This window comes from Onychomys torridus, chromosome 22, assembly GCF_903995425.1.
Source record: "Onychomys torridus chromosome 22, mOncTor1.1, whole genome shotgun sequence".
Taxonomy (NCBI): domain Eukaryota; kingdom Metazoa; phylum Chordata; class Mammalia; order Rodentia; family Cricetidae; genus Onychomys; species Onychomys torridus.
Genome location: NC_050464.1, coordinates 4260274 through 4331204, shown reverse-complemented (window position 1 = coordinate 4331204; position 70931 = coordinate 4260274). Strand labels below are relative to the sequence as shown.

Genomic DNA, 70931 nt, shown 5'->3' with positions numbered 1-70931 from the left:
TGCTATTTGCTGAAGGAACTTCCTCCCCGAGGGACACACTCCAATCATTCTAGACCATCTCTGCCTCCGGCTCTCAGGGCCAGGCAAATCTTGTCACGTCCCTCAGCTTCCGGGTCAGCTTGATTGCAATGCACAACTGAAGAAGTCTTCCCTCCACCGAGGAGGAAAATAGGGATGGGGTCACAAAGGTATGGTCTGGGCTCCTGATGACAGGACAGTGTCTTCCATGGGGTTGCAGTATCCAAGGAGGTGCCCGTGCCTGGGAGCCTAACAACAGAGGAAGGACTAGGGCCTGAGGGACACATGAGCTCCCAGCCTTGGGTGCTGCTGAGGAGCAAGGAGGCCAAAGTCAACATGGAGTATCTCAGGGCTGAAAGGCTTCTAATACAGCCGGGTTCTTTGTGTTGACCCAGGTGCTGACGCTGCTGGGCTGACCTGCTTCCGGTCAGGTGTTCCATCTGGGCAATGCCTCCAGAAGGGCTACTTCCTCCAGAGGTGGCCGAAGGGCATCTTCGACTGGTGCACAGCTTTGGGATTCTGAATCTGCTCTGAGGACTTTCTAGATCTTTCCATGGAGGAGGCAAATCTCCACAGTCCAGCCCCTCTTTCCCTAAACCATCTTCTCTTGCCCTGCTTGGTGGTCACGGTCTTTCTCCATGGAGTCCTGTTACTCCCTTTCATTCCTGTCTAGTGCCCCTGAAGCTCTCCCACCTGCATGTAGCTCTGCTCCCCTCTGCCCTTCTTGTGAGGTCCCACTGCTCCACCCTGCTTCTCTACCTGCTGAGCATGACCTCCGCCACGGGTCTGACTAGGGCCTCCTGAAGCCCAGGCGGCACCTCTTGGCTGTCTTCCTTGAACTCTTGTGTTCTCACTCCCAGAGTGACTCCTCTGAAAGGCTGTCACTCAAGGGTCGTGGAACTCTGACCAAGGTACCAGCCATGCTTTCATTCCGCATGGGGAAGAGACTTCCTCTGAGTTCTCCACAGCGAGGTGAGGACAGGAACTCTCCTCTTGGTCCAGTGGTGACCAAAGTCTATTACACAGGAAATGTGTAGAATCAGCTGAGTCATTAGTCCACACGGCCAACCGAGCAAGACACCAAGCTTGAATGGACTTATCACATCACTGGGTAGTTTCTGCCGGGGTGTGGCCCCATGGCTAGGGCAGAGGGTCATGCTCTCCGGCCCTACCCAAATCTTCATGCCATGCTAGACTGAGAGTCACTTCATGCAGGACCCTTTAGAAACTGTCAGAAAATTTTAAATATGACAGAAGAAATGGAAAAATCCGTAGAAGAAACAGATATATTTAATTATGGAGGACCCTGCCTGTGATTCCAATACTTGGGAAACAGAATCAGGAGGGTCAAGAATTAAAGGCTAACCTGGGTTACATAATGAAGGAAATAAGAGAGGAATAGAGCCAGGGAGACTAAGAGGGAAGGAAAATAAATAGATACTTGGAAACACTTTTGGGAGTTTCAAGAAATGTCTAACAAAAGTTTCAAACAAAGGGAAGGCATGACAGAGGAAAAAAAATGTTTAAAGAAATAAAGATACAACCAGCCTGTAATCCTAGAACTTTGGAGGTAGAGGCACAAGGATTAGATGTTCAAGGACAGTCTAGGCTACCGGAGAGTCTGTCTCAAAAACCAAAACAACAAAAACCCAAAACAGACAACAACAACAACAAAAAAAAAAAAAAAAAAAAAAAAAAGACATAATTTTTCATAATTGAAGAAACAGCCTCCCTGGGCAGTGGTGGTGCACGCCCTTGATCCCAACACTACTGAATTAGAGGCAGATGGGTCTCTGTGAGTTCAAGGCCAGCCTGGTCTACAGAGTGAGTTCCAGGACAGCCAAGGCTTGTTACACAGAGAAACTCCTGTCTTGAAAACCCAAAAATCAAAAATAAAAACAAAAGAAGAGGAAGGAGGAGGAGAAGAGGAAGAGGAAGAAGGAGGAGGAGGAGGAGGAGGAGGAGGAGGAGGAGGAGGAGAAGAAGAAGAAGAAGAAGAAGAAGAAGAAGAAGAAGAAGAAGAAGAAAGAAAGAAAGAAACAGTCTCGTGTACACTGACTACTAATAACAAAAAATTCCTAAGACATTCCGTACCCAGAGGCACCTGAAAGCGCTGAAGACCCAATTCTGGAAGCTGGGTAGGAGGAAGGGGAAAGACCCATTATCTACCAAGAATCTCCACAAAGCTCTTATCAGAACAGTAAATGCTGGAAGGAAAGCGCCATTTCCCTTCCAAAGGGCTGAAAGGAACGGCTGAGGTCCGGGATCCGAGATGAATAAACTAAGATACAGAGAGAAGTTAAGTTAAGCAACTCCCCCAATTCCAGGAACTCAAGACATGACATCATGGAAGCTGGCCCCATCTCAGCACTCTCCTCGGCCTAGATCTTAGGGGATTTAGGGAGAATTCACAGAATAAAAAGGAACAACCCAGAGCAATATGAGATTCAATAACAACAAAGGCAAATACTTAACATCGAGAAAATGAAGAAACTCTGTCACACACCAGAATCCTACATGTGATTAAAATGAGCCATACCAATGCCCATGAGCAGGGATATGCCTCAGAATACTGTGCACCACCATGTAGAAGGGTGTGCCTGGATTCCTGGAGCCTTCACTCAAGAGTGGGAAGTGTGAGTGAGGCACTGAGCAGGAGGTAGGATCTTCCCCACATTTTCCCCTTGGACGTTAGATCTTCTCAACAAGTCTGAATGAAGGAGGGAGAGGTCTAATAAGTGTGGTCCAGATGGAAGATGTTTCAGGGTGGGTGCCTGAAAATCACAATCAACTTCATTACCAACATGTGGGAAAGATAGGACCAAATGACCGCAGCATGGACATTTAAAATAATTCCCCGATTCTCCGTCCTTCGGCTGCAATCTCTTGGGTCTCACCATGACTAGTTGACATGCAGTTCATGGTTGAGATGCATTTTCCTGCCTCTTAAAATAGTTAAGGACAAGATAAGCAGAAACCGAGCCAGGTGTGGTGCTGTACACCATTAATCCCAGTACTTGGGAGACAGAAACAGGAGCTCTGTTGAGTTCCCAGACAGCCAGGGCTACACAGTGAGACCCTGTCTCAAACAAACAATAAGGGTTGGGGATTTAGCTCAGTGGTAGAGCGCTTGCAAGCGCAAGGCCCTGGGTTCATTCCTCAGCTCTGGGGAAAAAAAAAAAAAAAGCAGAAAGAAAGGGGGGGGAAGGAGGGACGGAGGGAGGGAAAGGAAGGAAGGAAGGAAGGAAGGAAGGAAGGAAGGAAGGAAGGAAGGAAGGAAGGAAAGGAGGGAGGGAGGGAAAGAGGGAGAGAGGGAGGAAGGAAGGAAGGAAAGAAGGAAGGCTGGCCAGGCAGTGGTTGGTGGTGCACACTTTTAATCCCAGCACTAGAGAGGCAGAGGCAGGTGGATCTCTGTGAGTTCAAGGCCAGCCTGGGCTACAGGCTCCAAAGCTACACAGAGAAACCCTGTCTCAAAACAAAACAAAACAAACAAACAAAAAGAAAAAAGAGAGAAAGAAAGAAAGAAAGAAAGAAAGAAAGAAAGAAAGAAAGAAAGAAAGAAAGAAAGAAAGAAGCAAGCAAGCTTAGGCACACAGCCCCTCCCCAGGCACTCTGTCTGTTCCCTCGGTATCTGAGAACATATAACTTACACAGACGGTTACCCAAAGAGCCTCTGGGAGAAGATGGCTGCAGTTAAAAGGGCGCTCTAGCAGGACTTGGGGGCTCATGACTTTGACATCAGCACTGGGGAGGTGAAGGTTCAAGAATCAGATCAAATGATCAAGTTAATAGTTAAGGTCAACCTGTCTCAAACCAACCAACCACAAAACAAAACAATCAAAACACAAAACAAAAGCTCCCCCAGCCCCTCTGAAGTCTCTAGACTATTTTTTTTCTTCTTCTTAGATCCAGAGTATAATTTATGCAGTTACGTGGGATCTGTGACTTTTGTTTTACTTTAAGACGAGGGGAAGCCCATGCTGGCCTTAGATGTGGGACCCTCCTGCTTCAGGCTCCTAAGCACTCAGATTGCAGCTGAGCATCACCACCCTGGTATGTCAGGAATTCTTTGTCCTTTAGAAATAGATATCGACAAATTACCATAAAACCATACAACACTGTAGCAACCTAAATATGGAAAACTCTTAGCCTCATAAGTAAGAAACTACAGTTTTCAAAACTGTGAAATCTGAGTAGTCAATTTAGAAATATTTGTATATACATGACACTGTTTAAAATTTTATGTGTAGAGACGTTTTGCCCGCCTGTATGACTGTGCACTGTGTATGTTGCCAGATCCCCTATAGAACTGGTGTTATAGATGGTTGTGAGCCACCATGTGGGAGCTGGGTATTGAACCCAGGTCCTGTGGTAGGTCAGTCAGTACACTTAACCACTGAGCCATCTCTCCAGCCCCCAAAAGGTGTTTAAATTTGACTTTAGTACAAATGAAGCGTCATGGCTGCCCAGGCATCTAAATTCCCTATGTGTTCCTGGAAAGTCCAAAGCCTGTGTAATTAATGAATCACTCCACTGCTGTGTACACAGGGATTAAGTGTTACATGAACCGGTTTCTAAATCACTTCCAGGAAGACAGAATTCTGGATATTTAAGAAATCACTGGTGGGCTTGGTAGCCAGGGAGCAATGCCAATTCACATTCAAGATCTGGGTTAGACATTCAACCTTGTCTATTAAAACATGATGAACTGTGATTTTTTTTTTTTTTTTTTTTTTAGTTCCAAAGATACATCTAAAACAGCACGAAAAAACTTAGAGAGGGGGTTGGAGATTTAGCTCAGTGGTAGAGCGCTCGCCTATCAAGCACAAGGCCCGGGGTTCGATCCTCAGCTCAAAAAAAAAAAAAAAAAAAAAGAAACCTTAGAAAGGAGGATGAGAAACGAAAAACTAATTCTGTTAATACTGTGGAATTACTTCTACCTCAATTTCTCCCCTAACATTTTTTAAATTCTAATATTTTGTTTGTTTTTTAGCTTTTTGTTTTTTTGAGACAGGACTTCTTTGTATTCCTGGCTGTCCTGGATCTCTGTGTAGACCAGGCTAGCCTCAGACTCAGGGTCTACCTGCCTTTGCTTCCTAAGTGCTGGAATTAAGGGTGCCAGTAGCTACACACAGCTATAAATCTAAATTTTTAACCTCATTATATATAACTCTTTGTTTAATCAAAATTATTTCTTGGGTTACTAAAAAAGCTTTCTAGGAGCCTGGGGGATAGCTTCTCTTCCAGAGGACCTGGGTTTGATTCCCAGTAGCAACAGTTCAGAAGTATTCAAAACTCCAGGTCCCAGGGATCCCATGTCCTCCTCTTCCTTCCAAGGGCACCAGGCATACACATGGTGTGTATGTATGTATATATATGCATGCATGAAAATAGCTCTTTTTATTCTTTTTTTTTTTTTTTTTTTTTTTTTTTTCGAGACAGGGTTTCTCTCTGTAGCTTTGGAGGCTGTCCTGAAACTCACTTTGTAGACCAGGCTCACCTCGAACTCACAGAACTCACCACCTGGCCTTTGTTTTGTTTTGTTTGTTTTTTAAGAAAAGCCTTTTGAACAAAATTTTAGTATGGCAATAAAAATGCTGATTTTGTTTGTTTTTTTGTTTTTTGTTTTTTGAGCTGAGGATCTAACCCAGGGCCTTTTAATATTTGCCAAAGTGAAATGCAGAGGTTCTAGCGACTGCCAGCCAGCTGCTCTCTTGCAATGGATTCAAGGAACTTTTTGTGTTATCTCAATTTTTGTTTTTGTTTTTTGTTTTGTTTTATTGTTGGTTTGTTTTGAGACAGAGTCTCTCTGTGAAACACTCAATACCCTGGAACTCACTATGTAGACCAGGTACCACCACTGCCCAGCAACTCTTTGGATTTTTTTTTTTTTCCTTTTGGTTTTTCAAGACAAGTTTTAGAGACTGTCCTGGAATTCATTCTGTAGACCAGGCTGGTCTCTAATTCACAGAGACCCAAGTGCTAGGACTAAAGGCATGCGCTACCACTGTCCGGCAACCTGGATTTTTAAGGTCATCAATTATTTGCTTGTCTTACATGCTGAAATTCAACATATTGGAACTATTGAGAATTTTCTTTAGTGACAAGCTCTGGAAATGTTCCCTGGAAATGGAATCTTTAGCTGAGCGTTTTCTTTCATCATTATTATTATTATTATTATTTTGGTTTTTTGAGACAGGGTTTCTCCGTGTAGCTTTTGGCTACCCTGAAACTAGTTCTTCTGTAGACCAGGCTGGCCTGAAACTCACAGAGATCCATCTGCCTCTGCTTCCTGAGTGCTGGAATCAAAGACATGCCCCACCATCACCCAGGCTTTATTTATATTTATTTTTTTATTTTTATGTGTATGGATGTTCTGCTCGCACGTCTGTGTCTGATGCCATAGAGGCCAGAAGAGGGCGTCAGATCCCCTTGGGTTTCTGTTACAGATGTTTGTGAGGTGCCCATGTGGGTGCTGGGAATTGAACCTGGCTCCTTTACAAGAGCAGCCAGTGCTCTTAACCACTTAGCCATCTCTCCAGTCCCCAGAGCATTTTCTTCTTGGTTTTTACTGTGTTTTTTCCTAGTTTCAAATTCTGTCTTCACTTGTCTAATATACACAGGCCCTGAATTCACTCTCCAGTACAAATGAACCAAATTACATCCTTTAAAATTTCTCTTCTACATGGAACAAGAACTGTGAGATTGTTTTAGTTTGTGTTCTTTTTTGTTTTGTGTTTGTTTGTTTGTTTGTTTGTTTGTTTGAAATAGTGTCTCACTGTGTAGCTCTGGCTATCCTAGAACTAACTATGTGGACCAGGCTGGCCTCGAACTCACAGCAATCCATTTGCCTCTGCCTCCTGAGTGCTGGGATTAAAGGCGTGCACCGCCACCACACCTGGCCCTATCTCAGTTTTCTTATGTACAAAATGTTAGTCTTCTAACCCCACTTGAGTCCTAACACTGACCATATCTTTAATATCTGTAGGCCAGATATTATACAGTTAGGACTTACTTGTTCAGTACATGCATAATATTTACAGGGCAACAAAACTAAACAAAACTTGGTCAGGCGTGTTGGCACACCCCTGTAATCACAGCACTTGGAAGTCAGAGGCAAGTAGATCTCTGTGAGGCCAGCCCAAGGTATATAAGTGAGTTCCAGGCCATCTAGGGCTACATAGTGAGACCCTGTCTCAAAACAAAAAGTAACAAAAACCAACCAGCCAAACAAACAAACAAAAACAAACAAACAAAAAAACACCAGAAGATGTATAGCACTTTCAATGAGAAATAGCACCCCCATAGGCTCACATATTTATGTGAACACTTGGTCCCCAATAGGTGAAACTGTTTGGGGGTGTTGCAGAAAATTATTTTAAGGTGTGTTATTTTTGTTTATGCTGCATTTGTTTAACTCTGTGAAGCTGTGTTACTTACTCTGCCTGTCTATAACACCTGATGGTCTAATAAAGAACTGAACTGCCAATAGCAAGGCAGGAGAAAGGATGGGCTGGGCTGGCAGGCAGAGAGAATATATAGGAGAAATCTGGGGAGAGAAGAAGTAGCCAGAGAAGGAGGAGGACTCCAGGGAACAGCCACCCAGCTACACAGCCAGCCACGGAGTAAGAGTAAGATTTATAGAAGTAAGAGAATGGGAAAAGCCCAGAGGCAAAGGATAATTTAAGTTAAGGAAAACTGGCAAGAAACAAGCCATGCTAAGGCGGGGCATTTATTATTAAGAATAAGCCTCTGTGTGTGATTTGTTTGGGAGCTGGGTAGTGCATCCCCTCCCCCACAAAGAAGAGCAAAAACCAGCTACAACAGGGAGAAGTTATGGAACCTTTAGTAGGCACAGCCTTGCTGGAGGAAGTACATCACTGTGGGCGGGCTTTGAGTGTTTGTAGCCCCGCCCACTCCCAGTTCCCTCTCTCTGCTTCCTTCACACTTTCAGACTTGTTCTCTCAGCTGCCTACCACCATGCCTCCTCTACCATATGGACTCTCCCTGGAACATACACCCACACAAACCCTTCCATCTCTAAGTGGCTTCACCACAGTATATCATCACAGCAACAGAAAAGTGCTGATGCACTATGTACACAGCAAAATTAACAAAAGGAGACCCGTCCCTGATGGTGAGCACACTGGCTGGGTGTTCTGCATTTCCCTCCTCTGGCCACAGGGGTACAAACACAAAAATGGGCAAGTCAAGAGGCTACTCCTCCCAACATATTTCATATGAATTGTAACAGAAAGATATTTACAAAGGTGTTGCTGTGCTATTTCTCTCTTTAAAATACACCTGGCCCTTTGGAGTATATAGAAGGACTACAGATTTTAGCCTTGTTAGTGACATATAAGGTAAGAAGGGATGAAATGTGTACTCAGCACAGCAGCTACAATGCTAAACAGATGCCTTTTACCTACTTAAACATAGAACAAAAAGTCATCTTTAACTGACTTGTGCATACTATACATTCTGTATTTATGCTAATACATATATATGCTACTTATAAAAGCTTGTGTGTTTTCAGAAAAAATAAAATAAAATAAAAAAAATAAAAGACCAGACAAGTATCCCAGGTGGTCCAGCCTCTCCAAAAGAGGTCCAACAGAATGGCTCTATTGCAGTTTCCTCAAAATCCTGCATCCAGAACAACTTCAACATGACTGGCTGAGAGGGTCCAGCCTCACAGACTACTCTAGCCAGGACTTCAGACAAGCCCTGTACTCCCTGTCACACAGAGACTGGACAACATATGTTACAGCCAGTCCCACCCCCTACTTGACTATTATCCCAATCTTCTCAGGGTCCCCTAAAGATGCTGTTGCCCCAGACAGCAGTATGTAATTTTAAGAAAACAATGCCCACGTTCCTAAGAGGTTGGGTGAGTGGTTTTTGGTTGTTTGGTGGATTATGGATGTTTGTCATCATTTAGAACAGTTGGTTGCAAATTGTTACTGTCATGTTAAGGGTGGAAACTGAGCAAGGGAGGCTAGATTCACGGATCTCTCTTTGAAAAGAAAAAAGGGAGATGTAGAAATAATGGGATAAAAAGATAGATTATTGAATCTACTTTAAACTAAAAAGAAACTTTTTTTTTTTTTTTTTGGTTTTTCGAGACAGGTTTTCTCTGTAGCTTTGGAGCCCATCCTGGACTAGCTCTGTAGACCAGGCTGGTCTTGAACTCACAGAGATCCACCTGCCTCTGCCTCCCGAGTGCTGGGATTACAGGCGTGTGCCATGACTGCCCAGCTAAAAAGAAACTATTAATCTCAATATTTTACATTGGTATGGATTTTTTATATTGATATAAATTTAAGGTTATTTTTGTTATATATGTTATACTATATATGTGTGTGTGTGTGTGTGTGTGTGTGTGTGTGTGTGTGTTTCTATGCTTGTTTAAGGTATTGTACCTATGCAGCTCATTTATCAACGTAATGTAAATTTCTAGTCCTTGAAAGTTATTATTACAAACTATTTAGGATAATTAAGAAATACAAGTTAGTAGTTAGTCATCTAACAATCAAATTTGTGGCCATGTTAGGTATGTTTTTAAGGTCAAACAAATATATTTTAGATAGATAGATGGTTTTCAAACACTTCAAAGACCTACAGAATATGGCATTTAAAATGTTTTTTTAACCTCACTGTTTCATAACAGTGAGACACGTCTGCTCCTGGTCGTACCAATTTACTAAACAAAACAGAACAATGACAGGCATCGAAGAATCTCATATGCAGTTTGCTTTTATTGTGGAAGTTATAGCCCCTGGACAAGAAACTTCCCTTGCTTCGACTGCTGACAGTGTGCTGTCCAACCTGAACAAGCAGGACACACAAGAAGATGACTGCCAGACTTTGCCAAGACAAGGTAGGACAGTCCTTCAAAATTTTCCTGTTTCACAAAAATGTCTGTCAGATATTCTAGACCTATAGGCTGAAGATGGATGCCCCAATATTACAGAGGAACTTTGAGTGATTATCCAGGCAGGCAGATGTCTCTGTCATTTCTCTTAGTTTTAGAAGTTGCTTGCTCTGCGTTTGCTGTTTACTCAGGTAATATTATGTCCTTCTCAGGTCTGTGATGGGATTGAAGACTAGATAGTTATAGTTACAGTTTTCCTTAGTTATAATAGAAAGTAAGTTAGATACAAACCTTTGGATTCATCAAGAGAGGATAGAGAATAGAGTATTAGCTCTGAATTTTCCAAATACAAATGGACTGGGCATTGTGAATGTAATTCTTCTTTTTGGGGGGGGGGCTGTTTCAAGACAGGGTTTTTCTATAGCTTTGGAGCCTATCTTGGATTAGCTCTGTAGACCAGGCTGCCTCTGCCTCCTGAGTGCTGGGATTACAGGTGTGTGCCACCACCCGCCCAGCGTGAATGTAATTCTTACCTGATAATTGTTCTTATTATATATAGTTTTACTGTATTACAGTTAAATCCTTTCCTTTTATTTAGGCAAAAAAGGGGGGAAATGTTGCAGGATATTTGTTTACACTATGAAGATGTGTCTTTGCCAAGGCACCTTTTCATTGGTTTAATAAAGAGCTGAGGGCGCCGGGCGGTGGTGGCACACACCAGTAATCCCAGCACTCAAGAGGCAGAGCCAGGTGGATCTCTGTGAGTTCGAGGCCAACCTGGGCTACCAAGTGAGTTCCAGAAAAGGCGCAAAGCTACACAGAGAAACCCTGTCTCAAAAAACAAGAAACAAAAAAGAATTGTTGGAGTTGGGGATTTAGCTCAGTGGTAGCGTGCTTGTCTAGCAAGTGCAAGGTCCTGGGTTCGGTCCTCAGTTCTGGGGGGGAAAAAAAAAGAGCTGAGGGCTGGAGAAATGGCTCAGAGGTTAAGAACACTGGCTGTTCTTCCAGAGGTCCTGAGTTCAATTCCCAGCACCCACATGGTGGCTCACAACCATCTGTAATGAGACCTGGCTCCCTCTTTTGGCCTGCAGAAATACATGCAAACAGAACATTGTATACATAATAAATAAATAAATCTTTAACGAGCTGAACAGTCAATAGCTAGGCAGGAAGAGGTTAGGTGGGACTTCTGAAGACAGAGAGGACTCTGGGAAGGAGAAAAGTGGAGTCGCCAGCCAGACTCAGAGGAACCAGGAGGTACAAGATAGAAGAAAGGTAATGCCATGTGGCAGAATTTAGATTAATGTAAATTGGTTAATTTAAATTATAATTGAGCTAGTTAAGACAAGCCTAAGATAAAGGCTGAACTTTTATAATTAATATACGTCTCCATGTCATTATTTGGGAGTTGGCTGATGGGACAGAGAAAGACTTGTTACAACTTCCTTCTCTTGTTCTCAGTCTTCTGCTCAACACCCTTTAACCCACTGAACAGCAGGACAGTGGGGTCGGTCATTCAGGTCCCCAGGACTAAGTGACAGTTGGTACACAAACTTTCAGAGGGCGTGTGTAGCCTGATGGTCAAGCCTGTGTTTAGTATGCACAAGACACCAAGCCCAATCCTCATCATGGGGAAAAAACAAAACATAAAAACTTGTTTTAAGAAAATGTAATTATGGGGCTGGAAAGATGGCTCAGTGGTTAAAAGCACTGGCTGCTGTCTCAGAGAACCCAGGTTCAGTTCCCAGCACCCACGTGGCAGCTCTATCAGTAAATTCAGTTCCAGGAAGATCTGATGCCCTCTCTTCTAGCTTCTATGGACATTGAACATACACGGTACACTTACATACATGCAGGCAAACACAAATACACATAAATTTTTTTTAAAAAATAGAATCAAGGTAATTTTATCCCAAAGTGGAAAACAAATTAAAATCTCTATTTACAAATATCTTAAGATAAAAATCTTCAGGCTGGAGAGGTGGCTCAGAGGTTTAGAGCACTGACTGCTCTTCCAGAGGTCCTGAGTTCAACAACCACATGGTGGCTCACAACCATCTGTAATGAGATCTGGTGCCCTCTTCTGGCCTGCAGGGACACATGCTGTATACATAATAAACAAACAAACAAATAAATAAATAAGATAAAAATCTTCCATTATTGTTTTAGAAGTGCTTATTTTAGCTTTTATGCACACATGCAGTGTACCACATCTGTTAAGAATTTTATTGGCAAAACCTCACTACTCTACTTAAAAATAGCCAGTTGAAAGCCCAGTGGTGGCGCAGGCCTTTAATCTCTGCACTGAGACAAAGAAGCAGATGGATCTCTGTGAGTTCAAGGCCAGCCTGGCTGCCTTATACAGAGAAACCCTGTTGAACACTCCCCTCCCCCAAACAAGCCAGTTGAACCCAGATGTGGCACTTGGCAATGGAGTCATTCATTTTGTCAATAAAAGCATCTAAACACAGGACAGTCTGCACGCTCGAGGTGCCCACTGTCACCTTACAGTGCAGATTTACAGGCAACCATGAACCACAGGGAACAGAGTGGTTGCCATGGAATCGTCTCCTTTCCCGAGTCCCATAACACGAAACACTATGAGAATTAGCACTCCTGTGTACAGAAACATCACAGTACTGTAAGCAAATTCTTCATCATTTCCTGTGGAACGGAAACCTCCTGAGTTGGTCTCATCCAGTGTTTTAACCTCTTAGTCTGGATGTTCACGGATGAGCTGTGCGATTCCATCAGGTTTTGAGGGGTTTTTTTGTTTGTTTTTTGTTTTTTGACTTCAGACTTCTCTTTTCCAAAATTAAACAGCAGGACACCAGCATTTCCCTTATCATCTTCATCTATGACACCGGTTCCTACATCTGTGAAGAGCTTTACAGCTGAGCCAGAACATGGATCAACTCTTCTATAACACCCAGGAGGAACAGCAACTGAATATTTTCATGATGGCTTTCTCCCCAGGTGATCAGTATTGTATAATCATAGGCACTGTACCGGTCACAGCCAGCAGTGCATGTGGGACCTTGGGTTGGCATCTTGGCTCACAGCCAGCAGTGCATGTGGGACCTTGGGTTGGCATCTTGGCCTGCCCCAAGCGCCCAGAGCCGCAGGAAGTGCAGAGAAGCGCCATCCTCTGCCTGAGCCTTCTGCTGACAAAGTCGGCAGAAATCTTCTGAGCAGGGAGGCAAGCAAACTCCTTCACCCTCATCTTCACCAGAGGAGGGATCAACTGGTCAGTTTTGTCTCATGGCGGTGATAAAATCCCTGACAGAAACAGCCAAAGGAAGGAGGGGTTTATTGTGGCAGTTTAAGGATGTGGTCCATCTTGGTGGGACGCAGCCGGAGGGTGAAGCAGAGCCCACATCGCATCTTCAGCCAGGAAGCAGAGCAAGAGGAAGGCCAGTGCTCAGCTTGTTTCTCCTTTCCTTCAGTCCCAGGACCCCAACCGTTGGGATGGTTCTTCTCACATTCAGGTTCTTCTCTCTCCACTCAAACCTTTCTGGAACCCCTCACAGGCACACCCAGATGTGTGTTTCTGCAGTGAGTCTAATTTTGATCAACCTGGGGATTAACCATTGCAGATGTTTGCATGTTGAAGATTCACTGAAGGCCAGCGTATTGTTTACCACACTGAACTCCAACTAAAGGCCCAAGGCAGCGGGTCACCTGATCAGAACTAGAATCTTTAAACCCAAGAGCCAAAATAAAGCTTTTGTCAGGAGGCAGAGGCAGGCAGATCTCTGTGAGTTTGAGGCCAGCCTGGCAGCCTGGTCTACAAAGTGAGTTCCACAACAGCCGGGGCTGATATACAGAGAAACCCTGTCTCAAAAAAGAAACAAAACAAACAAACAAAGAGATAAGAATATACACAAAATAAGCCTTTTCTCTTTGTAAGTGGATTGTCTCAAGTATTTTGTTAGGGTCATGGAAAATGGATTAATATACCATGTGCTGTGTATGTGGACAGTAAGACCCTCTGATCCCTCTGGCTCCTATGAGGCACAGGATAAGAAGACTGGGAATGCCAGGCCATCTGGAATTCTCCTCAGGTAGGAAATTTATCTTACATTTGGATCACAGTTGCCAAGACAGGACTGGGCAATTGTCAGGACCAGTGGCTCTCTGCGGTGCCTATTCGCACACCAAAGCACATGCTGACCTCAGGGCATCACAAATACCCGTTACAGTCCTGCTGGCATCCCGGCTCTTCTCACCCCACCCCTACCCTAAACTTCACATTCCTATATAACTGCCACTTCAGCCCGGCTCCCTCTTGGTCCTCCTCTCTTTCCACCCTCCTCCTCTCATGGCCAAGTCCACTCTGCCTGCCCTGATTAGTCTACTACCTTCTCTCCCTGTTCTGGACTCTTCAGATGACTCTCTCGCACATCTACAGTAAAAATCTTCTCACTGTACTTTGGAGTGGCCATGTCCTCACTTTCTACACCCACTCAGGTCCCTTTCCCCTCCATAGTGTCAGGAAGGAACTGAGTCAACCAGGTGAAGCATCAGCAGTGAGGTGGGAAGGCTGGGGGCCTGCTGATCATGTCTGACACTTGGGTCCAGGTGTGCCTGTGTTTCCTCCACAGCTCCAATGAGCTAAGTCTGAAATTCTCTCTCTGCTTCACTCTGACTTCGGAGAGCCCTGCCTTGCCAACAGAGCTCGAAATATGAGGGACACTATGAGTGCTGAGAACGAACTAAGAGTCTACAGAAACAGAGAGCTTTCTCCATGAGGGAAGGTCAGGGGAAAATGGCATCTGAGCTATTTTTAAAAGACTGAACTAAAGGAACTGGAGAGATGGTTTGGTGGTTACAGCACTGGCCACTCTTGCAGAGGACCCAGGGTTTGGTTCCCAGCACCCACATAGCAGCTCATAACCATCTGTAACTCTAGTTCCAGGGGAATCTGGTGCCCTCTTCTGGCCTCCAGGAGCATTGCATGCATATGGTACACATACATACCTATAGGCAAACACTCACATGCATAAAAACAAATAAATCTTTCAAAAAAGAAAAACTAAACTAAAGCTTGATGCGCTAAAAGGGAAGAGAGAATTCCAAGTGGGGGAGCAAGGAGCTGTTACCAAGACATCCATGTGGCTGGAATATGTATGGGCTAAGAAGTCTGAGAGCTCAGACCATAGAGCAAGCTGCAGATGGAATCTCAGGGAAGTCCTTCAGGCTAGAAGTCACCTATAAAAACTGTAGTTCAAGAGGGAGGCAGAGGCAGGCAGATCTCTGTGAGTTTGAAGCCAGCCTGGTTACAGAGCAAGTTCCAGGACAGCCAGGGCAACCCTGACACAGAGAAACCCTGCCTCAAAAAGCAAACAAACAAACAAAAATTATAGTTTAAACCATGAGGCAATTAAAAGCTCAGAACAAAGGCAGTGCATACATATCAAGTGCTTATTTATATTAGGCATTATACTAAAATACAATATATTGAGCTGGTTGTGGTACACACCTTTAATCCCCACACTGAAGAGGCAGAGGCAGGTGGATCTCTGGGAGTTCATAGCCATATTGGTTTACATAGTGAATCTAGAACAGCTAGAGCTACATAATAGAGAGACTCTGTCTCAAAGAAACAAAAAATACAATATATTGTGTAGGTTTTTAAATGTTAATACTAAAAGAAATGCCTATGAGGCAAATGTTAGCTTTTATCCCATTTTTCAGTTTCAGAAAATCAGACTTGCTGAGAGTTCAAGTCCCAGAATTAGTGGGACAGCTGGGATTTGAACTCAGTTCTGTTATTATTACTACAGGTCAGAAGCTTGCCAGCACTCCTCTGTAGAGGAGCATAGGAAAAGATAAGGGTAGTTTAAGAATTTTGGGGAACTGGCTGGTGAGAAAGTAAAGTTACTTTCCACCAAGCCTGGCAACCTGAGTTTGATCCCTCGCTCCCATGTGGGGGAAGAACATGTGCCATGGAGCATACACACACACACACACACACACACACACAAATAAATAAATAAATAAATAAATAAATAAATAAATAAATAAACAAACAAACAAGCAGGCAAACAGATAAATAAATAAATAAATAAATGTAGTATAATATAGTATAAAAACGAATCTTGGGAGCCATATGGCAGAAGCAAGACCTTGTTCATTTGTGGGTCAGATGGAAGCCTGGCTTTGTAGATGTCCTTTGGAGATGCAAGAGCCAGGTAACGATTTGTGAGCCGTGTGCCCACCCAGCTGGCCACACACACGACTTCTCTGCTTTTCTTCAAGTACCATTTGTGACTCTGAAGTTTCTCACCTAGTTTCAGATGATTTTTGCTTGCTTCGTTGTCTTCTGTTTTTTGTTGTTTTGGGGTTTTTTTTGTTTGGTTGGTTGGTTTTGTTTCTATTTTGAATTTTTCGTTTGTTTTGTTTTTTGTTTTTGAGACAGGGTCTCACTGTATAAGCTCTGAACTCGCTCTGTAGCCCAGGCTGGCCTGGAACTCACAGAGATCCGCCTGCCTCTGCCTCCCGAGTGCTGGGATTAAAGGTGTGCGCCACCGCCGCCAGAATTAGGTGATTTTTAAACTTAAGTGTTTAAGATGCAAGACTTAAACCAGAACCCAGCATGAAGGAAAGGGGGTGAGGAAAAGAGGAGGAGGAGGAGGAGGAGGAGGAGGGATGGGAGGGCAGCAAGCCAGGCAAGGGAAGAAGAACTAAGAAGACATTAGATGTCTGCCAACCTGAGTCCCTGAGTGGTTCTTCTACTGCTACCTTCATTAATGCTTAAGGGGTTAATTAGAGTACAAAACCTGGAATTTAAAAAAAAAAAAAAATCTTTGTTTTTCAAATTTATAGGCTGGCAGATGGTTATATGGGTAAAAAGAAGCCGCACAAGCCCGAGTTCAACCTCAGGTGTAGTCGGATTTTTCTTTGGGCCACCAGTGCACAAATAACAACACGGAGACTTACTGTTAATTATGAAACCTCGGCCTTAACTTAGGTTTGTTCTTAACTAGCTCTTATAACTTAAATTAGCCCATTTTTATTAATCTAGATTCTGTCACGTACCATCCATCCTGCTTCCACCATGTCTCCGTGTGTTTTTCTCACTCACACCTCCTACTTCCTCTCTCTGCCCAAAAATCCCGCCTACCTCCAGCCTAGCTATTGGCCATTCAGGTTTTTGTTACACCAGTGTACAAATACCCCACAACACCCTGGGATGCACGGACCTACATAACAAAGTGGGAGGTTGTGGTTTCTCTAATGCCAGGACTCCTGTGGTGAGAGGGGAAGTGGAGGCAGGCCCATCTGGAGGCGCTGCAGCAGTAGCCTGCTTTACACAGTGCAGCAGAATCAGGAGACCCTGCCCAGTGGAAGGGGAGGACCAATAACAGACAGCTGTCCTCTGACCTCCAGAGACACACTGTAGCACACCATGACTACACAGACATACACACCACAATAATAGATAGGTGGCAAATAGTTAAAATGAAGAAAACCTACTTTTAATTTTACATGTTCAACAGATGGGGCTGGGTGGCAGAGTGCTTGCTTGAAGCCCTGGGTTCCATCTCCAGCCATGGAGGGGAAAAGTCAAAGACTCAATAGACACATGAGGGGACAGGGCTGGTTCAACTGGCTGATTTTATATCACGTTGACACAGGCTAGAGTCACCAGAGGAGGGAACCTCAGTTGAGAAAATGCCTCCATAGAATCGGGCTGTAGGCAAGCCTCTACGGTATTTTCTTATTTAGTAATTGGTGTGAGAGGGCTCAGCCTGGTGTGGGTGAGGCTGCTCATTGGTCTTGGGAGCTGTAAGAACACAGACTGAAAAAACAAAACAAAACAAAAACAGAGACTGAGAAAGCATGAGAAACAAGACAGTCAGCAGCACCCTCCACGGCCTCTGCCTCAGCTCCTGCCTCCAGGTTCCTGCCCAGTGTGAGTTCCTGTCCTCACTGCTATTGACGATGAACTGTGATATGAAAGTGAGTGAAATAAACCCTTTCTGCCCCAAGCTGCTTTTCAGCCACAGTATTTCATCACAGCAACAGCAACCCCAGCTAAGACAGCTGCAATAAGAAAATGTGGCTTCGGAGACTAAGCAGAAGAAACTACTTAAAAACCCACAACAAGCTGATGGTGCCTTTAATCCCAGTACCCAGCCAGAGATATTTCTTGGGGGTCAGGAAAATGGTTTCATGAATAAGGGTGCTTACCACCAAGTCTGACTGAGTCTGTGGATCCCACGTGGTGGAAGGAGAAAACAGATTCCTGGAAGTTGTCCTCTAGCATACACATGACCCCTCACACAAGAATAATAAATGTAATAAGAAATATAAATATATTTATTAGCTGGGTCGTGGTGGTGCACACCTTTAATCCCAGTACTCGGGTGGCAGGGGCAGATGGATCTCTGTGAGTTCGAGGCCAGCCTGGTCTACCGAGTGTCAAAACCAAACCAAACAAGATGGAAGAGAGCTGAATACAGAAAAGTTATTGTAAACCTCTTTCTGGGTGCCATGGGACACATGGATGCACACACACACACACACACACACACACACACACACACACACAAATCATACCTCTGCTTTTCTTCTCTTTTTAATGTGTGCATGATGTATTCTTTTCTATTCTTTATTTCTGTTCTATCTACATATCTGACTTTAAAGTGAAATATCATAAACAAATAGCAATAGCAAGCTGGGTGGTGGTGGCGCACGCCTTTAATCCCAGCACTCAGGAGGCAGAGGCAGGCAGATCTCTGTGAGTTCAAGGCCATCCTGGGCTACAGAGTGAGTTCCAAGAAAGGTGCAAAGCTACACACAGAAACCCTGTCTTGAAAAACCAAACCAAACCAAACCAAACCAAACAAACAAATAGCATACAGCTGGCTTTTTTTTTTTCCAGAGGCAGACAAGGTCTCACTGTGTAGCCCTGACTGGCCTGAAACTCACTCTGTAGACAAAGCTAGCCTTAAACTCATAGAGATCAGCTTGTCTTTGCCTCCAGAGCATTATTAGGATTAAAGACTTAGATCATCACACCTGGTACATGTTTTGTTTCTTTTCAAAGATTTATTTGTATTATGTGTGTGTGTGTGTGTGTGTGTGTGTGTGTGTGTGTGTGTGTGCCTGAGTATATGTATGCATGTGTGCATACCACATGTGTGCAGGAGCCTTTAGAAGTCAGAAGAGGGTGCTGAATCTCCTGGAACTGAAGTTGTAGATGGTTGTAGGTCACCTGACATGGGTCCTGGGAACCAAACTCAGCCCCTGCTTTTATTATTTTTAGTTATGTGTAAAAGCAGCCATCTGTATGTGTGTGTGTGTGTGTGTGTGTGTGTGTGTGTGTGTGTGCACATGAATAAAGGCACCCTCAGATGTTGTGGGATAATCTTTCTGTACACTGTGAAGAGCTGTCTCTGCCAAGGTGCCTTCTGATTGGTTTAATAAAGAGCTGAATGGCCAATAGCTAGGCAGGAAGAGGCTAGGCAGGATTTCCAGAGAGAGGAAGAGGAGGAGGAATCTAGTTGTGCAAGGATGCCAGGGAATGCCGGAGCAAGTCAGACATTCAGTACAGAGGAGAGGTAACTGAGCCACGTGGCAAAACGTAGATTAATTAAAGCAGGTTAATTAAATTTTAAGAGCTAGTTGGGGAAAAGCCTAAGCTAAAAGCCAAGCTTTCATAATTAAGTCTCTGCGTCATTATTGGAGAACTAGCGATCCCACAAAGGAAAGTTCAGCTACATTTGAGAAAGCTTACAACCCTCAGAGGCCTCAGATTCCCTGGAGCTGGAGCTGTAGACAGTTTCAAGTTGCTTAATATAGATGCTGGGGACTGAACCCAGGTCCTCTGCAGGAACAGCCAGTGCTCTAACCGAGCCATCTCTCCAGCCTGTCATGTGGTTTTGTTTGTTTGTTTGTTTGTCTGTTTTCAATAGACACTACCAAGCTGTACTTTCCAATTGGAGCATTTTGATTATTTATTTTTAAGGTAACTCAGGTTTCTTTATTCATGTTAATATTAAAAATAATATATTTGCCGCTCACTTATTCTTCCCTGTTAATGTTTCTCATTTTTTCTCCCTCTTTCTCCTTTTTGGAAAAATACTTGATGTTTTTAGGTTTCCATTTTGTCTCATTTAAAATATTTTCAGCATGTTTCTTTGTGCAGTATAGAATGTGGAAAAATGGCCTCTGTGTGAAGGAGTTCATTTTTCCACTCTATGTCTTATCAGTATTTGATCAGTCGGACCCAGGTGTGGGAAACACTCCTCCACTGAAACCCTTTACCTTATCTGCTTTCAAATAATATCACTTTGGGGCAGGCAAGAAGGTTCAGTGGGTGGAGGAGCTTGCCACCAGGCCTGATGACCCACGTTCAATCCCCAGAATCTACACTGTGAAAGGAGGCAACTCAGTCCTGCAGGTTTTCCTCTGACCTCCACACAAGTGATGGAGCACATGCACATGAGCACAGACTCAAAAGAAGCAAATAACTGTAAAAATATTGCTTCTCCTCATCAATTTTTCATCTGTCCCTAGTTCTCCAGGGTTCCTTTTTCACCGTTTTCTTTCTGAGGTGCTCCTTCAGGCATCCTCTTAACCTATGACAGCCAACTACTGTAGTGTTCCTTCACCTGAAGGTTCCTACTCATTCCTGAAAAATAACATTGTTGGACAGGTCCACCATTCCCTGGGCCTGGCCAGGATGTCTCAGAGGAGTCCACTGAGGTCCAGGTGGAGTTTGCTGTGGTGATTTGTCTTTTCTCTCTGGTTGGTTTCAGGATGATCCCTGTGTTGTTGGATCATGGACTCTTGGCACAGCTGACATGCAGTCAGCCTCTTGGACCTGTAGGTTTCTATCTCTACCGAGTAGGAGGAGCTCACCGGCAGCGGCTTTCGGGCTCCCTTTCATTTTCTCCTTTCCTTCCTAGGCTGATGATGGCTTGTAGGTTCCTGATGCTCTGCTATCTGGGTCATGGATAGTGTATCCACCAGTCCTCAAGTTCACTGATGTCATCCTCCAGCGTCCCTACTGTATTCAAGAGCTAAGTCAGTAAGGTTTTTATTTCAGTTATTTTGTTTTTTAGTTTTGTAATTTTAATTTGTCCCTTTTTATTACTTCTTAGCTGAGACACATTTGTTTAAAAAAATCTGTAGCTCTTTGTCAAATAATTTTACTGTGTTGTTTTAAAATCCTTAATTCTAGGGGCTGCAGACACGGCTCAATGGTTAGGAGCATTCGGTTGCTCTTTCAAAAGACCCAAGTTTGGTTCCCAGCACCTGCACCTGATGGCTCAGCTGTAACCACCCGCAACTCCAGCTCCAGGGGATCTGGTGTCTTTTCAGGCCCCTGGGGAACACCTGCATCTACATGGCACACACACACACACACACCAAAATAAACAAATAAATAAATATCTAAGGAAGAGGATGCCCAAAGGAGGTGCCTTAGAAAAACAGTGAGCCAGGCAAAGTGGCGCACACCTTTAATCCCAGCACTCGAGAGGCAGAGGCAGGAGGACCTCTGTGAGTTCTAAACAGAGAAGCCCTGTCTTGAAAAAGCTTCCCCCAAAAACGAAAGAGGAGGAGGAGGAGGAGGAGGAGGAGGAGGAGGAGGAGGAGGAGGAGGAGGAAAGTGGCTGCTGCTGGCCAAGTTCTAAGGTGGCCACTGGACTCAGCAAGATGCACTTCCTGTACTCTGAAAGACTGATGAGTTCAACCTGCTTCATGCTCAGAATGCTTTCAAAAGACTGGAAAAGCTTTACTTTCTCACAAAAATTCATTATTAACCATCTCTGTGAATGGACTATCGATGGTTGGGAAAGTGAAAATCAATCTCTAGAAAACAGGTGCCCTTCTTCTCCTCCCTCACCTCCCTGCTGTAAACCCTGAACATCAAACCCTGCCAGCCTCAGAGTCTAGCACTCTTTTGGGCAAAAACATGTAAGGAGAAAATAACAAGCATAAGTAAGTCTCTTTTTTTTAGTGAGAAACAACAACTCTGAGAAAACACTGAAGTTACCCACATAAGAAGGAAGGGGCTGCAGAGGTGGCACGGTGGTTAGAAGCACTGGCTGCTCTTGCAGAGGACCCTGGTTCCATTCCCAGCATGAACATGGTGGCTCACAACTGTCTGTAACTCCAATTTCAAGGGGTCTAATGTCCTCTTCTGGCCTGTAAGGGCACAACACATACATAGAGGCAAATACTCATATACATAAAAAAGTTTAATGAAAGAGAATAAGAAGTTCATAAACATTTGTTGAGTACTTGCTGAATATTGAGTATTCTGTTAGCATATTAAGCACTGAAGCATAGATCTGGGGAGGCATGGCCTTTAAATTTATGAAATCTATCCAAACAGGGCGTGGAGATTCTATAAAGCAAGCTGTGGTGGAATAAAAGAAAATTTGACAACTTTCACTAGTGGGGACAGAGCCTGAGAGGCCAACGGCCGTGCACAAAGGGCTTCATGGGTTTGCTGGAGAGTTTGGCTCCACTCTCTAGGCAGTGGAAGAAATTAACCTCTGGAATGATATACTCTGAAATCTATATTGTAAGAAGGATAGAAAATATACATGTCAAAATGGGATGAAGCAGAGGGACCAGTGGACCCCTATCACAACTGCCCAGGTGACTCAGCACTAAGGAAAGGATGATTCCAGAGCCACGGAAGGGGACAGACAGACAGGAGACAGGAATCTGGTGATTTCTGGGCTGAGGTAGGAGGCAAGGATGCTGGGTACCCAGTGATTTCAGGATGAGGCAGGAGGCAAGGATGCTGGGTACCCAGTGATTTCAGGATGAGGCAGGAGGCAAGGATGCTGGGTATTCACATGAGGTAAGATGATACCACTCCACTCAGAACTGGGGGACCTGAGTCATCTCACCGTCCCAGAGTCTCACTCGGCCATCAGACCACACGGGCTCTTTTTCTGCTGAATTGCAGTCCTCTGTCAGCTCATTCTGTGGCTGCACACTTTCTCTTTCCTGCCACCTAAGTAGAATATGCCCGAGACCTTCCCTTTTTAGACTCCATCTTTCCATGTGCTAACAACACTTGGGGCTCCAGCTGTCTTCATACCCAGGTCAGTTCTCCAAATGCCCATGAATTATGCACCCTGCCTCAAACTCACACTCAGCACACCCAAACAGGGCTGACGGTTGTGTTGCCCATTTAGATGGATCCCCTGAGTTCAGTTCTCCAGACCAGCAACCTCCAGGGCAGGCTGGTACTAAAAGATCACAGGTTTAAGAACCAGATTCTGAGTGAAGTATGACCCGTTCGGCTGTACAGTCTCGAACTTGGGAATTTCCACCAAAGCCCGTCTGTTTCTTCAACAGTGAAACGGGCACAATTATACCTGTTGTCACTAGAGGTAAGACAAATGCCAGGGACAAATAACCCGGCACCATCCTGACTCAGCAAGCGCCAGCCCCCACCTGTCCGTCTCCCACTCACAGGTCTCTGGATCCTGTAATCTCCTTCTGCTCCATGCTGCGTTTCCCCCTTTTGCTTTATTTCCATTCTGGTTCATAACTACATACTTGTGCTGTGGAATAATCTGTTTGTACACTGAGAAGATGTACCTTTGCCAAGATGCCTTCTGATGGGCTTAATGAAAGCTAACTGGCCATTAGGTTGGCAGGGAGAACTCTGGGAAGAAGAAGGGCAGGGTCACAAGGAGCTGCCGGGATTCAGGAAGCAGCATGGGCAGTACAGAGTAAAGGTAATAAAGCCACACGGCAGAAAGTAAATTGGTATAAAGGGGTTCATTTAAGTCATAAGAGTTAGTTAGGAGCAAGCCTAAGCTATTGGCCGAGCTTTCATAATAAGAAGTCTCCAGGTTGGTTATTTGGGAGCTGGCTGGAGGGACAGAAAAAGTTCAACTACACACCTGTTCTCAAACCCCGTCCACCTCAGCAGCCTCGGAGCTACCCACCTGGTCACTCAGCCCACGCTTCAGATTAGCATTGATTGTTCAGAATACTGTTTGTGACTTTTGAGACATACCTGCCTTTGCATAGTAAACCTTCCCTTCCCTCTGCTTTTACAGAGAGGTTAAGAAACTTACTCAAAGCCACACAGCTGAATGAGTAGTTTTTGCTGAGGTTCAACCCCGACCGTCCAGAGCTAAAGGCCATACTTCAACCACTTGCAAGCTGCCATTGAGTAGAAGAGAAACTGGAAACAGCACTCAAGAGGCAGAGGCAGGCAGATCTCTATAAGTTCTAGGGTAGCCTGGGCTACAGAGCTAGTTCTAGGCCAGCTACGGGGGTGAAACAGTGTCTCAAAAAAAAAAATAAATAAAAATATTGGAAACATGAGTCAGCTGAAGTCCAAAGTCAAGCTTCTAGTAAGTGGTGAGGCCAACTTCCACAATCCCCTCAGCCTCCCCCACCCCCCACACGCTTTCAGGAGTGGACTGAGAATTCAGCCAAGGAAGCTGGATTGTGTCTATGTGTGTGTGGTATGTCGACTCATTTCAATCCGAGGTGGGAGACCACAGTCTGAAGGCATTTGGATTTCTGTGTGTGTGCACGTGTGCTTTCCAGCCACTGCTGAACCAAAATCTCCAAGATAAGCATCGTATCTGGTGCTGCTCTGTCTCCAGAGCCTGTCACAGCACCTGGCACGAAGCAGATAGCCAGGCAAGAGAAGGAAGGAAAGAGTGATGTTAATCCAAACAGCCATTCATGCAACAGATCCCCATCACAGCCCGATGCCCTTTAAGCTCATGAATTTCTAATTAACCTTAGATTTACAATTTCATATCTTCTGAACGCACCGCACCGATTGACCTTGGGTGTATTCATTGTCCGCACAGACAAAGGTAATGCCACAGCAAAAAATCTTGAGCAGTGGTAACCCGGTGAGTAAGCCCTCCGACACAGCGCGCACATCCGATCATCCGATCAAACAAACAATAACCAATGGGATATTTGCCAGGAAGCAACATCTCTAAAGGTCAGAAGTAAAGGAAAATAACAACAAACAGTGGGCACAGATGGGGCACTGAGAAGCCTTGCCTTGGAACAGGGTGAGCAGACAGGGCTATGCACTTCCTAGAAGCTCCTGCAGAATGCAGTTACACACACACACACACACACACACACACACACGTATCTTTCTGAAAAGATGATTTATAGCAGTTGGGACAGTCTCAAGAGCTCTGCAGCCAGAGCCACCTTGCTGGAGTCTTTGCTTGCCTGTTGGAGAGAACAGCTTCCTGCCAGACACCACAAGAGAGAGAGAGAACCCTGAGAGAAAGCTCCTGGGGATGGAGTAAGAGAAAGAACAAGAGAGTTATGAACCTCTACCTGCTGGCCTGGGGGGAGGGGACAAAGTCAGTTGCTGGTCCCTTCAACTGTTCCAACTACAGATTTTTTTTTTTTTAAGAAATTGAACAAAAGCAGCTCTTCTGTAATATTTTTATAGAAAAGCAGCAACAATTGGGTGGTGTTAGTGCACACCTTTGATCCCAGCACTCTAGGGGCAAAGGCAGAAAGATATCTGTGAGTTCAAGGCCAGCCTGGTCTGCCTAGGGAGTCTCAGGCCAGCTAGGGTTATGGGAAGAGACCTTATCTCCAAAACAAAGGAAAAGAGTTTGGGGAAGACGAGGAAAAAAGACACCGCAGCAGGCTATCCACGAGTCTGGGGTTTCTATTTAAGGCTGTCCCACTGCCCTTTACCTGAAGGACCCTGGGAAGTGGGGGGGGGGGGAGCAAACAAAAAAACAAAACAAAACAAAACAGTGGGAAGGCATCAGCTCATCAGCTCTGTTCAACTGGGTCCTCAGGTCTGAGGGGAGGGCCTTGCGAGCCCTGGGGTTCCATTTCCAACACCATAGACACAAGAAAAATATTGTCTTCTTCCGTTGAAATAGACCTAAACCATCTCTAGTTCAACATTCTCTCCTCATGTCAAGCAACAATCAGAATCAAAGTGTTCTATACAGCATCTGATGAACGTGCAGCATGCCTCCGTGGACAAGGAAAAAGTGTCTTCGAATAATCCAGCACAGAGGGACAAGGAAAAAGTCTTCTTCGAATAATGTGAATATTGGGCACCAGGTTGATATTGTCTTTCTTTCCTTTAGGTTTATTTATTTTATTTTATATAGAGAGTGTATGTCTGTATACCACACATGTGCCTGGTACCTGTGGAGACAGAAAAGGGTGTCAGATCCCCAGGAACTGGAGTTACAGACGGTTGTGAGCTGCCATTGGGTGCTGGAAGCCGAACCAGGGTCCTCTGTGGGAGCAGCCAGTGCTCTTAACCACTGAGCCTAGCTGCCTGCAGTATTTTCTTTTAAAATGATCTTGCAGTGTAGAGTGAGGTTTATAAGGAATCACAGAAAGAGAAAGGGGAAGCATCACGTGCTTTCCAATCCTTTTTCTAGCTGGATTTCTCTAGGTAATATATTTAAATTTGGCTACTGGCTGTATAAACACAGAAAGGCAAATAGTGTCATTCCATTTTCTTGAGAAAAATATAAATTCTGTGTAACTACAGGCCAGAGGCAGATTACTCGGGGCAAGAGGGTTAGAGGCTTTTATTTACCTTTTGTTAACACCTGTCACAATCTGCTGGGAAGGTAGAAAAGCATGGCTGATTATCTGGATTCGTGGCAATCTCTGACTCCAGCTTTCAGAGACCTCGGGCTTGAATGAGATGGTTTGGCAGAAACTAACAAATGACTCTGTAAATGGAGCAGACAGCATTGATTGATGGAGGTTTACAACGAAGCATGAGTCAAGAGAAAGTGTTTTCTTCCCCTCAATTAAATCTTCGGTCCACAGCGTCTCTTCCCCAAGGAAACCAGAGGAAAAGCCAGGCCTGGGTTCACACAGACAAGCTGGGGTAACGCGGGAAGTGTGTGCTCTCTTGCTGTGTGTAGTTGGACACCCTGTGTGGGATTCTACAAGACCGTAAGTGTGAAGGGATGGAGTCGTACCGAAAGCACAGTGTACAAGTGATCTGGTTGGCTGTGAACTTAGCAGGGGAGCCAGACTTGGTCTGCAGCCCCTCAGCTTCCATCACCTCTTCAGTGAATGACACAAAAATCTCTTTGGTGGGTGTGAACTACCTAGTGAGTTACACACCTGTCCTGTGGAAGAGAGGGGCACTTTGAAACATGCCGTGTTTCCTGAGTCCTGAACTAAAAGCATCAATATTTGCATGCAAAGAAGTACAGAGGACTGGAGAGACGCCTCCACAGTGAAGAGCACTGGCTGCTCTTCTAGAGGATCTGGGTTCAGGTCCCACCATCCGCAGAAGAGCACACAATTGCTCTGTAACTCCAGTTCCAGGGGACCTGACACCCTCTTAAGTCCTTTGAGTTTTCCTGCATGCATGTGGTAGTCGCATGTGCATCTGTATACACACACACACACACACACACACACACACACACACACACACACACTCACACACACACACACACACACACACACACACACACACACACACACACACACACACACACACACACTCACACACACATACACACACACACTCACACATACACACACACACACACACACACACACACACACACACATGATAGATAGATAGATAGATAGATAGATAGATAGATAGATAGATAAAAAGACAGACATAATTTGTAGAAGAAATAGATAAATATGAACTGTTCCAGTCAAGCTGGGGCCATCTGATGCTCTTCTTTCTTCCTTCCTTCCTTCCTTTTTTTTTTTTTTTTTTTTTTTTTTTGCTATTAAGGATGGAGCCCAGTTTCTTCAGTATACTATCTTACATTGTGCTATACATAGGCCTCTGCTGCTTTTGGATACATCGTTATTGAGTAATAAATATCCTGAATTTGGAGGCTCCGATGCCAGTTGTCAAAACTCAGGAGCACACAGCACAGGGCAAGTACTGACCTGTACCACAGATGGGATGATCAACATATAGGTGAAATATCTAGCTAAATCAGACATTTATTGAGAATTTCTCATTTTTTGTCTTCAGTATTTAAATGACTTTGCAACAGTTGACATGCTATTATATTTTTTTAATAAAAATAATACATAATAAACTGGGCAGTGGTGGTGGCACACACCTTTAATCCCAGCACTCAGGAAACAGAAGCAGGCAGATCTCTGTGAGTTCGAGGCCAGCCTGGGCTACAGAGTGAGTGCTGGGACAGCCAGAGCTACACTGAGAAACCCTGTGTTGAAAAAACAAGCCAGACAGTGGTGACGCACACCTTTAATCCCAGCACTGGGAGGTACTAGCTAGGTAGATCTCTGTGAGTTCAAGGCCAGCCTGGTCTAGAGTGAGATCCAGGACAGGCACCAAAACTACACAGAGAAACCCTGTCTTGGGGGAAAAAAACAAAAAACAAACAAACAACAACAACAACAAACCAAAAGATAATATTTGTTTAGGTTTAAAGAAACAAATTATTTCCCGCTGTTTAAATGAATGGCTACATGGAAGTAGATTTGGGCCCGTTCTCACCTTAGACGCTTTTTCAGAAACCTAACTGGTTAGAAACATTTTGTAAAAAATAACTTACTATCCAGAGAGCTCTCCTGTTTACCTGATAAGAAATCCTGTTCTGCCATCCCAGCAGGCAAGACTGTTTAAGTTACTAGATAACAAAGTTATTATTGATTCTTTTTTTTTTTTTTTTAAACTCTTCCTGAAAGTCCCAAGGGAGTTTGTCAGGCTAAGAATGACTTTTGTTTAAAAAGAAAAAGGAGGAGGAGGAGGAGGAGGAGGAGGAGGAGGAGGAGGAGGAGGAGGAGGGCTCCTTGTTGTGTTGTTACCTGGCCTGTGACAGATGGGAGCCCAGAGTTTCCTCACTGCCCTTTACTCAGGAGTAGGAGAACAGAAAGTAAATAAGCCAGAACCCAGAGCACTCCTACTAATCTGGATTTCTCAGCGTTGGGCCCCAGCACTTGGAAAGCAAATGGCACCTTCTCCTGGACTCCCCTGTCAGCCTGATGTTGTTAACCAGTTTAACATTCCCTTATCACATGTTCATGTGGGCAGAATTAAGTGGAATTAGCCAACAAATTATATAAAATTCATTTACCTTTAAAGGAAGCTGTTTGGTCACGGTTAGGAGAGAGAGTGTTGCATTAAGACACAAGTTAATGGTCCTGCTTGGAGATGGATCAATATGACTTGGTTTTATTGCCTGGCTTTAATTGTATTTATGTTGAGCTGCTGTGGTGCTCTGCTCAGCTTCCCTGAGCCCACCTGAGGGAACATTCGCATCCCAAGGAGAGTCTCACTGTTTCTAAAATGGGAGCCCATAACCCTTCCCAAATCCTTAGCTACCTGCAGAAATAACAGATATAAAGGGGAGAAAGGGAATGATGTCAGTGTTGACCCACTGTGAGGTGTCAGGGTTTATAGGGGTGCTCACCATGCAGATTCAAATGGCAGCTCTTGAACCCTCTGCTTCTCCTGAAGTGGGCATTTTCCAGCTTCATAACAACCTCATGATGGAAAGTATTTTCTCTCACTTAAACTAAGTAAAATTTAGTCTAAGGGACTGTTGTTCTTGTTCTGTGTGTGTGTGTGTGTGTGTGTGTGTGTGTGTTGCACACGCTTGTGCATTGGTGTTTGGTCATGGGTGTCTCCTAGAATTGGAATTACAGACAGTTATGAGCTTCCATGTGGGTGCTGGGAATTGAACTCAGGTCCTCGATGAGAGCAGTACATGCTCTTAACCACCGAACCATCTCTCCAGCTCCTGTTCATGTTCTTGAAGCATAGTGTGCCTGTGAATGAGCTTGTAAGGCTTTTAGTTTGCATATACAAGACCCTGGTTTTGACCTCCATCACAAAAAAAAAAAAAAAAAAAGAAAAAGAAAAAGTTAAACCAAAAGCTAGGGTACTGACTCCTGAGTGTAGCTCCAGCTCTCTGGAGAGGGAGGCAGGAAGATCAGAAGCTCAAAACCATTGTCAGCTACTTAGTGAGTTCAAGATCAGCCTTTGTGGATTGAGAGCTTGTCTAAAAATATGTATTTGAGTACCTACTCTATAATAAGCTAGGATAATGTCAAGGCAGCCAGACTGGATTCTAAAGGCTCCGGATTCTAAAGGATTCTAAAGGGGATCAGTGGTAGAGAGCACCTACATGGCAGGTCACAACCGTCCATAACTCCACTTCCAAAGGATCTGCCCTCCCCATCCCCCGCTTCTGACCTCCAGCACCTGACATGCATGTAGTGCACACACATACATACATGCAGGCAAATCACTGGTACACATCAAAATAAATAAGTTGTGTGTGTGTGTGTGTGTGTGTGTGTGTGTGTGTGTGTGTGTGTATGCATGTGAGTGCAGGTGCTTGTGGAGGCCAGAAGAAGGCATGGTCCCCTGAGGCAGGAGTTATAGGCAGTTGTGAGCTTCATACAGGGTGTCAGAAACCAAACCCAAGTCCTCTGCATGCACTCTCACTTCTGAGCTATCTTTCCAGCCCCCAGAATACATTTCTACTACTGAGTTTTCACTGCTCATAAGCAAGCACACAGTAAGGATTCTTAATCAAGAAATAGCATGGAAACCAATAAAAACCATTCAAACTATGGGAGGCTGCAGGAGGGGCCCGGCAGTGTGGAAGAAAAGAGAGTCGCCTCCCTGGAGTAGGTGCGGGAGGGGAGAAGGCAGAAGGGTCACGTAATGGAAGCTCACTCTAGAGGACTTGGATCAGGCGGGGAGCTTGGGGGAAAGCCAGGCAGAGCGGTCAGTGTACAGCTTCTAGGCTCCGCACGGAGTTGGGGGCAGGGCCAGGGCCGAAGCTGGTGGTGACTGCTTGGGAGTCTGACTCCTCCAGTGGTTTTCCTTTCTGCTTCCTAGTGAACAGAAGAATGAAACCTGAAAGGGTGGAACTGGCTGGTGGTGGCTCACTCCTGAAGAGGACACGTGTGGCCAGCCACGGTACTGGGACCTCCAGAGTCGTCCCCTCCCCCACCGCCGCCCTTACTGCTTCTCCTAGCACACTGGAGCTAGTGGGATGCAGTGTAAGACAGCTGTGCCGTGGCCATCCACTTTTAAGCTGCATTTCTGTGCTGGCTACTATTAGGTCGATGAGACACTGTGCTACAGGACGCTGAGTCTGGATCGGGTCCCTGAGCAAAATCTCCTAGGCCACTAACGTCCATGCTATCTCAGGCAAGTCAAAAATCAATCATGAAGTAGCACTCCCATTAAATATACATTGCTTGCTTTACTGGGTTTTCTCAACTCAGGGCATAATTTCGTTTTAACTTTTTTTCTTTCTTTTCTTTTCTTTTCCCTCGAGACAGGGTTTCTCTGTGTAATAGTCCTGGCTGCCCCGGCCTCAAACTCACCGAGATTCACCTGCCTCTGCTGGGATTAAAGACGTGTGCCACCAGCCACCACCGCCCGTTCATTTTACTTAACAGCAATTAATTTTGAAATGAATATGGTCTTAAAAATTAAATTTCATGTAAACCTGTCTTTGCTGAGAATCCCCAACACACACACACACACACACACACACACACACACACACACACAGGGACACACACGGACACGCACAAACGCACACAAACTGGGATACAATGGCTTAATTCCTGTCATCTAGCCCAAACCAGCCTTTGGTATGCCTACAAAACCACTGAAGGAGATAGCCAGGGCTGAACCACAGTCTTGGCACAAGCAGAGGGTAAAAAGAGCAGGTAGGGACCCCAGTGTCAGCAGGGATTATCAGGACGTCCTGATAATAAAAGACTTTTTCACTGTCCACACTATAATTGGTTTACAGCCTTTTTTGTTTATTTATCCATAAGAGCTGCTGTTAAATGGCTCGGGAAGGCTCTTGCCTAATGGTTGGGTATCTCTGAGGCCTGCTGGAGGCGGAGGAGGCACAGGAGGCCGGGGATGCGGAGCGGAAACGCGTTTCATCACCTGTAATGGACTGGGAGCCAGCCAGAGAAGCAGAGAACCGCAGAGTGATCTTGCTCGCTGGAGGTTCTACTGTATGCAGGCAACCATTAACCAGTCAAAAACACCCGGGAGACATCGGCCTACCTAAGAGTTATACCAAAGGGCTACTGGATCTTTGTTTCTTGAGTCCCTTTTTAAGGAAGGAGATGAGAAAATACTAGTTGTGAAAACAAGAATGTGCCACAAACACACACGGGCGGGGGAGGAAGGGTCCGTCCCTCGCGTTTTTTGCTCAGCCTGGGGGAAAGATTTGTTTGACCTTGTTTTCTGCCGGGAGACACTTTTCTTTTTGCAAGGCCCAGCAAAAATATTAAATGGGAACAAACGAAGCATCGAGATGGAAGCCAATTTACCGAAATGCACCCAATTAGGGCCAGAAGTGTTAAGTAAACACTCCGGGGGTGACGGGCGAAGCTGGGGGTGGGCAGGGAGAGAACAGTGAGTATCTAGCGGGGAGGGGGGGGGGATTGCCCAGGTGAGGTGGCGGAACCGTGAGGGAAGTTGCCTATCTTTGTCCCAAGCTCGAGACCCCGCACATAACCGCATCACCAAGTCAACCCGCACGGCTACAGCAGATTATCTTCGAGGGTCAACACCCTGCGTCCGCGCCGCCCCCTCCGGCCCGTCCTTCCGATCGATGTGACCACTGGCGGTCAAGGAGATAGCGTCGAGTCCCGGGCCGCCACCCTGAACAATGGACTCTTTGAGGCGGGCCTGTAGAGATTAGGTGCGCGGCACCCGGGCCTTTCACTCCCAGGCCCCCGATGGCCACAGGTGGCCCTTTTCCCTGAAGAAATCAGAGACACTCTCCCCTCTGGCCTGGCTTCCCTCAGTGAGAACCGGTGCAGGAGCCTGGGACTTTGTAGAGTCCAGGCTCGCACATCAGTACTGGGCAGCCAGCAAGAAAATAAAATCCTAGGAGGGAAAGAAATTTCAGAGTTCAAAACTCTCATAATTTTTTTTGCCTTTAATAATTGTTCAAAATAGCCCACTCCACCTGAATGCATGTAGAAAAAAACATATTAAAACGCTGCAAAGCTCTAAACATGAGTGTATGGTTTGGTTGAGTCGGGCTGCAGTGATTTCTTTTCCAGGGGCTCTCTGCAAAGATGCAAAGAGGTTCCAAAATCTTCCAGTGTCCTTGGAGGGCCAGGACTCAGTGAGTCAGCATCCTCTGTAACACACACTCCAGAGAATGAACACCATGGCCACTGGGTCCTTGCCAGCAGGGACACATACGCGCACACACACACACACACACACACACACACACACACACACACACACACACACGTGACCATGTTAAAGGCAGGTCCCCAGAGTATCTGACAGTTGCAAACCAGGCATCCTTGAACATGCAGTGTTTTAATTTCGTTTTCTAGGAACCCAATCATCTTGCCGGGCTGTTTCAACAACACAGAGTGCATTTTCTCTGCGGGTAGATTGATTCTACCAGGATCTCCAGGACAGATGTCAGGGGTCTGGAAACTTTGTTTCAATCCCTTGTCCAAACTGTCAACTACAAAGGCGACACTTGCCTTTGCCTTTGGCACATTTGGGAAGCTATGCTCTGAGTTACTCAAATAGATTCCAATTCCTAAAATTAAATTTGATAACAGTAGCCTTCAACTTAAAAATTAAGTCACTGTAGTTTTTTTCAAAGTTAACAGTCTGAAGGCTAGAAGTATTGGAAACACAAATACAAATGAAAATAAAAGAAATAAGAATAATTGTTTCAGCAATAAAACAAAAACGACAGTTTCTGGCTTATAAAGCTGTGTTCTGCAAGTATTTCTTAAAAGCTCTTATTGTTCGCCAGGCTGTGGTAGCCCACGCCTTTAACCCCAGCACTGGGGAGGCAGATGCAGGGGAATCTCTGTGAGTTTCGAGGCCAGCCTGGGCTACAGAGTGAGTTCTAGGACAGACTCCAAAGCTACACAGAGAAAAAACAAAAAGAAAACAAACAAACAAACAAAAACCTCCATTCTTCAACAGTTGAGATGTGTAATCTTAAAGTTTTGCAAATCATACTATTGAGCTGATAGTTACCTATATTATTAAAAATACATGAAAATTAAAATTTCGGAGTGGTGCCTTACACCTGCAATCCCAGAACTGAGGAGGATAAAGGTGACAGCTTGCGGGAGTTTGAGGCCAGCCTGGACTACACAGTGAGTTGCAGCCCGGCCCGGGCTACAAAATTAGACCCTGTCTTAAACAAAACAAAACAAACAAAATCAATCAAAACAAACAAAAGCCGGGATGGGGGTGGGAATGTAAACTTTTAAAGAAAGCGCGATGGAAGGGATTCTGTAAAAGAATAAACGTTCTGGTATTTTTGTGCGCTTTGGAGACCTCCGCCTGCGGTGGACGGAGGAGGGTTCGGCCGGCAGAGAGAGAGGGAGAATTGAAATAAGTGCAGGTGTTCGCGGGCACCTGGGCCTCCTTCTTAAGGCAGTCCGCCGGGCCAATAATGGCTCCAGGCTGAGCCACGTGGGGTGCCTCTGAGCCTATGGCACGGCGGCCGGCTTGTCTGCCCCCCCCCCCACCTCACCCCGCCAGCCCCTGATTCCCCCGAGAGCGGGGGAGAACTGTCAAAGCGACCTAGGGTGGCGCTGGGAGTCCGCGAGCCGCACAGCGCCGAGGCCTGGCTTGTAGATCCCTCCCCGGGGCTGCTGCCCCAGTGCCGGCTGCCACCATGAACGGCGAGGAGCAGTACTATGCGGCCACACAGCTCTACAAGGACCCGTGCGCGTACCAGAGGGGCCCGGTGCCAGAGTTCAGCGCTAACCCCCCTGCGTGCCTGTACTTGGGCCGCCAGCCCCCACCTCCGCCGCCACCCCAGTTCGCAGGCGCACTGGGAACACTGGAGCAGGGAAGTCCCCCGGACATCTCCCCCTACGAAGTGCCCCCGCTCGCCGAAGACCCTGCCGTGGCGCACCTCCACCACCACCTTCCAGCTCAGCTCGGGCTCGCCCACCCGCCCTCTGGGCCTTTCCCGAATGGAACGGAGCCTGCGGGCCTGGAAGAACCCAGCCGCGCTCAGCTCCCTTTCCCTTGGATGAAATCCACCAAAGCTCACTCCTGGAAAGGCCAGTGGGCAGGTAAGTCTGGCGCTTTCTCCCTTTCTCTTCTCCAAGTGTAGACTCAGCTGCCACTATCTACAAGCGCTCTCCTGGGCCTTTTCCGAGATCCTCTCGGACCCGCAGGGATAAAGCGGGCTTAGCATAAACTCCAGGGAGGCCAACCGGCCCATTCATCTGGAACCCTCCTCCCTCTTTGCGGGTGTCCTAAGCCTTTCTTCACCTGGGAACCGGCTCGCACACCCGAGAGAGCCGAGGCCTACCCAGGCTCGGAGCTTCTGAACTTTTGGGATCCTTCTGCAGCGGGGGATCTGGAAGCCGAAGACTTCCAGGGAGTGGGCACCCAGTTAAGCAAGATGTCTCTGACCTAGGCTGGAACCTCTTCGAAGCCTCAGGCCCTTCACTTACCTGCCCTGTCCTGGTGGCTTTATTAAAGAAAACGGGCCTCCTAGAGGCACCGAGTAGAAACAGAAAAGCAGGAAGGAAAAGGAAAATTGATCCATCCGGGCCTGCCCAGGGTCCGGAGGCCCTGGAGTAGGGTAAGGGGTGGGAGTGAACAGGGACAGGCTGAGGGGGCTCACCGAAAGGCGGATCCCGAGCATGGCAACTGGGAGAGGCGTCTGGGGTGCCCTTTCTTCTTGGACCAACCCAAAGTGTTCGAAGGGTCTTCTCGCGCTGCGTCCCAGGAAGTAGCAGAAGGAGGGTCTTCTTGCAATTTGGCTCAGTGAAGCAAGAACCCCGGGTTTCCTTAGCTCTGGGCGCCGCCTGCTTTGTGCTAGGTCTTTCCTGGCAGCGGAGAGGCGAAGCAGAGCAAAGCCCCAGGTCCCTTCCCCGCCGGATGCTGGCAGCGAATTTGCGTGGGGCCTGTGCCCGCCGCTGCACAATGTTATCTCTTCCGGGCTGCAGCCACTTCTGGTCACACCTGTACTGCAAATAGCTACTTTTTCTTTTGCCTTCTGACTGACTGTCAGGAACTCAGGGGTTAAGAAGCTGGCGTTGGCATCCCCTGAGAATTCTCAACGTCGTGTCTTCAGGGCCTGTTTAAGAAGCCTGACACTGCTCCAGGAGCAGCCAAGAAAGCTCTTGAGAGTGTCTGGAGTAGCAAGGCTCACGAAGGTCCCAGGGGTACCTCTCGCTAATTCATTTTCTCGCTGAGGCAAAACTCCTGATTTAAGACAAGGGCTCACACTCTTGCTGGGGGCGGCCGTCCCTCACCTCTGACCAATTCCAAGCTGATGGAGTAGGTAGATGCTGCAGAGGTGTCTCAAGGCCAAAGCCAAAAGTCGCTGAGACCCGGTTCTTGGACCGCCTGAAGACGGCCCCTCCACCCAGGGGGCTCTCAGTCCATAATTTCTTGCCAGGGATTCCGTCTGTCTTTTGGGGCTCCCTCCCTCAGAGCCCTGGCGACTCTTTCTGGTTATCCGCTCCTGGCTCCTGCGCTGGACTAGAGTGGAAAGAAACCAGGGAGAAAATTCTGAAGGAAAGCCGACAGCTTTTCCTGTGTCTGGAGGACACTTTGGAGACACCTTCGGACTGCAAAATTCGGGCGCCAGGAGCCATTGCGGGTCCTTTTTGACCCTTTGCATTTCCGACTCTGGCAGCCTCTCTTCTCCGGGTGGAGGCCTGCAGGGCGCTCCCAGCGTTTCCATTTTGGAAGAACTTCAAAGTTTAGCGAGCCCACCTGCGCCTGCTTAGTGGGTTTTCACAACCCTTGGCAAGGGCACAATGACCAAAGGGTTCATAGTAGAAATATGAATACTAATGGCGACAGCTACTTGAAAATAATTGGACCTAACAGAACTTCATCAGAGGCCCGTTCTACTCTGAGTCCCAGAAAAGGTCAGACTGGGGAACTCTGAGCATTTTCTCACCAGCAGATTCCAACTTTAGCTTCGGTTAGCTGGACACAGATCCCTACAGCTTTCCACTAGGATTTAGCAAGGTGGGCAGCTGAGGGCAGGGGCCGGAAGAACTTGTGAGTTACGTTTATGAAACCGTGGTTGGCCTTTTAAAATGTTTCATTAAGGGTAAGTCTCTCCCCCCTCCTCTTCCGGGAAAGGGCTGCGTGGTTTTCAGGCGTTCCTGGGGAGAAAAGCTGCTTTCCAAAGAGTGGTCCTAGGGGGCTCACCTCAGCTTCCGGTGCCTCCTCTTGGCCTGGGGAAAACCGGGGAGCAGATTCCATCCAGGAAATTAATTCCTTGCCTTCAACGCGCTCCCGCCCCTCCCTCTGTCTTGAGTCAAGTCCGCTTCAGCCTCTTCGTTGAGCTTTGGTGGAGAACCCTAACCAGTGTCCACAGCCCGGGCATGTGGGTGGACAGGAAGGACCCAGACTTGGCGACTTGCTTGCTCTAGACGAGGGTTTGGAGCTGAGACTGACAAGCCCTTCGGCTCTCCATCCCTTCTCCCAAACCCTCTCAGTTCCGCTTGGACCCGGCCTCTGCTAATATTGGTGGTACAATGCACAGTGGGGAATGAACTCTCTCCTGCTAAATGTGACCTTCCCCAAAACGGTATTTCTTCTTCTCAGAGGCAGGGTACTAACTGAAATTAGAGTGACAATTACCTCTCAAGTTGGGGCTAATTACAATATAGCTACATTTAAAAAACAATATATGGGCCCAGGGAGATGGCTCCGTGTGTAAAGAAATGTTCCCTTTGCCATCCTGAAGACCTTAGTTCAATCCATGGAACCTCATATTAAAAAAAAAAAAAAAAAAGCCGAGCCGTGGTGGCCCACGCCTTTAATCCCAGCACTAGGGAGGCAGAGCCAGGCGGATCTTTGTGACTTCGAGGCCACCCTGGTCTACCAAGCGAGATCCAGGAAAGGCACAAAACTACACAGAAAAACCCTGTCTCGAAAAAAAAAAAAAAAAAAAAAGAACCAGCTTCCAAGAGTTGGCCACCCGCCTCCCGCGCTACAGCGCTCCCACCTGCATATCCTACACATGAACATTTAATAAATATTTAAATAATAACATGTATTCAAAGATGTAACAAAAATATGCCCATAACTTAATGAGCAGCGCGATCTTTCACACTGCGATCTGCATCCATTCATGAGTTATAAATTCATTTTAAAAAGTGTTTTTGAGACAGGATCTCATTATGTTACTGTTGCTGGCCTGGAACTAGCTATGGAGATCAGGCTGACCTGCATTTGCCTGCCCCTGCCTCTGCCTCTTGTATGCTGGAATTAAAGACTGCACCATGACGCCGATCTTCTTAAAATAATTTCATGTGTAGAGTTTAGCATTGTTTTAATGAAACAGTGAATAAAGTAGAAAATTAGCATTGTGTGTGGTAAAAGTTTAGTCTAGAAATGTTAATTGGTTGTATAGATCCCTATAAAGACGGGATAGTAATCTGAACCCCATTTCATACAGTCGGACTGCTCTGGGTCAACGTCAGAAAGTTTGTTTAAAATCCTATGTTTAAGGCATATTATTGCCTTAGTAGAACGGAACCAATCAAAGTGTCTATGTGCATTTTAACCATTTTATCATCCATGAAATGAACCACTTTAGAAACCACTAGTTGGCAGACCCAAGCGTGGTATCCGAGGTGAGAGCCGGCGCGGTTGTGGCCTAGGAGAAAGGGATGGGTGGACTGGGGTAGATCGTGGTGCAGCCACAGTGGACTCTGGAGCGAAGAGCTGCGGTTGGACTGACCTCTCACAATCAGTAGGAGGGCCGTCCCTGGGCTAGGGATGAAATATTTGGGCTGAAATAGTGGGGCCCCGGGGACCGCACTGACCCACTGTGTCGCCCACAGGCGGTGCGTACGCCGTGGAGCCGGAGGAGAACAAGCGGACCCGTACAGCCTACACGCGGGCGCAGCTGCTGGAGCTGGAGAAGGAATTCTTATTTAACAAATACATATCCCGGCCTCGCCGGGTGGAGCTGGCAGTGATGCTGAACTTGACTGAGAGACACATCAAAATCTGGTTCCAGAACCGTCGCATGAAGTGGAAGAAGGAGGAGGATAAGAAGCGAGGGAGCGGGCCCGCGAGCGGGGGCGGTGGGGGCGAAGAGCCAGAGCAGGATAGCGCAGTGACCTCGGGAGAGGAGCTGCTGGCCTTGCCGCCGCCTCCACCTCCGGGTGGTGCTGTGCCCACGGGCGTCCCCGCTGCGGCCCGGGAGGGCCGCCTGCCCCCGGGCCTTAGCGCGTCACCACAGCCCTCCAGCATCGCGCCTCTGCGGCCGCAGGAACCTCGGTGAGCACGGCAGGCTGAACGTGAGCGGGTCCAGGACCCGGAATATGGACGTGCGTGCGCGTGGGCAGCCAGAGAGGGAGAGAACGGTGAGGCTTAACCTGGACGCCGCCACGCAAGAGCATTCTTGGCACATGCCAGTTGGGGACAGCCCGAGAGGTGCTGGCAGACTTCTGCAAAAAGGGACCTTGCTTCTGAAAACTTCTGAGGTTGCAAATGGCCAGGTCTGGCTCTGCTGGGCACGTTCCCCTCCCTGCCTCCAAGACTATCCTGGGACCCCTTTAGAGCACCGGGCTCCAAACTGACGGACGACAGAAAGGGTACAAACTTGAACATTCGCCGAACGTCCCCGGCGAGCTGGGCTGGGTGCCTTTGCCCAGAAACAACAGCGTTACGTGCTGGCCGTTTTAAGGTTAGGAATAATGAAAATGAGCTGCTTGCGGTTTCAAAGATGCAGCGAAGTGTGTATTTCTTCTGGCCGCCCTCTTCCTCTCCTCCGTCTTTTTCCTTACTTCCCTCCTCCAGACTCTTTCCCCCTCTTTAGCCAGATATTTCATTAGCATCCACCCTTCTACCTGCACCCTTTCTTTTGAAGATGAGAAATTCTTCACGGCTGTCCTGAGGGGAAGCAGAAGCTCGAGTCCTTGTGCCCCTAATGGGTCCTCCAGGGTCCCCAGGGACAGAGCTGCACACGGACCTTTGAGGTTTCTCTTTAAAGCGCAGATATCTTCCTGGAAGGAAGCCGGGTGCCCAGGTACACCTTAGGAAACTGTCCACAAAGCCCTGACGTGATTTCCACTTTGTACTTTGAAGGTTTGAAGGGCGGGGAATTGGTTGTTTTCATATAAAGCTTTAAAGTTAGCCCTTCTCTGCCACCGGGTCTGCAGTTTCCAAGTCAGTCAGCTGCTCCCTCCAAGGTCTGAACCTTATGTTTAGGTTGTTTGTGGAACGTGCTTAATAAATATGAACAGCATGAGAGGTAATGAAGACAGAGTCTCCTGGCTTTATTTCAAACCTCCCTAGAGGATGGTATTTCTGTCTCATTTAAAAAATTTTAACTACCATTTTTCCAATTAAGAATTATCCAGCTTCGTGCTGGGCGGTGGTGGCTCACGCCTTTAATCCCAGCACTTGGGAGGCAGAGGCAGGCGGATCACTGAGTTCGAGGCCAGCCTGGTCTACAAAGCAAGTTCCAGGAAAGGCGCAAAGCTACACAGAGAAACCCTGTCTCGAAAAACCACAAAAAAAAAAAAAAAAAAAAAAAAAAAAAAGAATTATCAAGCTTCGAGGTGTTGACAGCTGAGGCAGGAGCAACAGTGGTGCCCTTAATCCCAGCACTGGGGAGGCAGAGGCAGGCGGATCTCTGAGTTCAAGGCCAGCCTAGTCTCCAAAGCGAGTTCCAGGACAGCCAGAGCTCCACAGAGAAACCCTGTCTGGAAAACCCACAGCTTTTCTAAAGCATTTTGTTGTGTTTGTTTGAGTGAGTGAGTGAGGTGTCTCACCATCAGAGACCCAGGCCCCCCAAAGAGCCTCCACTAGCAAAGCTGGTTGATTTAGTTGTCTCCAAACCCCCGACCCTCCCTGTTGTTCTGCAGCCAACTCTAAAATAGTGGCCATGGCCCTGCCCTGAGCCAGACCCCTTGAGAGCACTCCCACTGTCTAACCTGAGATTCGGGGGCCGCTGACTTTCCTTCTTTCACACACAGGGACATTAGGCAGTTTTATTTTTTACTTGTTTAGTCTAAGAATTTGCCCCTTTTCTTAGAGAGTCACAACGTGGTAGAAAGAAACTCTCCTAAATCAGACAGGTGGGTTTTCCCCTTCAATGTGAATGTACCCTCTCCAGGTGGATGCTGTACACAGTGTGGGCTCTGGGGTGTGACAAATCTACATCAGAGATGTCGGGGGGGAAAAATGATTTAAGCCTGGTGGTGGGGTGCACGCCTTTAATTCCAGCACTGGGGAGGCAAAGACAGGCGGATCTCTGTGAGTTACAGGCCAGGACAGCCAGGGCTACACAAAGAAACATTGTCTTAAGAAAGAAAGAAAGAAAGAAAGAAAGAAAGAAAGAAAGAAAGAAAGAAAGAAGGAAGGAAGGAAGGAAAGAAAGGAAGAGGAGGGGTTGGGGATTTAGCTCAGTGATAGAGCACTTGCCTAGCAAGAGGAAGGCCCAGGGTTCAATCCTCAGCTCCAAAAAAGAAAGAAAGAAAGAAAGAAAGAAAGAAAGAAAGAAAGAAAGAAAGAAGCAAGGAAAGAAAAAAAATGATTTAAGGTCTTCTCACACTAACTCAGTGGCAAATTTTTGTGCTACCTTATAGGATTGCTGTAGGGTTTAAATTAAAGAATGTAAGTGGGTTTAGTTTAACATGTAGGAAAGTGTTGTCTGTCCACAGTTACTAGCTACTGTTTTGAGACCGCTGGTCGCTACTTTCCGGAGTAACTAGAGCGCTGGCCACTAGCCTCTCCGGTCCCCACAGGTCCTTGATGGGCCTCCCCTTTGGCAACCCCCACAACTGTTGATGTGGTTTTCATAGACCCACTGATCTTAGGGGAGCACTTCTAGTTTTCCCAAACTCCCTTGTTGCCGCAGCAATCTCCTCCAGGTGCTTCTCTCCAGGATGCTTCGGTAAGGTCGGTGGAGATTGAGACCGGTGCTTTTGCATCTAGACGTTTGGGTTGCAGAGTAAACCAGTTTGCTCTGACAGTCTTGGTGCTCAGCCTCACTCCTGGCACTGACGCTGCTGCAGCTTCCCCACTGGGTTCTGCGGATGTCGATGCACACGGGGAGAAAGGCGCCCGTTGGCAGGAGCTGGGAGTTTGGGGCGCTGGTAGTTGCAAGGCTGACTGGTGGAAGCCTGCGGTGTCTAGATCAGCCAGATGATAAGTCACCCTTTCCGCCTGTCAGAAGGATGGCCACGGTCTGGCAGGCATAAAGCAGTCTGGTTCCGCATCCCGCATCCCCTTACCTACCCGTGGCCTAGATTGGGTAGCTTAATTCTATTCTCTCATGTATTTGGAGCCCATAATGAAGATGGAAGGAGATGGCGGCTTCTGAAGGGCTTTGGAAGGTGGTCCGGCGCTCATTCTAAAGAAACCTAGTGTAGGAGGCGGGTGCTGTCCCTTAGCTTTCAGTAGAGACCTCCCTTCCTGGGATAATCCTCAAGAAAGTGAGGGAGAACAGAGCTCTTCAGGGAGAGGACACTGGGCTGTGTGTAGGGAGCAGCAGGCCTGGGAGAGCTTCACTGGTATTTAAACCTGTGGTAGCATGAGGAGGCGCCGCTGCAGAAGGGAGAGCAGAGCCCACAGGTCGGCTGGCACAGGGCTGCGCCTATGTGCCAGGAATTGGGCAGCCACCCAAAGCTGACTTGGGGCTAGGGGCGGGAAGGGACACACATTATGGCCCCTGGGGATGTGGGCGTGGGCTACAAGCGCCCACGGGAGCTCCAAGCTCAAGCCCATGAAGAAGCTTGGGTTTTCCAGTGATGAGGCCTTCGGACTCAGAGAACAGCCTGAGGGCTGCAGTGAGAGGGACTGAGGCGGAGACCGCCCACCTCCTTCTGTGTGCTCCAGTCAGTAAGGAACAGACACCGCTGTGCATGACTTTGGAAAGTGTTAGGAGAGGGTGTGTGAGCACTGAGCCTGCCTGCCTGCCTGCCCCTCCACACCACCCACCTCTCCCCCCCCCCACCCCCCGGGGATGCCCTGGGCAGAATCCACTTGCCCCGTCAGGTCATTCCTCTTGAATTCATCTAGTAAAGTGAGAGGCGTTCCTGGATCACTGATGGTGGATCAGTCTGGAACCACACTGGTTGTGGTCAATGTGGTGGAGCCCTGGAGAACACGACCTGCGCCTGGAGCCTGTGGAAATGGCGACCAGACAACCTGAGAAATGGCGACCAGAGAACCTGAGCTAAGGGACTTCTGTGGGTTTTCCCGAGCCCTGTGAGTTCCTAGTCCAGGACCAGAATGGAGTTGGCATTGTGATAAATAGTACAACACACAGGCATCCAACAGCTTCTGCGTTTCTTCCAATGCAGCCCTTCCGGCTGCTCAGAGAGTTCATCTCAGCCAGATTTGCACTGCACAGTGACAAGAACTCAGTTCGGTGGTACGAACACACTGTCTGTAAGGCATGTACCTGTGCTGGTTAAGCAAAGTATGTCCTTAACCACAGAGTCGACTCTCTAGCCTTGACCTATCCTAGCCCTACCATCCACACCTCTGCCAAGCTCTCTGAGTCTATTGCCTTTTTGTATATCCGTGTTTGCCTGGTTGATGTCTAAGGTGAGGCTAATTTTGTGTGTCTGGATACGCCTGCATAGCACATGTGATGTGTTTATGTTCATGTGTTTACTATGTGTCAGGTAGGTTGCCATAGCGACAATGATCAGGTAGCACTAAACACCAGGGCTGCTTTCCTACATACCTTGTCCTTTTCCTTCCTTCCTTTCTTCTTATTTGTTTATTTATAGACAAGGTCTCACTATATGGTCCTACCTGGACCAAAACTCCATATGTAGACCATGTTGGCCTTGAACTAACTAACCTGAATAAACTCATAGGGATGACATTTTTATCTGAATGAATTCTTTTTTTTCCTTAATTCTCCACCAGACTGGGTATATAAGGCTATGATATTTGAAAAAATCTTATCTACTATTTGCCCATGTTCCAAATCACTCAGGAGGTTCACACAGCTAAATACATCTGGGAATGCTTTCTTTTTTTTTTTTTTTTGAGCTGAGGACCGAACTCAGGGCCTTGCACTTGCTAGGCAAGCGCTCTGCCACTGAGCTAAATCCCCAACCCTGGGAATGCTTTCTAAATCACATGGAATGGTTTCTTCCTTCCTTTCTTTTTTTTTCTTTTTCTTTTTGGTTTTTTAAAACAGTGTTTCTTGCCGGGCGATGGTGGCGCACGCCTTTAATCCCAGCACTCGGGAGGCAGAGCCAGACAGATCTCTGTGAGTTCAAGTCCAGCCTGGTCTACAAAGTGAGATCCAGGACAGGCTCCAAAGCTACACAGAGAAACCCTGTCTCAAAAAACCAAACAAAACAAAAAAAAAAATGCATACTTCATTTGAACTTAATGCTGCAAGAGTAAGTTTCTAAAGGGGAGGGCAGTGAAGTCGATGATGCCCCCATTGTGAGTGGGCCCCTCCACAAGAGCACAAGCAAACAGAGGCACAGGTATCTTTCAAGCTACCATCTGTCCTCACATTCAGTGGAAGAGAAAGGGAAAGACCATGGGTGACTTATAAAAATGAAATTTTCCCTCAGAACCCTGGACAGGGCTTGGCTTCCTGAGCTGTGTCTGTTATTTATTGCCTTTCTGAAGTAGGCAAATAACTTAATCCCTTTGACCCTGTCTACGGCCCCTGGAATTAGGGTTCTTCTCATCTTCTGTGATTGTTGTGAATTAGTTTATGTGAAGAGTACATTCCACCAGAGTAGGGCTTTTCCGAGCGTAGGATCCCTTCAAAAGCCAAGGACTCCTAAGGGTAGGCTGCAGAGGTTTGTCCAGCAGGCCCCAGGGAAGGCAACATTAGCAATGCCATGTAGACTTGCTAAGGGCCCTATATCCCCCTCTGATGGACACCTGAGTCAGGCCCCAGGCCAGAGTGTATGGATTGCAAAGTGACATTGGTACCGACCAGACACAAGCAAAGAAATGCCTACGAATGGCAGAGCATTGAAGCCATGCCCCCACAGCACTGGCTTTGCACACTGGACAAGCATGCTTGTTCTAATTCCACGATAGTCTGGTGGCTGGGGACAGATGTGTTTTGATGAAGCGGGATTTTCATAAATATTCTTAGGACTCCAAGACTAAGAGATTGTTCCCAAACTTCACTTATAAATAAATCATTTCCTTGGCTGTTACTATATCAATTAGGTTTCAGTGTGATTAGTAGAGACCACAAATAGCAGTAACTTACAACCATGCAATTCATTTCTGTCCTACATGGAAATCTGAAGGTAAGTCACAGAGAGCTGGGATGTTGCTTCCAGTGGCCTGGGACTCGGGCTGCCTTGACTTTCCATTCACTAACCCTGTGCTGTTTGTCCAGTCCCATGGTGCACTCAGCCACCATAAGTACTTTTCAAGGCAGAAACAAGGATAAGGTGTGCAGAATTGCAATCTGTAAAAGACGAAAACCCTCAGATCTGTCAATGTGCACCCTTACAGAGCAAAGGAGCTTTAGAAGGACGATGAGGCACTGGGCATTTAATTCCAGCACTCGGAGGCAGAGCAAGGTGGATCTCTGTGAGTTCTGGGCCAGCCTGGTCTACAGAGCGAGATCTAGGACAGCCACCAAAACTACACAGAGAAGCCCTGTCTCGGAAAAGAAGCAGAAGCAGAAGCAGAAGAGGAGGAGGAGGAGGAGGAGGAGGAGGAGGAGGAGGAGGAGGAGGAGGAGGCTAGGGACTTTAAAGAGATTATAACAGTCCGAAATGAGAATGAGGGAATGGGAGAAAAGGTTCTCCAACCACAAACAAAGGCTTGGGTTCTGCTAACCAGCTGAGCAAATGTAGCAGTGTATTCTCCAGAAAGAACACCCTCGTCTTGACTTAAGCCTTGGAGACTTTGTTTCATTTTATTTACTGTTGTGATTTTGTTGTTGTTCATTTGTTTTTTAAATAAGGGCTCTCTGTGTAGTATAGGCTAATAGTGAGCTTGCCGGCATTTTCCTACCTCGGGGTAGGGTGAGGGCTGTGGATATGGCTCAGCAGTAGAGTGCCCAGCATGCATGGGAACACCCCAAAAGAAGAAAGAAATTTAAAAAAAGAATATTGATGGTAAGGGATTACAAATACCAATTCTGGGCCAGCTTTAGCTGACAAAGGAGATAAAGACACCTGAGAACTGTAGTATATGCATCATGCAGATAGATGATTGATAGATAGATAGATAGATAGATAGATAGATGATAGATAGATAGATGAACAAGTACATATGTGTGTGTGTGTGTGTGTGTGTGTGTGTGTGTAATTTGTTTGTTTGTTTTTTGAAACAGGGTTTCTCTGTGTAGCACTGCCTGTCCTGGAACTCACTCTGTAGACCAGACTGTCCTGGAACTCATAGAGATCCACCAGCCTCTGCCTCCCAAGTACTGGGATTAAAGGCATGCACTACCAACACCTGGCCATATATGTAATTTTTAAAAACTTAAATAAATGAACAAATATGTAAATACATATACATAATTTTTAAAAACTTAGAAAAGTAAGTAAATGAGCAAATACATAAATAAATAAGCTAATGAACAAATATATAAACACATATGTGCAACTTTTAAAAACTTGTTCCAAAGGGCTGGAGAGATGGCTCAGCAATTAAGAACATGTACCTTGCCCAGCAGCGGTGGCACACTCCTGTAATCCCAGCACTCGGGAGGCAGAGCCAGGCGGATCTCTGTGAGTTTGAGCCCAGCCTGGGCTACCAAGTGAGTTCCAGGAAAGGTGCAAAGCTACACAGAGAAACCTTGTCTCGAAGAAAAAAAAAAAGAACATGTACCACTCTTCCAAAGGACCTGAGTTCTATTCCCAGCACCCAGGCTGGGTGGCTTACAACAACCAATAACTAGTTCCAGGGGATCTGATGCCCTCTTCTGGCTCCCCAGAGACCTGCAGTTGCATGTGCACACACACATACACACACACACACACACACAAGTAAGTAAAATCTTTAACCAGGTGGTGGTGGCACACACCTTTGGTCCTAGCACTCAGGAAACAAGCAGGCAGATCTCCATTCAAAGCCAACTTGGTCTACAGAGTATCTTCCAGAACAGCCAGAGCTACAGAGAGAAACCCTGTCTAGAAAATAAATAAATAAATAAACAAACAAACAAACAAACAAACAAATAAATAAATAAATCCTTAAAAAAATGAAACTTTGGGGCTGGAGAGATGGCTCGGAGGTTAAGAGCACCGGCTGCTCTTCCAGAGGTCCTGAGTTCAATTCCCAGCAACCACATGGTGGCTCACAACCATCTGTAATGAGATCTGGTGCCCTCTTCTGGCAATAGACAGAACACTGTATACATAATAGATAAATAAATCTTTTTAAAAAATGAAACTTGTTCTGACTATTTGGTGTTTTATGAAGAAGGCAACTGGTGAAAACAATATTCATTATTGTAACTAGCCCTGTACAGGGAGCCCATGTCCTGGAATTCAGTGCCAGAAGGAAGTTTATTCAAATGTGTGTGCTTGCTTTCATCAAACAGTGAGACTCCGGAGCCCACTGTTTGCCTTAGCTATCAGAAAGCTCAGAACTAAAATCAGCGTTCGGGCAGAACTCAACACAGTATCCATTCTAACACAGGACACGTAGGAAGGCTGAGATGTTTCGGTCGGCAAAACCTACTTCTGCTTCTGCGTTTACCGCCCACCTCCCTTCTGAAGTCAGAAAACTGAGATCTTTGAGTCTTTGTCCCAGCAGCCATCTGAGGACGAACACACCACAGAACTGCTGTGAACATCAGAGGGAATGACCCCTGTGGGGGCTGAAGAGATGGCTCAGCCGGTAAGAGCGGCAGCTGCTCCTCAGGACTGGGATTTGATTCTCAGCACGCACATGGAGGCTCACGCCCATCGCTAACTCCAGTTAGCCGGGGGATCTGCCGCCCTCTTCTGGCCTCCATGGGCACTGCACACATCGTGTGCAGGGGTATGTGGGACTAAAACACCTGTACACATAAAAATGATTTTAAGAAAGATATAATGCACTTGAAAAATGCTTTCTGAGATATAAATGTCACCTGTGGCTGTGTAACAATGTTAACCATGCTCCTCCTCTCCTCTGAGTTGGTATTTTTTTCAGTTACCTGTAACTAGTTAGTAGTTAATGAAGTCAATTTAGTGACTTGTTACAAGATATTTTTACTTAAAATAAAAGCCAGGGATGTAGCTCAATGAGCAGTACAGGCCTTACCTAGAATGCCCAAGGCTATGAATTGCATCTCTAACACACACACACACACACACACACACACACACACACACACACACCACACACATACACGCACACAGTTGTGCTTAAAAATAAATAAGATAGAATGAACAACATCAGAGTACACTTCATATAGTGAGAAATATTTGGACTGTCATGTAATTCCTGCCATGTAATGGAGTTTTATTATATATCCCAGGCTGGTCTTGAACTCAGAAACATGCCTGCCAATACTGAGATTCCAGACATGCACCACCATGTCAGACCAGAGCTGTTCTTAAAACTTGTATGGTGCTGGATATGGTGGTGCATACTTTTACTCTCAACAATCTGAAGGCAGAGGCAGGAGGATCTCTAGGATTTCAAGGTCAGTCTGCTCTACACAGCACATTCCAGGCCAGAGCAGCCAGGGCTCCATAGGGAGATCTTTTGTTGGTTTGCTTTGTTTTTAAAGACAGACCAGCTCCGAGTGTAACATTTGCATTACCTTTTTAGAGCCTGGTTTTTGTCAGTGTCCTAGGTGGCACAGTCCTGTACTGGAGAACAGCTTCTGTCCTCTTTGAAAAGAAAAAATGTCAGGGTCCTGAAGTGCAAGGGGGAAAGAGAGTACTTTTCAAGCAAATTCCAAGAATGTGGATTCAACTGTGGCCACGGCAGGGGCAACCAGTGCTTTTAACCTCTGAGCCTCCCTCCAGCCCCCACGCCGCCGTATTTCTGAGTCAGTTGCGGTGGTGGTGGTGGTGGTGGTGGTTTCAGTTAAAAATAAACTTTGGCCTGGCAGTGGTTGTGCACACCTTTAGTCCCAGCACTTAGGAGGCAGAGGCAGGCGGATCTCTGTGAGTTCGAGGCCAGCCTGGGCTACCAAGTGAATTCAAAGAAAGGCACAAAACTACACAGAGAAACCCTGTCTCGAAAAACCAAAATAAATAAAATAAACTTTGGAAATGTTGCCAGTGGTTAACTGAGTAGAATTACAATTTTCTTTCCTTACTTGAACCTTGCTTTCTGTTGAGAAAAGTCAACATTATTCCAAAGAATATTGACTAAATTGCCACTTTTCTCACAGGAAGTATAATGAATAAATCAAACTACAACTAGGTCTGCTCCAGGAAGTCTGCAAACCCTCCACCTCATTATTATCACTGCCCGGAGGAACTCGGAATCCAGAGTAATGGATGGCCTGAGCTCCAGCTAGTAAGTAGGACTTGGGAAGGCAGCCTGACTTAGAATGCCCTGAGACCTCACAGTTCAGGGTCAGCACCAGTGGGGGTGGGGGAGTAGGATGTCCTGGGGTGCAGGAGAAAAAAAGACAGCATTACTTCTCTTTCTGACGGATGTCACCCAGCCGAGGAACCTCTAAGCAAGTCAACCTTGGCAAGATTGCTGTTCACATGCTGTGGTCCCTGGCTGGGGCTTTCCTGTCATTTATTTTCATCCCACAAAAGTCTATAAACTCACCAGAAGGCACTCTGGAGGCAGAGGCAGGCAAACTTTTGTGATTTTGAGGCCAGCCTGCTCTACAGAATGAGTTCCAGGACAGCCGACAGGCTACACAGAGAAACTGTCTTAAAAAAACCAATTAAATAAATACATAAATAAACAATAATAAAGAAGTAAAAGCATATAAGCTGGGGCTGGAGAGATGGCTCAGCGGTTAAGAGCACTGGCTGCTCTTGCAGAGGACCTGGGTTCGGTTCCCAGCACCCACATGGTGGCTCTCAACTGTCTGTAACTTGTTCCACGTGATCTGACGCCTCATCTGATCTTCACCGGTACCAGGTACACACATGGTGCACACACTTATATTCAGGAAAAACATTCTTAGATGTTAGATAAAGTTTAAAAATCTCACTAGAGAGTAGTGGCGCACACCTTTAATCCCAGCACTTGGGAGGCAGAGGCAGGCGGATCTCTGTGAGCTGGAGTCTGAGACAGCCAGGGCTGTTACACAGGGAAACCCTGTTTAGAAAAAAGAAAAAAGAAAACAAATAAAAAACAAAAACAAAAATCTTTTTAGAAAGTAAGGGCATGAACCAGAGCTAGGCACGTAGCTCAGTTCATAGAGTGATTGCCTAGACTTACAGAAGTCACAGGTTCAAGTCCCAGTCCCACTGTACCCAGCCCAAATGTGTAGATCAGGCTGGCCACCTTAGACCGAAAAACAACAAACAAAAAACAAAAACAAGGGGGCTGGAGAGATGGCTCAGAGGTTAAGAGCACTCACTGCTCTTGCAGAGGTCCTGAGTTCAATTCCCAGCAACCACATGGTGGCTCCCAACCATCTGTAATGAGATCTGGCGCCCTCTTCTGTATACATAATAAATAAATAAATCTCTTAATTAAAAAAAAAAAAAGTGCAGAAAAGCTGAGATTTCCAAACTCCTATAGGATGAAGAGTACAAATACAGTTGTTTGCTTTTTTTTTTTTTTTTTTTTTTTAAGGAGAAGGCAAAAATCTACAGGATGGGAAATGGTCAGACAGATGCTCTTACAGGCAGGCCTGAGAATAAATGGTGGCGGGCAGTGTGTGCTTGGAGGAGTTTGGAATTAACAAACCCACCAGTGCTGTGTATTCTCATCTTCCTCAATATATATTTTCTTTTCTTGTCTTTCTTTCTTTAACTCTACCTGCATGTTTGCCTCCAGGCCAGCAGAGGGCACCAGATCAAATTATGGATGGTTGTGAGCCACCATGTGGGTGCTGGGACTTGAACCCAGGTCCTCTGGAAGAGCGGCAGCCAGTCCTCTTAACTGCTGAGCCATCTCCCCAGCCCCTTGATTTTATTTGTTTATTTATTTTTTATCACATTTCTTTCTTACTCATTTGAGGGAGGTGCATGTGCCCCGTGGGGAGGTCAGGACAACTTTGCAGGAACTGGTTTTCTCCATCTACCATGTCGGGTCCCGGGGTTGAACTCAGCCACTCAGCTTAGCCACAAGCCCCTTTACCCACCCTGCCATCTTGCTAGCCCCACTGTTTTTTGTTTGTTTTGTAATGAGAAATGCTAAAGGATGGATTGAAGAGCCTCGAACACGCAATGTAGAACCCATCACGCTGGGCAGTGGTGGCACACGCTTGTAATCCCAGCACTTGGGAGGCAGAGGCAGGTGGATCTCTGAGAGTTCGAGGCCAGCCTGGTCTACAGAGCTAGTCCAGGACAGGCACCAAAACTACAGAGAAACCCAGTCTCGAAAAATAAATTAAAAAAAAAAAAAAGAACCCATCACTAAGCCATGTCCCAGCACTTTCCCCATGTTAGAACAAGAATATTCTAGCCATAATTCTGTATGTATAGCCTTGTGTGTTGGGTTTATTCCAGGGAGAAATGACTATGCTGAATATATATATATATATATATATTCAGCATAGTGGCACACACAGGAGCCTCGGTCAGGAGGATCATGGGTTCGAGGCCAGCCTAAACTATGTTAGCAAGGGCCTATTTGAGAGGTGGTTGAGAGGAAGAGAGGAAGAGAGAGAGAGAGAGAGAGAGAGAGAGAGAGAGAAAGAGAGAGGGGAGCCCTACCCAAGGTGCCCTACCCAAGCTTGGCAGTATCCACAATTTGTACATTCACTGCAGACTTGTCCCTGCAACTAGAAGTGGGTGTGGAAATGACCAGTTTCTAAGAAAACCGAGGCCCTGGTACTCCCACCTCACACCCTGCTTTCTGGGAACAAGCTCTAAACCTCTGTGTAGGAAGCCTGGATTGGGAATAGAGAGATGGCTCAGTGCTTAAGCACACTGGCTGCTCTTCCAGAGGACATAGGATCAATTCCCAGAGCTCACTTGGTGGCTCACAGCAGTCTGTTAACTCTGGTTCCAGGGCCCTCTTCTGGCCTCCTTGGGCACTGCATACATGTGATGCACAGACACCCATGCACATAAAATATGAACAGAGCTTTGATTCCAGCCCTTGAGAGGCAGACACAGGCAGACCTCTGTGAGTTCTAGGACAGCCAGGACTACATAGTGAAACCCTGTCTTGAAAAACAGAAATAAAACTATGTATAAGTAAACCTGAATGAGCTCGGCATTTGACTCAGTTTAGTCTCTAAAAATGTCAGTAGGGTGTTTTTGTTTTGTGTTTTTGCTTTGTTTTTTGAGAACTCACTATGTAGACCAGGCTGGCCTCGAACTCAAAATTAGTAGGTTTTAGGAAAACCTCCAGAGGGCTACAGTCTGGTCCTTCAGGTCCATCTCTAGGCTCGAAACACATGGAGTGGGGCTGCCCATCCCTGCTGTACTCCGTCTGAAACCCTATCCTGAAGAATCAGTGAGCACAGGGACGCAGTCGTAGGATGCGAAGGTGGGGGTGTGTACTGTCAGCCATGAATCACTTCTGTGTGTCCCAGGCTTTCATGAATTCATACGTCCGTGGTAGCTCAGAGCAACAGGAGCTACCCTGCTCCTTCACTTTTCTTTATCTATGTGTGAGTGTGTGTGTATGTGGGCGTGTGCACACACGTGTGTGTGTGTGTGTGTGTGTGTGTGTGTGTGCGTGCATGTGTGTATGTGTGAGTGTCTCACAGATGGGGGTGCAGGTGTTCCTTGCCTCTTCTTTATACCAACACTTTCATTGACTTACTGAAATGATGTGAATCACCCAGAAAATCTCAAAATACTTAATTGTGTGTGTGTGTGTGTGTGTGTGTGTGTGTATGTGTGTATGTGTTACAGGAGGTCACATCCAGGAACTCAAGCATGCCCAGGCAAGCATTTATTATCTCTGAGTTCAACCCTTAGACCAGGATACTTAATTCAATTATACTTGTGTGTATTTTTATTTCAGCTGAAAGGTTTAAAATAATTTTTTTTTAGCCAGGCGGTGGTGGCACACGCCTTTAATCCCAGCACTCAGGAAGCAGAGGCAGGTGGATCTCTGTGAGTTCGAGGTCAGCCTGGTCTACAAAGCAAGTTCCAGGAAAGGAGCAAAGCTGCACAGAGAAACCCTGTCTCAAAACAAAACAAAACAAAACAAAAATCAAACCAACAAACAAACAAAACCTTTTTTTTAGATTACATTTATTATTTATTTGTGTGTGTATGTGTGTATGTGTGTGGGTGTTCATGTGTCCTTGATCTTTATGGACGTCAAAGGAAACTTGCAGGAGTCTGTCCCCTCCTGTGGATCCTGAGGATCAAGCTCAGCTTGTCAGGCTTGGTGGCAAGCACTTTTACTGGATAGGCCCTTGGTGGAAGGGATTTTGTTTGCTGTTAATTTAGGGTTTGTTTTGTTGTTGTTGTTGTTGTTGTTTGTTTGTTTGTTTTGTTTGTCTTTTGAAATAGGGTCTCACTGCTTAGCCCTGGATGACCTGGAACTTACATGTAAACCAGACTGGCATTGAACTTACAGAAATCCATCTGCCTCTGCATGGGATTGAAGGCATTGAGCCACCCCACCTGACAAGTTTTGATGGTTTGTTTGCTCTAAGGCAATTTTCACAGGTTCTAAGAATTAAGAAATGGATATTTGGGGGCTGGAAAGATGGCTCAGTGCTTAAGAGCCCTGGCTGTTCTTACTAGAGGACCTGGGTTCAAGTCCCAGCACTCAAATGGTGGCTCACAGCTGTCTGTAATTCCAGTCCCAGGGGGTCCAACACCCCTACACACCTACACAGCATACATGCAGACAAAGCACCAGTGCACACAAAATAAAGGAATTTAAGAAGAGAAATGGTGAATTTCTGAGAGATCCTGATGCTGCCTTCCACCACGCCACAGTAACAAAAGTTGCATGTCTGGTCTGTTGGTATCTATCTCTCCTGTGTGGGTCTGCTTACTCTTTTGAGTGTTTATTTGTGTCTGTGTTTAGAGGTGCACATGCCTGTACTCACAGGAGGCCAGAAGATAACCTCAGGCCTCACTTATTCTTTTGAGGCCGGGTTCTCCCTGAACCTGGGGCTGGAGTTTTCCTCCACTTGACTGGAAACTGATGAGCTCCAGTCACCTTGTCCCCAGGCGGATGGGAACAGATTGCTGGCCTGCCTGGGACAACCACAATCTTGTTACCTAAATGCAGGTATCCAAACCCCCATCCTCATCATTGTACAATACTCTCAACTGCCAAGCCATCTCTCCAGCTGGGTGTGATGGCACAGGCTGTTAGTTCCAGAACTCAAGAGGCAGAGGCAGGTGAATCTCTGTGAGTTTGAGGCCAACCTGGTACACAGTGAGTTCAGACCAGCCAAGGCTGCACAGTGAGACCCTGTCTCAAAAAACAAAGAGAAAACTACAAAAGGATGTATATATAAAGATACTTACCTTTGTGTCATTTGTAATTGTAAAACACAGTAGCCCAAATGCTCATTGACTCCTAAGCTTAAATGGTTACATGTATTCTGATGGAATTGAGTCTCCCCTGCCCGTCAAGCACATTTTCATCTGTCATGCTTCCTTGTGTTTCCCAGGACCCAGCACATAGTAAGCATTCAAAAGAATGACTGAATAAAGAAGGATAAAGTTCTGGTGTTGGTACACAAACACTGTGGTTGGGCTTCACTGCTCTTCTAGGGGAGCAGAGTCCCCAGCATCCACTCAGGTGGCTCACAACCACCTGTGACTACAGCTCCAGCGGATCCCATGACCTCTTCTGGCCTCCAAGGGCACCAACACACAGACACTCATCCAGACACAGACACTTACATATAAATACAAATTTAAAACTCACAGTGCATAATGTTTTATAATGGGGTAGACATCCAAAATCTATGTTGGGTAGCTGGTAAGAGCACCTGCTCTTGTAGAGGAACTGAGTTTGGTTCCCAGCAACCACACGGTGGATCACAACTATATCTAACTCAAGTTCTCGAGGATCTGACATCATTTTCTGACCTCTATGAGCACCAGGCACATACAGGGTATATATACACACATGCAGGCAAGCACTCACACACATAAAATAAATCTTAAAAATATCTTTGGATGGGTTGGGGATTTAGCTCAGTGGTAGAGAGCTTGCCTAGCAAGTGCAAGGCCCTGGGTTCAGTCCTCAGCTCAAAAACAAACAAACAAACAAACAAACAACAACAACAACAAAAAAAACTTTGGGCATATGCATAATGACTTGAGAAATAACCATGGCATTGCATTAAGTGATTTAAAAACAACTTATAAAGTAAAATGTGGCTTAGTTTCCACTTCTATGTTTTTGGTTTTGGTTTTGGTTTTGGTTTTTCGAGACAGGGTCTCTCTGTAGCTTAGGAGCCTGTCCTGGACTAGCTCTGTAGACCAGGCTGGCCTCGAACTCACAGAGATCCGCATGCCTCTGCCTCCCGAGTGCTGGGATTACAGGCCACCTCCGCCCTGCCCACTTCTACGTTTTTAAATAGCACAAACGAGGTTATTTCATGTATGTGTAAGTACACAATACAATTCCTTTTAGTTAAATTTTTTATTTAATTTTTTATTGTGTGTTGGGTATTGTTTTTTGTTTATTATTGTTGTGGTTTTTGTTTGTTTATTTTTCCCCTGTATGTTTGTTTGTGTACCACATATGAGTCAGTGAGTCATATCCCCAGGACTGGAGTTACATACAGTTGTGAGCCGCCACGTGGGTGCTGGGAACTGAACCCAGGTCATCTGCAAGAGCAGCCAGTGCTCTTAACTGCTGAGCCCTCTCTCCAGTTGCCACACACATAAACCTTGGTTGGAATTGCTTAAACCAGAACAACATCAATAATCCAACTGGCTAGAATGTACACAATAAAGAAAGAACTTAGTCACTTTTTTCCCCCATTTTTCATCCTTGCACCGTTTAAATGTGTTGGAAGGAAATGTCTGAAGGAGTCATTAGTATGCATTAACAGAAATGCAAGCCCAGACAGCCATGCTCCGGTATGGAAAAATCTAGCACCTGGCCTCTTCACACACCTGTTAGAAGTGTCCTTGGAGTCCCCAGTGTTCTTTTTACCGTGCTCCTCTTCCCCCATCCCACTCCACCCCCCTGCTCTTTACAAATCTTTTCTGAGTGTTGAACCTCGGGAAATTTGTCTCTCCTTTTTGCTGGTTAGCTCGCTAGCCCTGTCCACCTGCAGCAGCCATCTCCCCCACTGAGCCTGCCTCTGCTTATCTGTGTTCTCTAGCCATCTACGGGTCGGTCGGGGTGAGGGGAGCCGGAAAAGGGGCACTGCTCCTGTGACAGCTACTGTGTGCAAGCTCGACCTTTGCCACTTTCTGCTCTGCTGGGAACCAGGAAAGAATGTGGTTTCAGAAGAACGTGGCGAAACCGTCCTTACGCTAGCCTCCAGGTTTTCAGAAGACATCCCGCTGTCCAAGTCTTGCCACGGGAGGGAGGTTTAACAGAGGAAGTGAGGAGAGGAGCAGACAGCGTAAGGTTGGGTGTTGGAGAAGCATGGCGTCTCCACCACTGTAAACATTAACTTACATTAAAACCCTGCCTTTCTTTTCCCTAGATTTCACAAAGCAGGAAGTCAAAGGCAGGGTGCGGGGGAAGGAAACTGCCAGAAGAGAGGGCCTTGAGTAAATTATTTAGCTGTGACACGAGATTGAGTCATCCATCCTTCTCCACACCCCAAGTGGACCCAGGTTGACATCAGTCCTTAGATCCGCTAATCATTTAACCCAAGAGGAGAAACCAGACTGCCAGAAGCCAGGAAAACGTCCGGAGTTGGGGGTAGGGGAGTGAAGTTGTTGCTATGTTACAGGCTCTGAATTCCTGGGCTCAAAGAGATCCGGGGTAGCTGGGGTACAGGGGCAGGCCACTGCGCAGAACTTGGAGCCGGTGAAGGGCAAACCAGAGAGGCATCCCTTGTGCACGCCCCGTTGTAAAGAATAGTTGGGGGAGAAGGTGCTACATGCAACCCGGAAAGGAAGAAATGTGCAGGTGCATTCCCCCCCTGTGCCAAGAAATATCATCCCCCTAGGACTGATCTCAGCCTGGTGCACTCGGCCACCAAGCCCAGAAGCAGCCACAGGGGTGGGGGTGCTGCTGGACGGTCCTGAGTTCCTCCTACGCCCTGCTGCTTCAACCTGCGCCCAGGTAGCAGGAATCCTTGCGCTCAGCCTGAGCAGCAGCGCCGCCTGCCGGATCCTCGCGAGCGTAGACAGTTCCGCCCTGGCCTTGGTGGCCGCTGCTTGGGACAGCTTTGCGACAGCTGCAGGAGTCAGCTGGACGGCTTGGGGCGCTCTGCCAGAGGCCAACCCAGGGGCTTCTAGCATCGGTCGTGTGGGCGCTAGGTTTCCTGTTACCAGCTGCTCTGAATTTAGAAGCTTGTGCTGTTTTAAAATGAGGGAACCGGCTGGGCGTAGTGGATGGAGCAAGCTTTTAAACTCAGCAGAAGCAGGCGGATCTACGAGTTCGAGGCCAGCCTTGTCTACAGCGCGAGTTCCAGGACAGCCAAGGATACACAGAGAAACCCTGTCTCAACCCCACCTCCCGCCCCCAGAAAAAAAGAGGGAATCTGAAGCTGCTGAGAACCCGGATTCTGATCCCAACACCTACAAGCTCACAACCGTCTCCAGTTCCAGGGATCTGATGTTCTCTTTCGACCACGTTAACTCGTGCAAGCAAATACACATAAATAAATAAGCATATTTTATAAATAAAAATAAGCAGCCGGGCGTGGTGATACCTATCTTTAGTTAACTCCAGCATTTGGGAAGCAGAGGCAGGCAGATCCTAGTCTAGACTACGTAGCGAGTTCCACAGCAGCTAGGGCTACAGTGGGTCGCTATCTCTAAAAATAAATATAAACGTTAAAAATTAGGGCGTGTTAATAATTTGAAAGGGAGCCCATTGGAATCAAGCTGCTCCAAAGAAGGACTAAAAAGTGTCCCTGAAGCTCGCAACGAGGGGTCTGGGTGCGGGCAGTGGCAGAGACGGTGCCAGGGCTTGGAGCGCGGGCAGCCTTGTGCGCGTCGCCACGGTTAGGAAGAAGCTGTGGCGGCGCCGGCGCCCGGGGCGCACCGAGGGATTCCCGGGGCTAGAGCGCCGCCTTCTGGGCCCCCTCCGGAGGAAGGCGACGCACCTGTGGCCTTGGGGAAGGCGTCTGCTGGAGTCTGGGCTGTGCTCGCAGGAAGCCGGAGTGACTCCTTCCTGTTGCCTCGGGGGAGATGAGACGCACAAGGCTGTTTGCTGCCTTAGCATTAAGAAATACAAACAAAGGCCAGCGAGACGGCTGAGTCTGTAAAGGTGCCTGCCGCTAAGCCTGATGATCTTCGATAGTGGCTTGGTCGCTTAGTGGCGCAGGTGATTGGATGTGAGGCCAGTACTTCCCTGGGTATATTTTGGACAACTGGGAATTCTGTAGGAAAAAAAAAAACAAAAATCAGGCTCAAATCTAAGCTGGTTTCTCCCAGGCAGAGTGAAGAAGGAATGAATTGGAAGTTGTGGATGGAAAGCTGGGCTTGTCGAAGCACATTTGTAACACTTAGGAGCTGCAGGGCAGAAGGGTTAGGAGTTCAAGGCCAGCCTCAGCTACCTAATCAGTTCCAGATTAGGTCTTGTCTGCCTAATCTAACTCTTTTTTTTTTTTTTTTTTTTTGGATATTTAATTCCTTTTGGGGATTTTATTTTATTTTGCTTTGTTACTTTGAAATAGTTTCACTGTGTAGCCCTGGCTGGCCTGGAACCCAATATATAGACTTACAGATTTACAGAGACCCACCTGCCTCTGCCTCCCTGGTGGTGGGATTAAAGCCACATCAGGCTTTTAACAACTCCTGAATCTATGGTCTAGGTAATTATTCTTTATTCGGATGTTACTGCTGATCAATACATTAAAATGATCTAAGGGCCACACAACACACCACTTTATGTCACTGCAATGGTTAGCTCTTGTTTATTTTCAGTGTTTGCTTTTCTGAAGCCAGAGAGTATTTTTGAAGTAACATTTTAAATTATTTATTTTTTATTTTATGTACATTAATGGGTTTGGGGGGTTATTTGTTTTGTTTGTTGTCTTTTGAGACAGGGTTTCTCTGTGTAACAGCTCTGGCTATTTTGAGACTTGCTTTGTAGACCAGGCTGGCCTCCAACTCAGAGAGATCCTTCTGCCTCTGCCTCCTGAGTGCTGGGATTACATGTGTGAGCCCTGTTGGTTGCACATTGATGTCTTGCCTGCAAGTATGTCTGTTTGATAGCATCAGATTTCCTGGAACTGGAGTTACAGGGAATCGAACCCTGGTCCCCTGGAAGAGCAGCCAGTGCTCTCAATCACTGAGACATCTCTCCAGCCCTCACGTAGCATTTTTATGAAAACTTATACTGTCACACTGTAGATGTGAAGGCATTATGACAGCAGGCTACTAACCCCAAGAGTTCTGTAACAACACATAAGCCTCAAGAAAAGAATTCCTTTCCTAGAAGCTGAAACACTTGTGCAGGAACTGCCTGGGGTTCTACTACCAATAAAATATTGGACCCCTAAACCCAGTGCGTGAACTGAATCTTACTGTGTGTGTAAACGTATGCACACGAGAGATGATTCAGCAGCCACTTCATCTGAAGGAAGTCTTCACGCATCAACCATTCTGGTAGTGTAGCTCAGTGGCCTAACACATGTGAATCCTTGGGTTCAACCTCCAGAGCCACAAAGGAAAAGCAAAGCAAACCTAGCTTTAGCCAGTGCCTTCAACCCCTAGCACAGAATTGCCGGGGGCTTGCAGGAAGAAAAACAAACTTTTCACTCCAGGGCTTGATAACTCAGTTGATAGTATCTATACTTGCTGTTGTTAATCACAAATTCCAATTTGGAGATGCTGTTGTTAAAACAAATGTTAATGTTTGGGTAGTAGAGACATTGGAGACAGAAGGTCACTTGTGTACTAGCCTCCACCTTCTCTGCATGAATTCCTCCCAAAGAATGTGAGGTATGGGCTGGAGAGCTGGCTCAGAAGTTAGGAGCACTGGCTGCCTTTCCAGAGGTCCTAGGTTCAATTCTCAACAACCACATGGTGACTCACAACAATCTGTAATTAAATCTGGTTTGTATTTATTTTATTTATTTTAATAAATAAATCTTTAGCCAGGTGGTGGTGGCGCACACTTTTAATCCCAGCACTCAGGAGGCAGAGCCAGGTGGATCTCTGTGAGTTTGAGGCCAAGCCTGGTCTACACAGTGAGTTCCAGGACAGCCAGAGCTGCATAGTGAAACCCCGTTTCAAACAAAAACAAAAACCAAACAAACAAAAAGTAAAGACAGGGTCTCACTATGTATCACTGGCTGTCCTGGAACTCATTACATAGATCAGACTGGCCTCAAACTCACAGAGAGCCACCTTGCCTCTGCCTCCTGAATATTGGGATCAAAAGATGTGGACCACCAAGCCTAGCTCAATTTTTTTTTTTTTTCTGAAGAATTTCAAAATCGAGGTGTGGTGATACATGCTGTTAATTCTAACACTCTGAAGGCAGGGGCAGGGGGATCTTTGTGAGTGGGAGGTCATCCTGGTCTACACAGCAAGTTCCAGGACAGCCAGGGCCATGTAGTAAAATCCTATCTCAAAATAATAGTAATACTAATTTCAGAGCTATTTTCTGCATCTAACTCCATAACCCTCGTAGAAATCTGATATAAGTAGTAGGTTTATTCTCTCTGATTTGTAGCTAAGGGAAACAAACAAACATTGAGGCACTGAGTTAGAGTACTTGGCCCCGGGGTCCTCCAGCTGTCACTAACAGCTGCCTGGTTTCCTATGAGGAAGACAAGGGCAAATGAAGTTAAGAGTTCATGAGAATCAGACATTTATGTAAGCTAGGTAGGACTGCAGAAAATATCTTAAATATTTAAGTAAACCTACACAATTTAGGTTTTTCTTTCTTAGCTTCCAAGGCTCATTTGGTACAATACCTGTACAAATGACTAGAAAACCATACGGACTAGAGTAAACTTGTCCTCACGACACTTGAGAGATGATGAGGCCTTCGAGATTCAAAACCACACCCGGCTCTTGGAAATGGCTCCTGAAGAGTATGGTATTAATAAGACGACCTTGAGCCGATCATTTCAAAATGAAAAGGATTAGGTCCCCCCCCCCCCTTTGGGCTAAAGAACAAAACAACAGAAAAGTATTGTTCAGTAACAAGGAGGGTTCAGAAGCACCTTCAAGGAATCTCCATTCTCTTAGAAATTATGTGTTTGGACATTTCTAGGAGTAACAGGGAAGCGACTATCAGACACTTGCTTGTCTTCACATCTGGAATTCAAGTTAGTGCTCTGCCCCTCCAGAGCGTATGAGGCACTATGGGTGCAGAGCAGACTGGAGGCTATTTTGAAAAAGCAACCAGAGCTAAGAGATTCAGGAAAAAAAAAAAAAAAAAAGTTCCAGGAAGGGGTGATTCCATCGGGATTTGAGAAATTATCCTGTCCCAAGATTCTTCATAAGGGCCCTGGAGCACTTTGCCAAAGATGGGTCACGATAAAAAGCAGTTTGGCCATTCTGAAGGCCCAATCGTAAGTGTGTGCTGTAAAGATACTTGCACCTACAACCTCATATGACTCCCATGATACAGACAGGTGAGCTGTAGGGCAGAGCTGAGATCTCCCCAAGGTCAACAGACCCTGAAATAGCAGTCTGTGGGGCAAATTACAGCCCCAAGAACACCTGTTTCTTTCTATCCTTCAGCAGCCCCATGTTGTCTTCTCTCTTTTCCCTTGTTGGTTCTGAATCACAACAGCGAGAAAATGACGGATGATGAGCTGTAATTGCTAACTAAAGAGCATTCTCTTAATTAATGTAAGCATCTGACTAAATAGGAGAGTGACACTTGGCTTTCATTTGCCTTTCAAACGTTGGCTTTATTAGGTGATGTAATAACGCCCCACATTGCTCACAGGGAGACAAAATAGGCGCGCACAGCTTGCCTCTTTCCCGAGGTGTCCCACACCGATTCCCATGGTTATCTTTTCTTGTGTGTGTGTTCTGCTAGCATGTATGTGTGTCTGGGAACCATGTCTGCAGAGGCCAGAAGGTGTCAGATGCCCCGGAACTGGGGTTACAGAAGGTTGTGAGCCACCTTGTGGGTGATAGGAATTGAACCTTCTCTGGAAGAACAGCCAGTGCTCTTAACCATTGAGCCATCTCCCCAGCCTACTGTAAATGTAAAGGGAAAAAAGAAAGATAAGGTGCAAATGGGTTCTTTTAGAATGATGAAGAATCTCTACTCCAGATTTATTCTCTCTCCACCCGCCCTTTCTTTTTCTTTTTTAAATATGGAACGCTTCACGAATTTGCGTGTCATTCTTGCGCAGGGGCCATGCTAATCTTCTCTGTATCGTTCCAATTTTTAGTATATGTGCTGCCGAAGCGAGCACTTTTTTTTTTTTTCCAAGACAATATTTCACTGTGTAACAGCCTTGGTTGTCCTAGAACTCACTATGTGCACCACCAGGCTGGCCTCGAACTCAGAGGTCTGAGTTCGAGGAATTAAAGGTATGTGCCAACACAGCCCTGCCAGATTTGTTTTCTTAAACTCAACGGAACTAAGACTCTTCCGCGGGTCTGAACTTGTGCGTGTGGAGTTTGGGCCCTGGGGATTGAACCCGGTGTCCCTCTCACGTACTAAACTGTTAGTGAGTCATGTCTCATCCTTACCCCTTCAGCTCTAAACTCCTTGTCTACAGGCCCAGGGCTATCTTGAGGGATCTCGGGAGCCCCAGTGTGGCAGCAGTTGTGAGCAGAGGCCCTGGTTGTAATGTTCTGGCCGGCCGTGATCTGGAGCCCTGTCCGCGCAAAGAGCACAGAGTACTGGCTAAGCTCCCCCACCCCCGCTCTTCCCAGAGCACACGCGCCCCCTAGCGGCCTGAGCCCGACTGGACGTCTCAAGGGCCCCATGCTGGGGCATTTTGGAGCCGGTCTGTGATCAACCCTAAAACGGCTTCAAGCCCAAGCACAAGGAGCCTTTAAGTTTAGCGCCTAAACTGAGGCTGCGCTGCCAGTTCGCGCCACATCCGACGTTTCCTCCAGCTGGCTCTAGCGATGACAGTGTCCCTGGTCTGAAGCGTCACTGGCCCGGGAGGGCCTTTTTTTCTTGGCCTGGGAGGCTAAGGGTGGGGGCAGGGGGTTGTCTGCTGGCTTGCGTTTCAGAGTGCACCCCCAGATCATCTCTGCGCCAGGAGGGGGCCGAGCCCCGGGAAGGGGGGAAGAACTTGTAATCGCGTGCAGCAGGACAATGCCGACTTTTGAACCTCTAACCACTAAGCAAACAACCCTTGTGCTCTTGCTCCACTGTCCAAACAGGGTTTATTGACAGGCGTTTCACGGCAACGCATAGCAACCGCGCCGCCGGCTTGTGGGCGCGGCCAGAACCTAGGGCAGCGCTCTTTGCTGGGGCCGGAGGCACCTAGGAGCAATGGGGATCACCTGGCCCTGAACCTGGCGAGCTCCCGCCCCACAGACGCCCACGCTGCTTCCCTCTGGGTGGCCAACTCCTTCCTCTTCCCCCTTCCCCAATCTTACAGCAGATTCACCCTCTGAAGGGCGGGGAAATTGAGGAGGTGCTTCCAGGGGGGTGGGGGTTCATGGGTCTCACAGCCTGCCCTGCCTCCTCCCTCCGTGTGAGTTCTCGCCCTGTGTTAGGGCGCGGTTTAGTCCTACATGGTGGGGTAGAGCTTCCTTTCCCGGCTTTGCCGGGAGACCTAGACACTCAGGGCCGGCAGCAGATCCGCAAGATATGCAACCACTTGGATCTCATACTGATCTTGAATTCTTGTGTTTGGGCAATGAGGGTGGGAGGGTAAGGTCATTCCGGGTAGTTCTAAAGGAGTGTAGACAGAGAGGGCCCGTGGAAATGCCTAGGGATTCAGAAGACTATATATAGTCATGGAAACGTTGTCTGGAAACAACAGAAAAATACTAATCAATGCTTGTGTCCACTTTGCTGGGCTAAGGGGGCATACCTGGGCGCCCAAGCGGGGGCGCGGGCGGGAGGGTGACACTAAGAAGTTGTCTGATGTTTGCGTTGAGAAGGGAGCTGAAGACCTCTTACCCCACCCCCATGATTTTGCAGCAGCTGGAAAGAAGCTAGCCGTAGTGATGAGCATTTTGCCCAAAGGCACCCCCAGGAAAACCACACATTCCACAGCCCAAAGCTGGACTGAGGTGTGGGGGCGGGGAAGGGCTCTGCTCTTCGGGCTTCTGAAGCTTTGGGATAAAAGGCTGCCAGGAGAACCTTCTCCACCTTCTTCCTTAACCCCCTCCCCCCAACTTTTAGCTTGCAGTCAGAAAAGATACTTATTCCCTAGGGGGGAAAAATTCAGTCAAACTCCAAAGACGAAAAATTCCAGAATCTGTAAAGTTCGTTTATCTTTTGTCTTTTTAGAAAATAAAAGTCGACTGTGTTCGGATCCCCCCATTCCCTTCACCATATCACTTCTCTACCCACGGCTTTGTAAAAGGCTGACTTAGCTTGTGACACAGACCAACGACCCCAACAGCAGCAACAACTCCGTTCTCCAGCAGCCAGAGACTAGGAAGATGACAGGAAGTCCAGGCTGGCTCTGGCATTTACAACACCGACATACATTCAGCCTGCTGCAGCTCTGGTGACAGGCTTTCCAAACAAGCCCTTGTGGCAGGGGCCTGGAGTTGGCTAGCCATCCCCTCCTCTCACCGCTGCCGCAGCCCCTGAACCCACTAACCCTTCCTGGTCTGTAAGGGAGAAGAAAGCACAGACCACCTGGGGGTTCTGCAGACTTTGATCGGTCCAGCCTGCCACCGCAGCTGCCTCTGGCTCCTGCAGTTTGAACTGTCCCTGCCCCTGAGGCAGGACGGCCAGCTGGTTCTCAGAAAGCAGTTAGCAGGAAACAGCCATCTTGGCTCAAGTATTGCTCATTCCCCAGCCTCACCCCCTCCTCAGCTCCAACCAGAAATATAGTCCGTGTTGGAGGCAAAGAGCTGGGGCAAAAGAGGCTGAAATTTTGGTGCCTGTAGCCAGTCCCGGCAGGGAGCATGAACGAAGCCCCAGCGATCATTTCCTCTGTCAGGAAGAGTCAAAATGGAAAAAGTAAAAAAACAAAACAAAACAAACAAACAAAAAACTGGACCACATCTTCTTCCCCTGAGGCCCACAATCCCACTCGTCTTAATACTTCTTGCCCGTTCTTCATCTGTAGGTATTGTTTGTGGGTGGGAGGAGAGGGTCTCTTCTGAGGATGCTAGCAGCGTCCATGCTCCTCACGGCTCAGCCTGGAATTGCTCTGCCGCCGCTACAGACCATGGGCGGGGTCACTGGGTGACAGTGGGGTTTAACACCCCTCCAGCTGGCCCCAGAACCCCAGAGACAGAACCAGGCACCGAGGCTTGCAGCGAAGACACGGGGCTCAAGGGCTCGGGCACGCTCCTCAGGGCACCTGGCTGAGGCTGGGCCGGCTGTGGTGGAGGCGGCGCCGGTGGCGGCGGCTGCTGCTGCTGCTGCTGCTGCTGCTGCTGCAATTTCTTCTTGTTGATTTTCCTTTCTTTGGCCCTGCGGTTCTGAAACCAAATTTTAACCTAGAAATGACAAAAACAAAAGGTAGAATGTATGAAAAGAGAAACAGCACCGCCAATATCGTCCTCCTCGCCCGCCCGCAGCGAAAAAAGCTTCCCAGCTGCCACCCCCACCCCACCGTACCCCCATTGAGCTTCTGCGCAAAGATGAAGCCTTCCCAGACTCAATTCAACCTGAGCCGGCTCTCATTCCTTGCCCACTCCCTCCCCACGTTGCTTTCCAAAAGAGCCTTTTGGACTCTCAGGACCAAGGAAGAGAACTGTGCTGATAGGTCCTCCCTATGCAGATGGGTGGCCGGCTCAGGTGTGCTTCGCCGGGCATCCTTTGACCCTAACAAACGGCCATGTTCTTCACCTTGGTGCTGGCAGTGAGATTTCGTGCAAAATTTCCTGGCTGTGAATTTGCCCCGTTGTTTCCTCTTCCTTTTCTCTAGACTCTAAAAGCGGTCATGTACCAAGTAGTACCTCTTCGGTGGTGTTTTAAATAAAGTTTTTTATTTTTAATTAAGTGTATGTGTCAGTTTGTGCACATACAGAGTGGGAATACCCACAGAAGCCAGAGGCACTGGATGACCCCTGCAGCTGCAGTTACAGGCCACTGTGAGCCACCTGATATGGGTGCTGGAAACAGAACCCAGTCCTCTGAAAGAGCACTGTGTGCTCTTAAGCACCGAGCTATCTCTCCAGCCCTTGTCTCTTTAATATGCACGAGAAGATTGGGCCTTTATTTTTCTTATTTTTTTCAAGTGCTGCGTGTAAAGAGAACATATCCTAATACAGTGCTTCTCGACCTTCCTGATGCTGTGACCCTTTAACAGTTCCTCACGTTGTGGTGACTCCCCTAGGTAAAATTATTTTTGTTGCTACTTCGTAACTGTAATTTTGCTACTGTTAGGAATCCTGATGTAAATCTCTCCGGACCCACAGGTTGAAAACCCACTGCGCTAATAGATCTTTTTTGGCCCAAGTGGAGTTCCATACTGCAGGAGCATTTTGGCTCTTGCAGCGCTCAGAGCCCTCAAAACACAAAGGCAATTCAGAAACATCAGAAACACAACTGGAAACTCAAGCCTTCTCAAAAGCCTTCTCAAAAGGCTCTCTTCCTTTTCACGGAGGAAACGGGTGGGGTGGACTCTTGGCCAGGCTTTCCCAGGTTACCCACCAGTCCCCACGCCACCCGCCATGCAATAATAGCCAAACTCTGGGAAGGCGGCTCCCACCTGCCTCTCTGAGAGCCCCAGTGTGGCAGCCAGCTCAGCTTTCCGCCTGATGGTGATGTATCGACTATAGTGGAACTCCTTCTCCAGCTCCAGCCGCTGATGGTCTGTGTACACCACTCGGTATTTGTCTTTCGTCCTGGTTTTCACTGTGGAGGAAGAAGTTTTGGCTAAGAACTACAATCCATCAGTCATAGGTAATGACAAACCTCCCTAACCCAGGAGCCCTTTCTCCGCCTTCACCGATGGGGGTGAGAGGGAGCAGGTTTGACTGTCCACTACCAAGGCTGACAATCGCCACCTCAGGATCCTGGGGAAGTGGAAGAGTGTGAGCCTGGGGCCACAACTACTAAATGGAAACTTCTCACACAGCCCCCTCCTTCCCTTAAACCAAATATGGTATATTTAGGACCAGAAGAAAGAGAGTGTGTGTGTGGGGGGGGGTGGCCAGAGTCTCCAGGTGTATAACATCCACATTTTCAGGTTTGCTAGAAATGGCAGCCACCTTCAAAACACCTGGGGCTGTGGAGGCAGGGTAAGCTGCTAGTCACCCTTCGGTTCAATACAGTGGAAAGATGGGTGAGGGACTGGCCCCTCCTGAAAGCCACCGGGATCATATTCTAGACCCAGTAACTCCTGCCCTGGAATTCTGAGCCGGGCTCGTAATGTCAGGAGGATAATCCCTCCTACTGAGAACATTTCATGACCGCCCAACCAGGTTTGGCCCAAGGCCCCTTTTCTTTTTTAATTCCCCATTTATTCTCTGTGACAACTATCCTGACCAGTGACCTATGATCATTGGATTGAGTCAACATATTAAATCTTGGATTGATTGTTTTACTGAAGGGCCTTGACAAATAGCGCGGGACTGCTTCTCAGAAGAACGCCTGGCCAGGAACTGTTCCAGGTCCCAAGTTGGAGAGGTCTCACAGCAGAACAGGTTCTAGCGCCCAGTGCCTAGTCGAACAAGGAGATCTAAGGGGTGGGAGTTGCCCAGAGGTGTTTAAGGTCCGGCAGGCTGACTTTGTTCAGGTAAAAATCTTTGCAAGCCACAACAAAAGCGCCCTGGGAGGATACAGGAGGATCAGAGAGAGCTCCCCCAGCCTCTGAAAGAGGAACACAGCCGCCAACAATGCAGGACAAGGCGATCTTATCAAAGAAAAGCCCTTCAATGCCTTAATAACAACCGCATTCTGTTTGAATTACCACTACTGAGCAAATGGCGGCCTCAGCTTTCATCCCCTTCCCCGCCAGGCGCATTAACATAAACACAGCCCCGCAGGCGCATTTGAATGGGCGCTGCGGCCTCGACCCCGCGCCTACTTTGGAAGAAAAGGGATCCAACACATCCTGAACGCGTTCACACCAGCTACGGGCTGAACCCACTCGCGAGTGCCCCACTCCACAGAGGACGACAGAACCGGACCCGGGTGCGCAGTCCGAATAGCGCAGCACTTGGGAGTCCTGTGAAACCATCAAAGGTGGGAAGTGAGGAGCAGGGCAGTTCCCCTCGGCGGTCCAAGCCCTAGGACAGATGCTGCGGGTTCAGCATCACGCGCAGGCCGAGGAACGCAATAATAAAGACTGCGCGCTCTGAGGTCCTCGCCCCCAAGGGCCTTGGAGGAGGCCCCGCACCCCTTGGGAACCAAGGAGGGGGGCTGGAAGAGGGGAGGGATGAGAAGGAGTTGTCAGAATTCATTATTGACTGCGAAAGTCACCACCCTCTTTCCGGGCCCTAAAAGAGACAATGGCCGGCCTGAAAAGGTGTACATCAAAGCGGACCGGGCGGCGAACACGCCTCTGCCCCTTGACAGATGACGCTCTGCAGAGAAGTCGGGCTCCGGCGCTGCGGGCCACAGCCTCCCCACATTAACATCACAAGGGCGCCCGGCGCCGACAGCGGCCTTGCCACCTCGGCGCGGGACTTCACAGCGGCCTCTCATCTGCTGACCCCGCGGCCTGGGATCCTGAGGTTATTCTCCCCCGCCCAGGACCCCAGTCTCGGACCACCCACCCCCTGCACGCTAAAGGTCTTCCGTAGGTCTAAGACCCCCGCCCACTGTCCTTCAGGCAGGCTTGTTGGAAGAGAAGGTTTGGGGGTAGCTCAGGTCTAGAAGCAAGTCCTCTTGGAAATGACCAAGCCAGGAAATGACCAAGCCAAAGCCCAGTGGAGGCTAATCTGGAGGCTTCTCTCCGACAGCATTGTCCACCAGGAACGCTCTTGGTGTGCGCAGTGACGCAGGAGAGTCAAGAGACAGGCACCCAAGTGCCGCTCTGATTTATACGGCTGTAATTGGCCATAAACCTCCAAAAAGTGGCCATAACCTGCATGTGGCCCGGCTGTACTGACAAGAAACCAGCCGAGAGAAGAGGAAGCCAAGAGCTGGAGAAGGTTCACGGAACAAAAAGGGGAATCCAACACCACTCCCCGGTCACACTTTTCCCACTGCCTTCCCCCTGCCCCCATGCACATCGGTACATTAGAAAGGGCAAAGCTGGCGCCAGCGAGTCCCACAGTCCGGCAAATCTAGGGTCTTTAGTGGAATTATCTCCCGAGTCTGGAACACACAACACGCAGAAAGTTCGAGAAAAATGGACCACGTCGGAAGAAGCCGAGTCCGTTCAGTGTTCCTTCCCCTGCTCCTTGCTCTCTGTGATGACAAGAGAGGACTTCCGTGGGAGATTTTGCTTAGCAGAAGGAAGGGTCAGGGTTCCTGGAGCGCCCCCTTCCCCTTAGGCTCCCGGGGCCAGCGCCTTCGCTCCAGCGGCGGCGCACAGTAGCGTCCAGTCTCTGCTCGCAGCAGCGCTGACCGCTTGAATTGGCCCTAATGGCCAAACGGGTCCTGGCGCAGCCTCCACACTCCCTGGCCATTACCCTTTTCGGTGGAGGAAGGGCAGTGGGGAGCTAAGTAGTGTAGCCACGGTAAGGGGAATCCGAGGACCCCTCTTCTCGGCTGGGAGCTGTGTAAGGAATGCCTGCGGCAGCGAAGTCCAGGATATGATTCAGCTCGCGGCCGACAGTGCTTACGACCTTGCCAGGAGCTTCCGAAGGTGTCCCGAGGTTGCCAACAAGGAACTGTTAGAAAGAGGAAACCATTCCTCTGCCCTAAACAAACCCTAGTGTGCGAGGTAAAAAATAGGCACTTCTTGGACCGCAGTCCGTGAAAGCGCCCCCCACCAGGAGTCCATCCCTGTGTTTTTCCCCTTGCTCCTCCTCCTCTACTGGAGAGAAGCTCGCAGACGGCCCGGGACAGCCCGGGTGCGCGCCGGACCTGGGGCGCGCCCCAGCACCGCTTACCTTGGCTTCCCAGGGACTGCTGCGCGGGTTTCCGCATCCACTCGCACAGGTTTCTCCGCTGGCCGCTGGGGGACAGCTGCTCAGCGGCGGCGGTGGCTGTGGGCCCCGGAGGGCCGGGGTTGAGCGTCTGCAGCAAGCCCGAGGCGCAGGACGGCGCTGCGGCCGGATGGTGCGGGTGGTGATGCGGGTGATGGTGAGCGTGGTAGTCGGCGGGGCTGCTGTAGCCCATAGCGGCGGCCGGGGAGCCCCCGTTGAGGCCGTGGGCTACAGCGTTGGCCGCGGCAGCGCCCCCAGGCGCGTAGCCATTCCAGTCCTCGCGGAGAGGGGTTCCGTATGCAGTGGGCCAGGATGGCCCTGGCGACTGAGCGCTGTCCAAGTTCGCCGCAGCAGCAGCCGCAGCCGCCACGTGGTAACCACCATAGTCCGGGTACTGCGGGGGGCTGACAAAGTTCTGCGGCGCCAGGTTGAGGCCGCCGGAGTGGCGCACGGAGCTCGGGTACATGCTCACGTCCTTGTCTAGGAGGTAGCTCACGTACATGGTGGCGAGGGACCCAGAACAGACCTCACCATGCTGCCTGGGGACGAACGCTGGAAGCTGCCAGGGGCGCGGGGCTCAGAGGGCTAGGGATGAGGGGGCGCAGGCAGGGAGCTGCGGGTGGCTGGCTGCACCTCAGCTCACGGTGCTCCGCTAGGCTTCTTGCGGCGCTCCTGCCTCCCGGGCAGTCCCTCCCTCTGTCCTGCCTCCTCCCTCTCTTCCTTCTTTCCTCCCACCTCCTTGCCACTAAGCTGCAGAGGCGGGGAAGACCCGCCACAGGTTGGCTTGCGGAGTCCCAGGCCAGCAGCCTTACGTGATTAACGAGTGTTTACACTCTATTAGTAATGACAC

At 47.5% G+C, this 70931-nt stretch overlaps 2 protein-coding genes and 1 non-coding gene across 3 annotated transcripts; 1 reads left to right on the top strand and 2 right to left on the bottom strand.

Moving 5' to 3' along the window:
• Positions 1-34530: 34530 nt before the first annotated feature.
• Pdx1 (pancreatic and duodenal homeobox 1) lies at positions 34531-39132 on the top strand. Its single transcript, XM_036171610.1, has 2 exons — positions 34531-34936; positions 38687-39132. The coding sequence occupies exons 1-2, from the start codon at positions 34531-34533 to the stop codon at positions 39130-39132; spliced, it is 852 nt and encodes a 283-aa protein (XP_036027503.1).
• A 23118-nt stretch (positions 39133-62250) lies between these two features.
• LOC118572834 lies at positions 62251-62358 on the bottom strand. Its single transcript, XR_004943534.1, has one exon. It is a non-coding gene; the product is annotated as a U6 spliceosomal RNA (small nuclear RNA).
• A 2911-nt stretch (positions 62359-65269) lies between these two features.
• Positions 65270-70583, bottom strand: Cdx2 (caudal type homeobox 2). The gene is made up of 3 exons (XM_036171553.1): positions 70046-70583; positions 66751-66896; positions 65270-65533 (listed from the first exon to the last, which is right to left on the bottom strand). Exons 1-3 carry the CDS (start codon positions 70581-70583, stop codon positions 65270-65272), a joined length of 948 nt encoding a protein of 315 aa, XP_036027446.1.
• Between the last annotated feature and the right edge of the window lie 348 nt (positions 70584-70931).

Bases quoted from the DNA above. Each gene is read 5' to 3' on its own strand.
- Pdx1 (XM_036171610.1), top strand. From the start codon at position 34,531: ATGAACGGCGAGGAGCAGTACTATGCGGCCACACAGCTCTACAAGGAC. The intron at 34,937-38,686 runs GTAAGTCTGGCG...TGTCGCCCACAG, and splicing joins CTGGAAAGGCCAGTGGGCAG to GCGGTGCGTACGCCGTGGAG.
- Cdx2 (XM_036171553.1), bottom strand. From the start codon at position 70,583: ATGTACGTGAGCTACCTCCTAGACAAGGACGTGAGCATGTACCCGAGC. The intron at 66,897-70,045 runs GTAAGCGGTGCT...CTTCCTCCACAG, and splicing joins GCAGTCCCTGGGAAGCCAAG to TGAAAACCAGGACGAAAGAC. The intron at 65,534-66,750 runs GTGGGAGCCGCC...TGTCATTTCTAG, and splicing joins TGGGGCTCTCAGAGAGGCAG to GTTAAAATTTGGTTTCAGAA.